Genomic DNA, 57,261 nt, shown 5'->3' with positions numbered 1-57,261 from the left:
ACGTGTGTGTGTTTGTGTGTGTGTGTTTAGACGTACTCAATGTTTCGGGGTATGCGTACACCTGCATCCCTCCAGAAAAAAGCACTGTCTATATACAGGTGAAACTCGGAAAATTAGAATATCGCTGAAAAGTGCATTTATTTCAGTAATGCAACTTAAAAGGTGAAACCAATATATGAGATAGATGCATGACATTCAAAGCAAGATATGTCAAGCCTTTATTTGTTGTAATTGTAATTATTTGTCATTAGGCAGGTCAATTACAAATGGAATGTAATTAATGGAATGTAATAGTGATGTTTATTTTTGTATTATTATAACTATTTGTTGTTGTTATTGTTTTTTAACTGTTTCAAACTTTTTTACTGACAATGTCAACATTTGGTACAGGGGAAAATGTGCTGAATTCCCCCCAAAAGGAATTTTATTGTATACAAGTCACTACATCAAGCCACAAAGATTACTGTGGAATTTGCAAAAGAAAGCATATGTAAAAATTAAAAGAAAAATAAAAAATAATAAGGTGCATTACTGAAATAAATGCACTTTTCGACGGTATTCTAATTTTCCGAGTTTCACCTGTACAGTATATACCACCCTCCTCAAGCACTCCAGCACCTATATTCTGTCAGCCGTATTGCCTCGCTGCTAAACCGCTAAAACTCCTACGTACTGGGGTTCATCTCTCTTGCAGGGCGATTCTCTTTTTTGTTGCAGCTTGCTTGTTTACTTTCGGTATCTTAACTTCTCATCGCGGGACCTCGCCTTATCTACAGCCTTAGGCCCCTTTAAGGCGAAGGAGTGGGTGTGAGAGATACCAGCGCTTATATAGCAGCTCCTCGCCATCCGCGCGCACTGCTCGGCCTATCTTCTCCTGGCAACAATTTGCGCCTTAAGACCAGGGCAAGGCGACAAAAACCGTGATTGGCCCTGGACGTCCGCCAATAGGTTGCGCTCCGTTGTCATTGGCGCTGCGGCGGTGGCGGCGGCGGCGGCGGAGACCGAGCTCCTGGGAAGCGCCCAGAAGAGGAGAGGGGCAGCATTTCTCTGGGAAAGCGGCGGCCGTGCCCGCCCGTCTCCGCACTTGCCGCTGCAACTTTGCCGTCCGCTGCGGGGAGGATGAGGAGGGGGGCGCGCCGGCATTTCCTGCCCGCCACCTGCCGGGAAGCTCGGCTGCAGCTCTTGCTACCGCCCCTGCTGCTCGCCACCTTGCTGTGCTGTGGCGCGCGCTGCTCCTCAGGTAAAAACCGCAGCCTGGCGGGTAACTTGGCCGCGCACTTTTGCGCCCGGTCTGGAGACCGAGGGAACCCCTCGAGACGGGAAAGAGCAGGCGGAAAAAAATCCCCGCGCAAAGTTCTCGAGGGTTGGTGGGGAGAAGCCCCTCCTCGTGGCGCGGTGCAAGTTTCTAGAGGGGTGGGGTTTTGGTTTTTTTTAAAAAAGACTCACCTTGGTGCAGTTAGATTCCATAGATTTAACAGATGCTTTTTGCTGGGGTGGGGCAGCCCTTTAGCTGCTAATGTGTGCGCGCGTGTTATTTCGATTACTTCAAAATGTTGGGGGGGGGGGCGCAGCTCTGCACCGCACTGGGACGCGCCCTCCCACTCCTTGCGCCGAGCGGGGCCCTGGACGTCAGTCCTGACGGCACCGCTGAAGCGAAGCCTTGCGAAACTGAAAGTGTCCCTCGCTTGTTCCCCATTTTCTGAAGTAACCGAAATGCCCCGAGTGGGTTTCCCCCCCGTGGTGGGTGGGTGGGTTTCCCCTGCTGAAATTGTGTCTTCTGAACCACCCGGGGAAGGGGGTGGGGGTGGGAAAGCACATTTATCTTCCCACATGCGTAGGACGGATGTCTTCTTTTCTCGAGCTACGTTTGAAAGGAACAGTGACTAGACAGAAATCCGTATTTTATTTTTAGCTCGGCAACGTGCACATTTCGTCCAAGGGCTCCGGCCGGCCTGGAACCCCGGGAAGTACTGATATAAAACACGAGAACGTTTGCAGAGCACCTTTCTCCTGACAACTAAGAAGTGTAGCTTCTCGAGATCCGAGCCAGTAGGAGTTTGAGCCCTACTTTCCACCAATAGGGTGGAGGCGACCTCCTCTAGCAGCTTCTGCGGTAGAAGGTGCTTTAATCCTGCGAGCTAGAGTGGGCGGGGCAAGAAATGACTTTCGTTTTTCCTCTTCTGTTGCCCGGATTGCCAAGTGCATTTTTCACCTCCTCCGTTTTTCAACAGCTTTCCCACACACCCTTTTTGCTCTTTCTCCAGGAATTGTTTATATGCTCCGGGGAACCTCTGTAATAGAATCCTTCCGCAGTATGACTCAGGGGCTCAAAGGTTGGCCTGACTTCAATTGCCACCCAGTTCAGAGTAAAGAAAGGACAGTTCCTGGGTGGGTGAAGGGGAATTCCACAAACCGGTTGGAACTACCGGAGGAGCTCCTTGGCTACAGTCAGGAGGAAGGTGGATTGTTTTGTTTCCTTCCAGGCAATAGAGCAAATTCTCCTAAGGGAGATACTTTGCCACTTCTGGCAATGTCTGCTTTAAAAGAAGTTTGCAAAAGTTTAGTGTGCACAATTTTTCACTGCACTGCATTTCCATGGTGCAAAAATAGCACCTGTTTAATGTCTACCTGTTATGCAGTGGTAGTTGTTCAGGCATCTTGATTTGGCTCATGTGATATCCTTGGACCAGTCAGGTATTGTGCCTGGTTCTCATACTTAGTTTGAAGACTGGAAGTATTGGCACCAGTGATACGGATTTTCTAGAAGTTTTGAATTGGACAGTTTTCTTAAACTAATTTGAGATTTGAAGTTTAAAAAGTATGCCATGTTAATTTTACATGATGTACTGTATTGGCCCAAATATAAGCTGCACTCGAATGTAAGCCGCACCTTTAAAATTGGAGGGGGGGGAGAAGAAAAAATGAAAAAAATACCCCGTTCTCTCCCTTCCCAGCCTTGGAGGAGATGACAGAGGACTATGCACAGGGCGGGCGCCGTTTTGCCACGCTCCTGGCACTGTTTGCCCAGCACTCCTGACTGCACACCGTAAGGTCGTGAATATAAGCCGCACTTTTCATGGTTGGAATTTGGGGGAATAATAGAATCATAGAGTTGGAAGAGACCACAAGGGCCATCCATTCCAACCCCCTGCCAAGCAGGACATACCATCAAAGTATTCCTGACAGATGGCTGTCAAGCCTCCGCTTAAAGACCTCCAAAGAAAGAGACTCCACCACACTCCTTGGCAGCAAATTCCACTGTCGAACAGCTCTTACTGTCAGGAAGTTCTTCCTAATGTTTAGGTGGAATCTTCTTTCTTGTAGTTTGAATTCTATATGGCATCCTTATAGAATTTCTATATGGATCTATATGGCATCGTTTAATATATTTGAAGATGGCTATCATATCACCCCTTAACCTTCTCTTCTCCAGGCTAAACATGCCTAGCTCCTAAGCCGTTCCTCATAAGGCATCGTTTCCAGGCCTTCGACCATTTTCTTTGCCCTCCTCTGGACACGTTCCAGCTCGTCAGTATCCTTCTTGAACTGTGGTGCCTAGAACTGGACACAGTACTCCAGGTGATGTCTGACCATAGCAGAATACAGTGGTACTATTACTTCCCTTGATCTAGATGCTATACTCCTATTGATGCAGCCCAGAATTGCATTGGCTTTTTGAGCTGCTACATCACACTGTTGACTCATGTCAAGTTTGTGGTCTACCAAGACTCCTAGATCCTTTTCACATGTACTGCTCTCAAGCCAGGTGTCACCCATTCTGTATTTGTGCCTTTCATTTTTTTTGCCCAAGTGTAGTACTTTACATTTCTCCTTGTTAAAATTCATCTTGTTTGCTTTGGCCCAGTTCTCTAATCTATTAAGGTCATTTTGAAGTGTGATCCTGTCCTCTGGGGTATTAGCCACCCCTCCTAATTTGGTGTCATCTGCAAACTTGCTCAGGATGCCCTCAAGCCCATCATCCAAGTCATTGATAAAAATGTTGAATAAGACTGGGCCCAAGACAGAACCCTGTGGCACCCTACCGGTACTAGTCACTTCTCTCCAGGATTATGAGGAGCCATTGATGAGCACCTTTGGGTTCGGTCAGTCAGTCAGTTACAAATCCACTGAATGGTAGCATTGTCTAGCCCGCATTTTACTAGCTTCTTTACAAGAATATCATGGGGCACCTTGTCAAAGGCCTTGCTGAAATCAAGATATGCTACATCCACAGCGTTCCCTTCATCTACCAGATTGATCAGATTAGTCTGACATGACCTATTTTTCAGAAACTCATGCTGACTTTTAGTGATCACAGCGTTCTTCCATATGCTGTCCCTTCCAAAGTCTCTTGCATATTCCCGGAGGACTGACTTTGCTGCTCGTCTTCATATTCCTGATCAACTGTGATGAGGGAGAGATCTTCAGATGGAGTCTGTTCTTCGTCTTCCATTTTAAGGGAGAGTACTTCAAATCGATTGTGTAGTTCTAAACCCTCAGAGCGATCTCTGGGCCTTCTACTTCTATGAGTCACATTCCTCCATACACCTGGCTCCTGTGCTGGGGAACTGACCTCCTCCTCAGGGATGTCCCCTGTCTCCTCTTTGGTGCAGAAAGTGTGCTCTGCTGCATCCAAGAAAAGCTCCAGCTCATTAATTTTCTGGAGCATAGATACACGGGCCTGAAGTTGCTGGACCTTGTCTTCTAGTAGGGCAACCAACTTGCACTTGCCACAGGTGTAGCTGCCTACATCCTTTGGCAAGAATACAAACTTTGCGCAGGAATTGCAGGTGACTGCAGTTGTTCCCTCACCCTCCATCTTGAAAAGCTTGAGGTCAGGACAAAAAAGAAGCCTAGGGCTCCCCCAATAAATGTTTGAGACTAACTCCCCTAAATCTAAAAGATGGCTTAAACTGCATGCGCCGCTGGACTCCAGGCACTGACTAGCTCCACCCACAGCTAGTCACCTGACTCCACAGAAGCCCCGCCCCCTCAGACCATGTGCTCAGGGACCATGTGCACACTTCCAAGGTCACCTGCAAGGTCACCGGCTAGAAACAAACACACACACAAGCCTGGAGAGTTACACAAATCCAAGAGGCAGAAGCTCTTGTGCTCCCTCCTCAGTCGCTGGACTCCAGGCACTGAAAAGTGAAAAGTGAGGCTTATATTCAGGCCAATATGGTATAAACATCCCAGTTTTTCTCTCAATGGCTAAAGTAAATGTTTGAAGAAGAGGGAAAGCATCCTTATAGTGCAATCCTATGCATGTCTACTCAGAAGTAAGGCCCATTGAATTCTGTAGGATTACCTCTGGGTTGGTGTGTATAGGATTGCAACCTTAATGTCGTTTGAATGTTATATTCAAATACACTCAAAAGCTTTCAGTCAAACTTAATTTTTTACCGGAATACTTGCAAATAATTCAAGGCATGACGGTTAGAACCCAACACCGTGAAAAGGGCAGAATATACATTTCCCTAATTAAATAACTAAATAAAAGCCTGCAAAAGTAAAATACAAAAAGTACTTGGAGAAACTTGCCAAGCTTGTCATTAAACTGGCTCATGCTACAATGCGAGAGTCCCTAGTATAGCATGATAGCAGGGATTGTTTCTTCAATTAATCACAGGTTCCAACACAATGAGGTCTGGGGATCTTTAGCGCTTAAGGGGTGAGAAATACTTGTTTAGGCTTTTTTTCAGTGACAGCTCTGGGTAAATAAGAACTTACAGCCTCAGTGTTTTTTAGTGCTTCCTTTCTATAACTCTTAAGCTTCAGATGTTTACAGTGGCAGGCATACCTTTTAGCTTGCATCCTGATACGACAAGACTTTCGGCTGTTTTTTCCTCTAGACAAGAGTTACTGGTTTTGTCTGATAGAACAGGAAGGAAGTAAAGGAGCTAGTAGTAAAGGAAGAGTGGTAAGAGAAAGAAGAGAACAAAGGGAGAAAAGCTACAATGTTGACAGCTCTTGCACTACAAAGAGGTGATGTGATGCCTCTGTATACTTAGGTCTTAGGAACGTGAGGCTTTAAGTTATAACTAAATAAATATTGCCTATAGACAATATTTGTGATTGCTGGAGCTGATTTCCGCTTTTGTAGAGAAGTTTTCCCATCTTAAGATACATATCTTACAATTCTCATGTTTGAAGAACCTGTATCTATGACAGGCATTTTCCCATTGAATTAAATGAAGTGGCACTCAGATGTAGATGCAGGCCAGGGTGTGTGTGGATAATAACATGTTTGCCTTGCTCTCGTTCTCGTCTACCCTGTGCTGATGGTGCTGTCAGCGCGCCAACTGGTCCCACTGCTGCTGGAAATACAGCCCTCAGGTGACTCTCCTGGCTCAAGGCTGGCAACAAGGCTGCTATAGCAGCCAGGTGCATTTAGGGTTGCCAGACTCAATTGAGGACAGGACTTCTGTGCCTTTAATTGCCCTGCTCTCTTTTGAGTCTGGAAACCTTAGAGAAACCAGCAGACCCTTTGTTTAATTTCCAAGCAAAGGGTCTGCTGGTTTCTCTTTAAGGTTTCCAGACTCAAAAGAGAGCAGGGCAATTAAAGGCACAGAAGTCCTGTCCTCTATTGAGTCTGGCAACCCTAGGTGCATTACACAGCACAGTGCTGGGCAACTGTGGGTGAGACTCTTCTCTGACCTTGAAAAGAAGGGAAACAAGTGTAAGAGACTGGCGGATGTATATAGCATTTGCAGCAGCACCCCAGAGTTCTACTCAGTGGCCAGCCAGGTGATGCTGATACATTAGAATTACATAGTATCTCTTCTGATTCATTAGTGCAGTTGCAACAGCCCTATGGAATAGACCCGTCTTCTATTATTTCCATATTGCAGAAGGCTGAGTGAGGATGACATAACCTAATGTTCGTGGCTGAGGTTTAAGTGGGGACTTCTGGCTGAAACCTCACAGTTCTTCAGTAACCAGAAAAGCTTGCAAGTGGGACGTGACAGAAAGAGACACCCCATGATGTTTTCTCCGCACAGCCAGTGATCAGAAACATGCTGTTTCTGATTATAGGCAGTCTGTTCTTTGTTGGCATGACTTAACTGCTGTTGCTATACTTGTGCTTGTGTGTTCGCTAGCTTTTCCAAGGTAACATAAATTCTGCACACAAAAGAGGAGTCCATGTATATACATCAACTTGTACAAATTATACATGCATAATAATTTCTCTTATGTTGAATAGTTTATTCTGCTTCTGCGTCTCAAGGTGTTGCAGTCCATTTCCCAATGACTTGTTGCCTTTCAGAGTTTAACTTTTCTGTGAATTTAGGCATTGTATCTGTAATATTTGGTTTAGCTTAGTTAAATGCATCAATCTGCATCTCCAGGTAGCAATAGTAATGCCCCCTTGTCTGAAACACTGGAGAGCCACTGCCACTCAGTGTAGACCAGGCATAGGCAACCTTGGCTCTCCAGATGTTTTAGAACTACAACTCCCATGATCCCTAGCTAACAGGGCCGGTGGTCAGGGATCATGGGAGTTGTAGTTCCAAAACTTCTGGAGAGCCAAGGTTGCCTATGCCTGCTGTAGACAGTACAGAGCTCAATGGACCAATGGTCCAATTCAGTATCCCATGTCTACAATTCTCAATACCTTTTACAATACTTATTTTCTTATTGCTTGCATCATTGGAAGGACTCTCATAATGCTCCATCATTTGTATTCCAAGATGTGATGTTTGCTTCCATATGTAGTTTTTTTTTTAAAAAAATCCTTTGTGTGTCTTAACATTTTCCTTGCAACTCTGTTAAGTGGGGTTAGTTTTAACTGCTGTGACATAAACAACTCAGGCTGTCCTATATTGGACTGCCCTGAGCCATCTCTCTGCAGAAAATCTTGAGAACTTCAAAACATTTTAAGGTGGAGGCACTTTCCAGCTACCTTAACTGACATTGTTAATCATAGGAAACCCCTTGCGGTTGGACATGTAGGAGAATCATAGAATTGTAGAGTTGGAAGAGACCCTGAGGATCATCTAGTCCAGGCCTCCTCAAACTCTGCCCTCCAGATGTTTTTGGCCTACAATTCCCATGATCCCTAGGTAGCAGGACCAGTGGTCAGGGATGATGGGAATTGTAGTCTCAAAACATCTGGAGGGCCGAGTTTGAGGAAGCCTGATCTAGTCCAACCCCCTGCAATGCTGGAAAATAGTACAGGGATCAAACCTGCAACCTTGGCATCATCAGCATCACACTCTGAATTAGTTCCTCTCTGTTTACTGGGTTTTCTTCAGCTGCAGGAGAAATACTGCTTATGTAAAAGAAGGTGGACTCAGCCTTTCTTGATCCTCTTCTTTATCTATTTAGAAACTTGGTTGTTTAAATTTTGTGAGTGCTGATGTGTGGTTTAAAATGATGTTGAGGTGTGGATTAGCTTGCTCAGCCCATGGAGATGATAAACAATAAATACTTATGTGACAGGGTTTAACCTCATGGGATCGATGTGCTCACTTCTAATGCTGGATGAGGGGTGATTATAGCTAGGAGTGGATTCCTCTTGAGATTCAAATCACATGGGTCAGATTTCTGATGATCAAGTAAGCTTGAGTCTCAGCAGTTTCAGGAAACATGAAGAGTAAAGAGATTATTGTGTGCCAGAGGAAATGGTGCTCTACAAAAAATATATCTTCTTGTGTTGTTGTTCATAAATGACATTTTAGAATGTGTTGGCAGGCATAAGATGGCAGCTCTTATCTGCCCACCCCTTTATTTAATGAAGCAAGCTATTATACTTTACACCATGTCAGTGATAAGGTTTTAGTTAATTTCTGGCTGTTTAAAAAACAAAAGTTATGGAACGTTGATTAAAAATCAATGTCATAATCAGTTGCAAATTAGGAACTATGTTATACTAAGGCTTATTGTTGTGTTGTCTAACTACAGAACAAACACACGCAAGCACACACACACACACACTCCAAAGGCTGCAAACTATAAATCAAATCAAATAAAGAGAATATTGCACTCCCAATAAGACTGAACACCAGGCCAATCAATTCTTCCTGTGCGCATGTCTTAATGCCGAGTTAAGAGATTGAATACTGACTACGTACTCTTATGCTGCCCCCCCCTTTCCACAGAATTATCCATGAGGGGTTAGGTGAAGTATTGTTTGTTTATTTTCTTGAGTATTCAGCAGCCTGCTCCAGCACTGGGTGACATTTTAGAAATGAAATAGAAGTTGCATAGTGCATTTCAGCTGAAGGCATAAAACACAGCACAATTGTTTTCTTCCAGCAAATTGCTGGAGGCATGACTCCAAGGAATAGGCCCTGAGTGGGCTGTGAATGCACAAACATACTTCTCTCCAGCTAGAAGCTTTTGTATATAAAATTCCAGCATTCAGGCTAATGAATTCTGAATAAATATTTTATGTCCCAGTTAACTTGCTATTTTCTATAGCTTTATTTAACAGAGCAATTATTACTTCGGCACTGATCTTCTTCTTTTTTTAAAAAAAAGTACCAGTAATTTAATAGACACACACATATACAGGATGTAACAAAAACACATTTTCCTACATGTCAAAAGAGGTTTAACCATCTCTATACATGGCTGTCCCCAGGGATTATTTGCTGCAGTGTAAATTAGACAAAAACCACACAATTTAGCTTGTGCTTTTATGTAAGATTTGCTCACCACAAAATTTCAGTCAAGGTGCCTAAGGCTATCTGGGATAAATTTCATGATGAGTTGCAACTACTTTGGACTTCAAAATACTTCTAGGAAAGGGTTTCCCATCATCCCAGCTAGCAGGACAGGGATAATGGGAATTGTAGTCGAAAAACAGCTGGAGACCCAAGTTTGGGAAATGCTGTATCTAGAGACTAATAAAAGTCAGAATTAGGAAAGAGGGACCTGTGGCCATCAAGATGATATTGGACTCCAACTTCTGGATGCCACAGATTCCTTGTTCCAGGTAAAAGTGAGCTGTGTTCTATTGCCCCTAAGGTGTGATAATTGATTTAAGCTCTAGGACCTCTGGTTTACAGAACTTGGTAATTTACCACTTTGTGCTAAATTTAAAAGTTTTCCACTTTTAAAAGTTGTTGATAAGACTTTTTAAAGTTCTAATGAACACATTCCTGTTGTTTCTAAACAATACATTTGATTCTAATAAACCTAGAATTACACACACACCCAACAAACAAACCATATCAATTTCCTTTGCCCATTTATTTGATGAGTTACCCTCATTAGTTCATCCTTGATCAGGCTTATCAAATTTATAGTTGGAGTACATTTTACATAGCAGTAAATTTACAGAGCAGCAACTTTCTGTATTGGGTATTACATGTTTAGAATCATACATTTAGGGAGATATTATGTTGCAGAAAGACTTTAGAACATAAACTCTTGGTAGTAGTTTCCATGAAGCATTTTCTTAATGTGCCTCCAGTATAGTATTGTTTCCCCACTGCAAATCACAGAAGCAAAACTCACCAAAGCATATGCCTCTTTTCTATGCAGATAACAATGTCTTCACCATCCGCCATGAAAAAACCAACAAGTGCATCCAAGTTAAAAACCAGCAGATAACAACGGGAGACTGCCAAGGAGCAGAAGAGACCTTATGGACATGGGTCTCCCAGCATCGCCTTTTTAACTTGGGGTCCCAAAAGTGCCTTGGACTAGAAACTGCCAAATCCCAGAATCCCTTGAAAGTGGTGGATTGTGACTCAGATCTTTCACTGTGGTGGCGCTGTGACGATGCCTCAATATCATCTGCATCTGAGAACAAGCTGACTTTAAAGAATGGAATTGTGACAGCAAGCATAAACTCTTCTGATACCTGGAGAAGAAGCAATTCCAGTGATACTATTTGTAAACTCCCTTATCGCAGTATGTATTTTCCTTCTCATTTGTTTTATCTGGAGAAAGGAGACATGAGTTTCAGTTAAGTAAATACGTAGATAAATGCTGGTTTTGTAAAGAGTAAACAGTCAACAGTGGTTCTGTCTAATGTGTATGGACTTGGACTAGGAAATCTTGGATTCAAATCTTCACAAAGCCATGGAAGCCCATTAGGTGACATTAGGCTAGTACACCTCCCTGAGCTCCTTGGAATGGCAGAATAAAAGTGTGATAAAGTGATTACCGGTAATTGCAATCTTTTCTAAAGTTTATGGATCAGGTCCAGTTTAAGTTCTGACTGGCAGTGCAATCCTGCATTTGTATATTGAGAAGTAAGCCCCTTTGAGTTCAGTTAGGACTTACTCCCCGTTAAGTGAGTTTAGGATAGGCATGACTAATGTAAATTTCATTGATTTTAATGAGATTAAAGACAACTTAATCTGGCTTGAACTCAGTGTTGGTTTACAGTAAGGGTTATCTAACATTTTTTTTAAAAAAAAAAAGCTGGCCTGAGTGTTGTATTTGCGGAGGATTACAGTTATTATGATATCAGAACATGAATGCTTTAAAAATAATAGATTATTTAACCAATTGGCCAAATCTTTTTGTACCTATCAAACTCTGAACCCCACTCATAGCTCGTATCAATTTTACAGATTAAGGAATAGCAAATTTAGAAATAATGACTTACACAACATTGTGCATGGCTGAGCTGAGTTTTCAACTCAAGTTTCCCAGGTCCAAATGTAACGCACTGCTCTGCACCACTGTTATGGGACTTGCTTTTGGTAGAAGGTCCAGGGATAGTAGCCCTTTTAAATAAGAATCTAATGAAGGCTGTAATCATATATTCCTTTACCTGGGAGAAAGTCTGACTGAACTTGGCAGGCTTTACTTCTATGTAGACACATACAGGTGCTGTAAAAAATGCAGACTGAAAATATTTAATCATGCTGTTACATCAATTCTTATGTGCAAGCATTGCAGCTTGCCAACTATACCTCCTTTCCTCCCCCTCATGCTTTTCTGATGGTTCCCGTACCCCCAAGGCCAATTTCTGGGGGGGGGGTGTGGGTGAAGAGCCTTGTTGAGCAAGCAGAAGTCCTTGTGCAGGTTTGTGCAGACAGGGGTGGTTAGGTAAATGCTGCCTACGGTTAACAGATCCTCAAGCATGCCAGAAATGGCATGGGAGAAAGAAAACTAAAACAACATGCATGCCTTCATTTTTCAACTACTAGCTGCTGCTGTTATTATTATTATTATTATTATTATTATTATTATTATTATTATTATGGACCATGTTTAGTTCAAACAAAATGTGAAACACTATGCTGTAAAACTAGAATGACGAGTAATGACAACACAGATATGGTTTAGCCTAGTTACTGAAGATGGCCGACAAATAATAATGGGAATAATCTCATTTTGCAGCCAGCTGCTTTGCATGTAGGCCAGATCTGGCTCCCTGGACCATTTTACCTAGACCCTTGTAGTTCTCCCAAGTTTAATCAAATTGTTTTTTTAAAAAAAATCAAGTTTTACTCATAAGGGGGGGAAATACATATTTTCAAGTTGTAAGATATAAAGATATCCCATATTTTATTCTATTTGCTTTAAAACAACTTCCTATGTGTTTCCACTATAAAAATCCTCAATATGGCCTACAGTAAAAAATCATAACAATATGCATGATTTAAATGAAATTTAAATGCTGCGCTGAGCAGTTTGGCCCTCAAGACTCTGGGTGACACAAGTCCATGGCTGGATTTACCGCTAACAGTAACGTTATTATTATGAAAAGAATTTAAGCAGGGGAGGTCACCCACTAACATGATGAGAAGTGTGAATACAACTCAAACACTGAACTCAAGTGTGAATACAACTCAAACACTGAACTCAAGTGTGAATACAACTCAAACACTAGAGAAACACGAACAATGTACTGAATACAGTATAAGGTATAACAGTGAGTAGTGGGAGAACTTGCAAATGGTGCCATAATGATTAGGCTTTATGCCCTGGACACACTATTGCTGTCTCAACCCCCACTTAAGTGCCCAGAAAACAGTGAGGATTGTCGGTGTATGTCAACCTGTGTTTTCTAATTGGCTGCATAGTAGGCACCCCTAGTTTACATATCCAAACTCTTTGTGAATTTGTGGTTCTCGCTGAGGAAAATGTTCTAACGTGCCCAAGCAAGTGAAAATTTACCTCAAGGCGGGTACTTTTGTCTTTCTCTGTTGCTGGGGAGAAACTTGGTTTGGATACACACTATATCTTTAAAGCACATTCGAAACACATTTTTCCCCTCAAAGATTTCTGGGTACTGTAGTTTATTAAAGGTATTGGGAATTATAATGTTGTGAGGGGTAAACGACAGTGCCCAGAATACTTCGAGGGGAGGTGGGAATGTGAAATCTGCTTCAAATGTGCTTTACAGTGTGCTGCGCTGCAATTTCTAGGCATGATTTTTTGTGTGTGTTTATGTAACTATGAAGCATTAATGCTTGGGTCTGCTTTCTCCTCCTTTCCCTCCTCCTCCCCCTCCCCTTCCCATTCTTTTTTCATTTTTGGTTTTGTCAAATAGCTTATAAGGGCATAGATACATACTGTGGTGTTCAGTCCCTCAGTACAGTGCATAGGAAAAAAAACCATAGGTGTTTTATATATTACTGTATATAATAACTCCTACTGAATTTGAAAGGGCTGCCACGTCCATACAGTTGGCATAGGCTGCGGCCACCACACAATTTTGGGGTGTTTACATCTACTATAGTTTGAGCCACACTGACAATTTCAGGCAGACCTTAAAGATCTACTTTGATTGCAGAAAGAACCTGCAAATTTGTTAGATTAAACCACAGTAGAAGTGCATAGTTATCATACAATAGTAGCCTTTTTTCTACAAAGCAGTCAAAAGACCAGCTATCCCAGTTGAAGCAGGTAACATAGGTAGGCTGGCTAGTTTTGCACTCTTGCTGAGCTGACTATCACTTCTAATCCACTTGACTGATTTTCTTTATCGGCTCCACTGACTTTGAGGCATTGGTTTCTGGAGTGGGGGCAAAGTCCCCTATTTGAGCCGTAGATCCCCAACTCCATCGCATCCTGGTCTCCGTTTCTTTGAGCTCCTGCCATCGGGACAGAGATACAGAACAATGAAGGCGAGAACGAGCCGTCTCAAGAACAGTTTCTTCTCTAGAGCAATTTCCGCCTTAAATGGAAAGTCTGGACTTTGAAGTCATCTTATTTTTACTTGCCATTTTGTATTGTATTGTTTAATTAATGTTTTGTAGTTATTTTAAATTTATGTGGAGTGCCTTATCTGAGTGGATGGAGCAGCCGAGTAATTTCGTTGTTCCCGCAGGGGGGCAATGACAATAAAGATTATCTTATCTTATCTAACTGTCATTTTAAAAAATTAAAAAATAAAAGCAAGACTCTAGGTCTTGTAGATCTCAAGATATGAGGCAAAATGTGCAGGCATTATTCCGCCTGCTGGTTTTGTGAGAAATAACCCTTATACTGCCTTTCATAGTCTTTAGTCAATGAATGAAGTCATTGGTGCAGTTGACATTTAGGAAAGCAGAGCTAGCCATATAGAGTGACATGGTCACTGCCTGGAGACAGAGTTTTCAGTTTCATTTTTAAGCTAATTTTTAGTTCTCCTGGTCGAGTTGAGGTTGCTGCGCATGGAAAACAGTTCAGAAATCCAGAAGTTTAGTGCTTAGGCCAGGGGTCCCCAGACTTACCCGCCTTCGGGCCGGTGCCCGCCGCGCCGATCGCGCGGAGGGCAGGGGAGTGCGCGCACAGTGGGCCGGAGGGTGGAGGAGTGCGCGCCAGTGCGCATGCGCACACCCATTTACTGGCGCGGTGGCGCGCTTCCAGGCCGGAAAAAATGCCGAAAATTGTTTGTGCGCATGCGTATGGGCCTCCCCCGACCCGGAAGTGCACCGGAAATGACCTCTTCTGGGTCGGGAGAGGCCCATAAGCATGCGCAGAAACGATTTTCGGCAATTTTTTTCAGATCTGGAAGCGCGACACCACACAGCGCGACGCAATAGCGGGCAGCGGGCGACGGGGGTCGTCGCGGGCCGGATTGGGAGGCCAATTGGGCCGCATCTGGCCCGGGGGCCGTAGTCTGGGGACCCCTGGCTTAGGCCCTGGTTAGGCAGTAATGTGCCTATCAAAACACAACAGGTAACAGTAAAGGCAAGAGTCAATAGCTCAGGTGTTATTTTATTACAGAAAAATGTGACGTACACACACACAGTTTGTAAACATTTAAAAGTTGCTCCATGCTGCAAACGCAGATAAGGCCACCATCGTTATTGTATCCAGATTGCAGGGTGTGGGGCTATTTTGCTGAGAGAGTGTTAACCTGTTAAAAGAATTTGTGATGGACCCTTAAAGTATCCCAGAAGTGCTTCTGAGTGGGATAGGGAGGCAACAACCTTGCAGTCAAGTCTCCAGAGGTGTTGGTTTTTTGAAAGGGAAACTGGGCCTGTGAAGTTCATAGTAGCAGCCATGTTGAGGAGAGGGTGTGATTATTGTTTTTTCTCACTCATGGGAGGAAAAAGGACCCTTGAGACTGGGGGATTTTGCTGCAAAAAGCAACTTGAAGGGAAAGTTAATCACCCATACAATCCTACGTGCCACTGCTGTGATCAACTCCACAGCCCTCTGTACACATTTCAAAAAATAATAATCCTCAACCACACCTGAGAAGTTACTAGCACCTCTTACTCATCTGGTTGTTTTGTCATTGACTGGTTTGAGTTTTCAGTCAAACATGTATATTCCCTCCCTGTTGGGTCACAACAAAGCTCAAGACTATTTCAGTTGCTCCCTTGCAGAGCAGCAAAGCTGTTCGAAAGTCAAGAAAATGTTTTTTTCCCCAATACAAAATGCATGTTTTATGTCTTTAGATTTATAATTATGTATTTTGTATGTATACTTTGCCAGAATCTAGGGTGGGTGGAATTCTTGCAGGTGTCCAATGCTTTTTCAGTTACTGTATTACTTTCCTACCCCTGGCAATACATATGTTCTGTTTCACTTTTCAAATTCATACATTGTTTGATTGAATGCTTCCTCCCGACCACCAATATTGACATGAGTATTAAAAAAAAACATGGGAAGAAACTAAGGTTGAACTCATTTTCTGCCCTCCTCAATATTGATGGCTCAATAGGTGGGTTGGGAGAAAGGATGAACCCCTTTCTGCCAGTGTGTGGAGTCCTGCTGTTGAGGGTTTTGCTGTGATGTATAGGCCCAGTCTTCACCTGAGCAGGTGGTAGCCAGTGGAGGCATGAAAATTTGGGGGCAGGGGCTACAGGATCCATTGGATCTTATGTCAGGCCAGCTCCCAGAGAGGGGCCTGGATTCTGGTACAGTGGTGAGGGGAGCACAAAATAACTCTTAACACTCCCCACCCCATCCTTCTTCCCTCATCTGCAGAAGCTGGCAGGGATGCAGTAGTGCTTTGATGACTCCCTGGGGGGGGGGACAGGATTGCTCTGCCCCAAGGCAAATTTTTAAAAATGAGGCACTTGTGTGAATGGCATGAAAGAACTACAGCTCTGTTGCCAGCCATTTCTCAGAATTTCCAGTACAGTCGTACCTCGGGTTACGAACACCCCGGGTTACGAACAACTCAGGTTATGAACTGCGTAAACCCAGAAGTATTTTCGGCCGCGCGTGCAGTTTGCAAAATGGCGGTTCGGGTTACGAACTGCGACCCGGAACGGATCGTGTTCGTAACCCAAGGTACTACTGTACTGTACAATAATCCTCATCATGGTGAACCATGATATAGTAGCATTTTCCAGTACAGTGGTGCCTCGCTAGATGAAATTAATTCATTCCACAGGTCTTTTCTTATAGCGAAAAATTCATCTAGCGAATCCCATAGGAATGCATTGAATTTTTTTTGAATTTTTTTTTTGCCCATAGGAACGCATTAATTGAATTTCAATGCATTCCTATGGGAAACCGCCATTCACTAGACAAATTTTTCGTAAAAGCATTCGTCTAGCGAGGTAACCTCCGCTCGAAAAATCCTTCCGTTAAGCGGAAATTTCGTTAAGCAGGGCATTCGTTAAGCGAGGCACCACTGCAGTTGCGAAAGGATGCATTAGTTATCACCTTGACAAGGTTGAAAGCTTGATATGCCAAGAAGTAGATGAAACTGCTACAGGGAAGAAGGACACGTGAATTGCGGAGCCCTAGAAACAGTATTGGTCTCTGCCTTGAGGCTTATTCTCATTTTCTTAAAGTGTTTTAAGAGTGGCTTGCACTGTTAACACAGTTAAATCTACTCCTTTTTCCTAGCAAGCAGGGCAGGTCCTTACTAAGGAGGCGCTCATGAGTATTTGCTGTTATAAGTGTCTTCTGTGGGATTGTGGCAACATTCCATCAATGCTAACAACCCCAAACATTAGATGGGAGGCTGCGTAGTACAGCACAGCATCAGGAGCGAAGTGTATCAGCAGCAGCTGGCGCTGAACTGACATACCCTAGGAATAGCTTTGCTGGTTGAGATACACTAGTTATGCCTTTCCCAAAGCATTGAACCCAAAACATGGGCTTACCCAGGATTTATTTTAGGGGAGGCAGCCTTTATGTTGTGGTGGGGGAGAACCAAGTTATCTGCAATGCAATTGATCAGTTAGTTAAGTATTTTTAATTACTTGATTTCAGGGTGGATTTGATTTAAATCAAACTGATTTAAATCACTAGTCAGTAAGGCTTGATTTAAATCATAGTTTTCTACATAAAGACTATTTCTTGCTGGTATAACTTTAATATGCAAGTAGATGAAGATTTTTAGAATAACAACTTTTCATATTAGTTTTTTATCCCCAGTTTAATAGGTTAATCATTCATATTTGGACAACTTTACTGTTGTACTTAGGGAGGAGAAAAATAATCATTACCTTAATAATAACAATTTAAATAGATTTATTCAACTGAAACAATAACATTACAGCATATGTTATTTGCTTAAACAAACATCCATGCTTGTTAACTAATATATATATATAGATTGTCAGCCCAGCCTACACATGAAAAACTTAAATACTGTCCACTCCAAACAATCAGAAAAATATTGTTTCCATTCTATTCACTGAACTTCTTGAAACTTAGCACTGAAGGGGTTGTTTCTGTATTCATAGGTTTGTAGAACAATAGGATTAAGGTCTTTTTCTCAACTCTGTTCATGTTATAACATTTTTGCTGTGAAGAAGAGGCATGTGATCTCTGTTGAGTCAAATTCAGTTTTGAGAACTGCAAAAGTAAACCAAGCATCTGTGATAATATCTTGTAGGCAGAGAAACTGCCCAATAATCTTACAAAAACCTCTGGAAGAGCATGACATTGTGAATGGATTAATGGAATTTATTTACCCAAAAAATTAAACATATACAACCTTATTCTACATAATTAAAAAAAAATCTTTATTTCATGATGGAATAACCTTTGGATGGTAATATATTTTCCTCAAAAAGCATTTTATTTTTTTAAAAAAATCCGATTTAAATGATTTTTTAAAAAATCATTGATTTTTATCCACCCTGCTTGATTTAGAGGGGGCAGTTGCCCCCCCCCCAGCACCTACTGGACTATGCTCATGCATAGCTGCTCAGCATGGGACCATAGTTTTGGGCCATGAGACATTTTTAATTTCAAGAGTTCACTGTTGAGTGATTTTTGTCTTCCATGGATCTTATCATATTAATTTGTTTTATATATCCATATTTATGCCCTCGCCTAAAGTACAGTGAAAACAACACAAAAAACCATTTTGTCTAATAAATTGAGAAAATAATAATAATGAATTGTTATTGCATGAAGTGCATATGGCTGAAATGTTAAGCATTTTCTTACAACATTATATTAAGATGCACTGCAACTCTGTTATATATACCTGTAAATAATAGCTTGCATGTGCCAATATAATCTTTACTTCTGAATGACTCCAACAGTGTCTTAATATTGGTTCAGTTTACCATGCGTTCATATCCATTACCACCCCCCTCAAATGTCAAAACCATTTCCCCCCTTACAGAGGTTTATACGAAGGATGGAAATGCCTATGGAAAGCCTTGTGAATTCCCTTTCCTATTTAATGGAACCTGGCATCATGATTGCACCCGCAATGAAATGTTTACAGATGGTGAATGGTGTTCTACAACCTACAATTTTGATCAAGATAAAGAATGGGGTGTCTGCTTAAAGCCAGGCAAGTAGCATTGCTAAAATGCTATATACTGTACTACACTGAAATGTTTAAATGTTTCTTTGATTGTCCTTGAAGCTTCCTGCTGCAGTTGCTATCTTCCTGCAACACCAATGTAGTGCACCACACCCTTTGAGAACCACTGGGCTGAAATGTACTGTATAATGACGCTTTTCACATAGATATGGGAGGTGCAGGCAGACTTTGTGTTCATCGCAATGCTTCGTTCTAACTATGCTCTTCATTTGAAGGGTGGGGGAAACATCTATATTGCCCCCTTCTGGAATTCTCAGCACATGGTTACTGTGCCTGTATGGGACCCAGATGGTTGCTTTTTAATTATTTATTTCTCTTGCATCAGAGGATGGTTGTCAAAATGCATGGGAACATGATGCAGATTCTGGAAATTGCTACCAGTTAAACACACAGGCTGCCCTTACTTGGAAAGAAGCATATGTCTCATGCCAGAGTCAAGGTGGAGATTTGCTGAGCATCGCCAGTGCATCCGAGTTAAGCCGTATTCAAGGTACGTACAACTGTATATACTGAATTTCTGGGGAAACCTGGCACTACCAAATTGGGGAGTAAGGATGGAACCTTAGCAAGAGGATTAGTGTCAAGGTAGATTCTTAGCTACCACCTCATATCTCTTGCAGGAGTTGCCTCCGCATAATTCTCTAGATGTGAATTATCAAAATTCCATTCTACACAAACTTACTTCATACTACCAATAACCAAAATGCCCACAGGAACTTCTGGACCCAGAATGTGTCCTTGGTTTTTTATCCCCCTTCCTTTTGCTTTCTCCTCCTTTTTCATCTACCTTCCACTCCCTGTGATACATAGGCTCCTCCTTAAACCATGGATTTGCTGAGCATGATGTACAAACTAAGCCACTATCTAATAAATTCATATAATGCTTGTGCAACCACATCCCATACTGTACTCCATAAGCTGGTGCCCAAATATTTCTGTTTGACCTTAAATATATATATATTATTACAGCAACCGAAAGCTACCTGGAAAGATGACACCGAGGTTCAGTACAGCTAAATGGTAACTATGAATTTACAGTGTGGAAACCAATCAATATTATTCATCTCTTAATATTTTTTAACTCTTTAGCAAAAGAAGGCATCGCACAGAGATTCTGGATTGGATTAAACCAGCTGGATATTTCTGGAGGCTGGCAGTGGTCGGATCATACACCATTGAATTTCCTCAGCTGGAGTCAAGGTGAGCACATTTCACTGTTCAGTTGCCCAGTGAAATTCTGTGCATGTCTACTCAGAAAAAGTCTCACTCTGTTCAGTGGATTACAGCCTTATCAAAGGATTGATTTATGGTGCTGAATGTTTGGAACTCTTCCTTTCCAGTCCTATAATTATGTGATACTATAACTTTAATTTTCTAAATACTTGTTGTTATTTTTCTATAGAGATTCAGAATTCATCTCCACTAGATGGATCTGGCTGTGTAGCTATGGAAGCCAACGAAGGTACCTGGATGAGTTATCCTTGTGAGAATAAACTTCCTTACGTTTGCAAGAAGCCATTCAACAATACCCAGTCAGAGTTTGCAGGTAAATTGGAATTAAATTGTGGATTTGGTTTTTGTTAGGCAGTTACATAGTTAAATTGACTCATATTTACAGCTGCTGCAGCATCTGTCCCACACTGCTCTGCAACTACTTTTTTCTTCGAGAACAGCTTAGTTATGGAAGCCTGCTTGCAAGAAAAACAGCATTCCAAAAAGTATATTCATTGCAATGCCTATTGGTCTAAAACCTTCAGAGTAGACAATAAAGAGGTGCAAAGGATAAGAGGAGAGTTTCAGCCAGGTGTGGCTGTTTTGTTTTCATTTGCAGAAATAGTTAATAGTTACAAAATCAGGGGAAACGTTTGGGAATTTTTATACTTGTAAAAATGCTATAGTGTCATGTTATAATTGCCTTTCAAAAAAAAGAAGAAGTTATGTGTGTTTTTTCTGCGCATCACCCGGTGTATATTTCTTGCTGAATGGTTCACATATTTTATTTATTCTCAGCAGTTGAGCAGTATGTGGAGAACCAGTGTGAACCTGATTGGCATTCCCACAATGGATTTTGCTATATGCTAATGAGCGGCACTGCTTCCTGGGAAGATGCACATCGGCTTTGCAATGCAAGCAATAGCAACCTTATCAGCATACACTCCATAGCAGATGTTGAGATAGTGGTTACAAAGCTTCATAATGGTAAGTTTGGCTAAGCGTAGGCATGAATTTCTTCTGCCTTTTTCATGCTAATCACCCCATCTCAACTTAAGACTAAATGACTGGAAATTTGGTTTAGAACAGGCATAGGCAACCTTCGGCCCTCCAGATGTTTTGGCCTACAACTCCCATGATCCTTAGCTAACAGGACCAGTGGTCAGGGATGATGGGAATTGTAGTCCAAAACATCTGGAGGGCCGAAGGTTGCCTATGCCTGGTTTAGAAGGTTACTTGCCCGGCATCAACATTACATATCTTTAGGTGCCAGGCAAAAACATTCCTCTTCTCCCAGGACTTTGACTATTTAAACAATCTATGACCTTTTAAACGGTGTGGGTGTGGATGTGTTTGTTACTACGGTCTTATATGGGTTCTTATATTGCAGGGATGTCCAACTTACAAGGGACTACGATCTACTCCCACTATTAAAAAAAAAACACCCATTGGGTTGAGCTTTTGGGGGGGGGAGCCAAAGTCATTGAGCTTTTTTTAGGAAGCCAAAGTTGTTGAGCTTTTAGGAAGCCAAGGATCCCCCCGCAATCAACCAGTAAATCGCAATCGATCTGTTGGACGTCCCTGTTACATTGTAAACCTCCTTGTGATCTTTGAATGAAGGATGGTATAGAAATTTATTCAATAACAACAACAGCTACTAGTACTACTTTATCTGTGGACATAATTTTTGTCACTCTAGATCACAGACTCAATAATAGAAATAAATATATATATTTTTCAACTTGGATAAAAAGTACTGTGCTTGCTCTATCTCTATATGTCTTGCCTTAGTCACAGGGCATCTGTGGTATAATTCTGTGCATTCCAAAAAAAGTGAGCTTGTTTGAGTTATATGGCTGTGCTCCTGGTGTCTTGTTTGATTAGCTATATTGCTTTTTGAATTGCTTATTTTTTGCTATTGAATATAGACACTGCAGACAGAGTGTGGATTGGCTTCATAAACGAGGATGTTCCAGCTTTGTTTAAATGGTCTGATGGTTCCAAAGTAGTGTTTACTTACTGGGATCAGGGTGAGCCGAAACTTCTCTCCAATAACACTCCCAACTGTGTATCCTATTCAGGAAAGGTAAGTTGCTTATGTGTTACTCTGGTCCAAGTGCCTCTTTAAAATTCCTGGGAAAGAAAGAAAAAAAGCATGTGGGTTTATGTATACATAGCCTGTTCCCTCCTATGGAAGTGGAAAAGATGATACCCTAGCAGTTCAACCTTTAACAGACTTCCACAGAATTAACGTCCTGGTATTTCACTGGAACTCGCATGCTTAGGATTACACCCTTGAATTCTAGCAAACTTCCAGCCCAGAAGTATGCTCCCGCCAGCTGCATCTGGGAGCATTGTTGCAGCTGGCTAGGGAGGCAGCACCTGTGTATGGCAATGTATCCCTAGACTATATAGTCCTTGGCTGTGCCTCTGTGTGGTGTCTGGTCATTTTCCGGCATACCCATCCAGCCTGCACTCAGTTCCAGTACGGCAGGCATCCCCAAACTGCGGCCCTCCAGATGTTTTGGCCTACAACTCCCATGATCCCTAGCTAACGGGACCAGTGGTCAGGGATGATGGGAATTGTAGTACAAAACATCTGGAGGGCCGAAGTTTGGGGATGCCCGCAGTACGGGATTTCCAGTCGCTTCGGGGCACAGTTGGAATATTTTGCCTGCCTGCAAACTGGCCAAGCTGAGCAGGGTTTTTTCACCTGCTCTGTACAGTGGTACCTCGGTTTACAAACACCTCTGTACTTAACCTGAAGCGTACTTAACCTGAAGCGAACTTTCCCATTGAAAGTAATGGAAAGTGGATTAATCCGTTCCAGACAGGTCTGCGGAGTACTTAAACTGAAAATACTCAAACCGAGGAGTACTTAAACCGAGGGAAAGGTTAACGTAAGATAAGAACCCTTATGTATCTTTGAAGGTGAAGGGTATTTCTGGATGCCAGCTTCTCCAGGCTATGGGGCTCTTAGCCTGGATGGGGGAATGTTCTTGAGGCTCATCTGCCACACCTGTGGGCCCTTGGAGGGAATGGGGGCAAGAAGGCTGCCCTACTCATCATAATGTGGGGCCCCAACCTTGGTACTATGCTTTGTCATGCCCTTTGAAAAGGGTAGGGTTTGGTTCATGCAGAGTTGAAGTCAACGTTAGCTTCCTGCAATTCCTGCAGTTGTTGATGATAAAATGTGGCCCTAGTTCAACCCCATCACTTGTTATCTCCTCTTTATTCCTGGGTCCAGTCATAACAGGGGAATAGAAGGCAATTGTGGTTCACTGTACTAACAGAAAATCTTAAGCCTTAGAAAAACAGGAACACAGGGCCTATTGCGAGCTCTCCCTGTTTCTTCACAGCTTTCTATGAGAAAAGTCTCAAAGCAGCTGTTTGTCAGTGTTGGTGGGTTCATTGTTTTCCTGTATGTGATATTCGTAGCCCATGATAGATACAGCAGAGGTGCGTGAGCAACTGTTGCCGCGTTAACACGTAACTCTTAAGCAATGGTGTAGCACTATGGCAATGCACCAGAGCAAAGAATCGGGCTCCCCTGCTCCTCCAGTCTCTCTTCTGCTGCTGTCTGTGTTCTCTTCTGTTTCCCAATGGCTGGACTCACAAGAGTTGGCCACTGTGGGAACAGAATGTTGGACTGATTTAGCTGGGTGCTTTTTAAGTTCTTAAAATCCTCATTCAGGTTGGGATGCAGGGCAGGCTTGTTAAAGCCACAGGTGTGGCTACAGATTGCTTGGCATTTTTAGACTCCCATGGGGGGGGGGGAGAGAGAGTAGCAAGGAAGCTAAGCACTTCCTGTCTGCATTGTAATACAGACAATGTGGTTTTAAATAAGATTTCAATTACTTTAAAAAAAGTAAAGACCAATTAACACTCATGCATTTGTTTATTATACTTATCCAACTACTTTTGTAGAAGTTTATGCATAGATACAGTGGACTTTTTGCTTTGTTTGTGCCTCCCCATTTTTCCCCTTGTATGTTTACTCTGGCTGTTTGCTTTAATTGAAAATCAATAAACAATGGAGAGGGTAATATTGGGAATGTTCTAAAAAAAATCTTCCCTCCTCTTGCTGATAGCTGGGTCGGTGGAATGTCCTGCCTTGTGACAATAAACTTAAATACGTCTGCATGAAAAATGGAAAGATCTTGAATGAATCAAAAGCTGATAAAAGTTGTCCTAATGAGGTAAGGTTATATCAGTAATTACATTTTAAACCAGTCTTGGAGGTTGTATTAAAAGTATTTTGCTTACTGTCTGCCTGGCATTTTAAATTTCAGATTCATTATTGACAATAGAATGGAGTGGAATGTTTAGAATTATTACATATTAAATAAATATTAAGCATTTGTCATTTATCTACTGTTCTAGTGTACCCCCAATTTCAAAGTAGAAGTAATTCTTAAATTTCACCATTCTGCCTTTGCAAAAATGTAATGTGGAACATAATTAATCCATACTTTTGAGTAAAAGAGTATTATTCTCTAAACTAGGAATGGAAGAGGCATGGAGACTTTTGTTACCAGGTTCAGAAAAGTGAAAAATTGTTTGGGGAACTGTGCAACCTCACTATAACAAACAGGTATTCCTTAGTGTTTGTCTTTGTCTAGATAAAACAGATGTGTGCTGTGTAGCAGCAGCAGCAGCAGCAGCAACAACAACAACAACAACAACAACAACAATTTATTATTTATACCCCGCCCATCTGGCTGGGCTTCCCCAGCCACTCTGGGCGGCTTCCAACAAAATATTAAAATACAGTAATCCATCAAACATTAAAAGCTTCCCTAAACAGAGCTGCCTACAGGTGTCTTCTAAAAGTCTGGTGCCTGTAGTTCTTGTTCTCTTTGACATCTGGTGGGAGGGCGTTCCACAGGGCGGGTGCCACTACCGAGAAGGCCCTCTGCCTGGTTCCCTGTAAGTTGGCTTCTCGCAGTGAGGGAACCGCCAGAAGGCCCTCGGCATTGGACCTCAGTGTCCAGGTAGAGTGATGGGGGTGGAGACACTCTTTCAGGTATACTGGACCAAGGCCATTTAGGGCTTTAAAGGTCAGCACCACCACTTTGAATTGTGCTCGGAAACGTACTGGGATCCAATGTAGGTCTTTCAAGACCAGTGTTATGTGGTCTCGGTGGCCGCTCCCAGTTACCAGTCTTAGCTGCCGCATTCTGGATTAGTTGTAGTTTCTGGGTCACCTTCATAGAGTGCATTGCAGTAGTCCAAGCGAGAGATAACTAGAGCATGCACCACTCTTGCTAGACAGTCCGCAGGCAGATAGAGTCTCGGCCTGCATACCAGATGAAGCTGGTAAACAGCTGCCCTGGACACAGAATTGACCTGCGCCTCCATGGACAGCTGTGAGTCCAAAATGACTCCCAGGCTGCGCACCTGGTTCTTCAGGGGCACAGTTACCCCATTCAGGACAAGAGATGAGTATGCAGTACTGTTGAAACGTAAATGTAGAATGAACTCTGCAATATGCAAGTGAAGTATTCACGTTTATGACTAGTAGATTTATTCATGTATTTGATAATGATAGTTGCATCCTTAGTTTTTGAAACTTGACTCTTACAGATTTGAACAAGAATTCATAAACAATTTGATTAGAAAGCATAGCAGAGTTGAAGAAAAGTACTTCTGGACTGGCTTGCACGATATCAGCTCTTCAGGAGAGTATAAATGGGGAACCATAGAAGGGAAGAATGAAATGCTCACGTACACAAACTGGGGTCATTTTCAACCAGGTACAGTACCTTCTCGAGATCAGTGAAGTGCTACTATTTGTTTCATGTTAAATCTTGAGCAATACTAAATTTCTAGGTTACAATTTTGATTTGATTTTAATCTACATTCTAGCATTGCGTGGAGGATGCGTGGTTATGTCAGCAGGAAAATACCTTGGAAAGTGGGAGGTCAAGAATTGCAAAACAACGAAAGCTTACTCTATTTGCAAGATGTACATTGGACCAAAAGTAGAACCGGAAGTAGTTCCTAAAGTTACTGACCCTTGCCCTCCAGGCTGGCACAGCGGATCAGGTCTTGCTTGTTATAAGGTAGCATATATCCTTCCAATTAAATCACCTAAAGGATCTAGTTCAGCCTTCACTATCCTGATGCCCTCTAGATAGTACGAACTTGAAGTAACCGAGCTAACACTTTTAAAAACCATGTATATTCTGTGTACGTTAATGAAGGAAAAACAAAAGCACTACAAAATGTTGAACTAGATATTTCCACCATATGGAAAGAGATCATTTCTGATGTCCACTGCTTAGAGATATTTGTAGTATGTTAAATGATATTTAATATATTAAATGTATAGAAATGAAATAATTGAATAGTCAACTATAGCTCCCATCAGCTCCAACCAACTGGAACTGATGGGAATCGTAGTCCAAAACATATTGAGGTTGGCTAAGACTAATCTAGTTCAGTGACTTGAGTGTGTATACACACACACTCACACACACACACACACACAGTATTCATATTCTTGAATTACTTTGGGCTTGTATCTAAAACTCACAGAACACCTTGGCATAATCCTTCCTTTCCCACGGTCAACTATTTCTTTGCATGACATTTCTTTGTATTAGCTGATTAGATTATCTTTGTTTGGTTTTGTTTCCCTGGCTGATCAGCCTCTGTTCATCAGAACAAGAGCACCACTTGGATCCTGAGTTGCCCTTTAAGGGTGCTGGGAGTTGTAGCTTTGTGCTGGGGGGTAAAACCACAGTTCCTAGGATTCCTTGAAGGAAGCTATGTATGGGGTGTGTGTGTACAGGACAAGAAAGATAAATTGGTGGTGCTTTCTTAGGACAGTTTTTGTTAACAAGACAGAGAGAACAGAATGAAATGTGTTTGTATAAAACCAGATTGGGTAGGTTTATACGGCAATCAAGTAGCTCTGAAGTACAGTATTAGGTATATCTTTGGCCCCATTCTTTTCGTTGATAAAGGGTTGAATCGGATTTCCTTTTTTTTCTTTACAAAGTTATTTCATAAGGAAAGAGTGCTGAGAACCAGAACCTGGGAAGAAGCGGAGAGATTCTGCGAGGCTCTTGGAGGACACCTTCCTAGTTTTAGCCACTTAACAGAAATCAAGGAGCTCCATGACATTCTGAGAGAGACCATAAGGTAACGTTCTTGGAAAGCTAGTTTTCTGGTCAAACTCAGTTGGTAATGGGACATTTAATAGTCATGTCCTTTAAAAAGAAACACTTCTGGAAAGCATTAATGGAACATGAACTAAAACCGCTATTGTTGGCATGGAAATGCTAATAAAAATCAGCAAATTTGTTCTTTCAATTATTTTGTATTAAACATTATTTACAGTAGCATGTGGTGACAAGTAAAATACAGATATTTCAAGATCTCTAGTACAGATTGTGTGTGTTTTTAGGATTCTGCAGGAAGGGGACAGTTTCTTTAGATATAAGTTAAGAAAAATATTTTAAAACAAGAATTAGCAATAATATAACAAATCACACTTCACACTAGTAAATATGATTACTAAGGACAGTATAACACCTGTGGGAACCTCTTTTAGTGCACGGTAATTATTAATACAGTCATACCTTGGATCCCGAACGCCTTGCAAGTCAGAACATTTTGGCTCCTGAATGCTGCAAACCCAAAAGTGAGTCTGCGAATGTTCTTTGGAACCCAAATTTATGACGCGGCTTCTGATTGGCTGCAGGAGCTTCCTGCAGCCAATTGGAAGCCGCGCCTTGGTTTCTGGATGTTTTGGAAGTCGAATGGACTTTCGGAACGGATTCCGTTCGACTTCCGAGGTACCACTGTAACTAAGCATTTATTAATTAGTATACATGCATTGTGAAATCTACATGCAAATCGGAATGTACAAATGGCAGACATAATCGGAATTTCGGCAGACTGGTAAAATGGTTATCTCTCTCTCTCTCTCTCTTTCTCACTCTCTCTCTCTCTCTCTCTCTCTCTCTCTCTCTCACACACACACACACACACACTCACTGACTGTGCTTTCAGTTTGGAAGTCTGCACAGGGCTCTTGTCTTGCATGATTATAGTGATGAATAATTTGTGCTTAAAGCTGCACTTGGACTGAAATGGTATTTCATTTACAGCGATAGCCGTTGGGTCTGGATTGGGCTAAATAAGAGGAATCCTGACTCTCTAGGATCCTGGCAGTGGAGTGACAATAAGCCTGTAAGTTAAACTGATGGCAATAGCATATCATCGTACCTTAGTTGGGAGAACGTAGGTGGGTCTGCAAGAAATTAGGCATTTTTAAAAAAAAACTATTTCAGACATGAAGAATGAAAGGGATTTTGAAGAATGCACAATTCTGAACATATTTTGTCAGTGGAAGACTTTTTAAGAATCTAAAGCTCTAGTCATTTTTACTGTTGCTTTGTATTAGAAGTGTGTGCATATACAACAAAAAAGATTTAGCTATTTCTTAACATGTGCAGGGGCTCTGAGAAGCATACAGATGTTTCCCATCACAGCACTGTGATCTATCCATTTTGTTGGAAGAATCGGGTTTTCATGCAAATTCTTTTGGGCTCACTGAAATAAATTGACAGCCCATATGTAGGAGCCTTGTGTAATCATAGAAGCGCACATGAAACTCTTTGAGTCACGTTTGGTGACTTTTTTGAACTATGCATTGGATTGTGATCTTGCACTTCAGCCCCTGTTAAGGCATTCCTTTCTCTTACGTGATTAAAGCCTTCGCATGGGGGAGAGCTCTGCTTCTTCCAGTGCATCAGAGTTCCATCTCTTTATTTACAGCCCTGCAGGGGTTGAAAGGCATTCTTCTTAAGCAGGGAGCCACCTCAGCTTGTGGAGACTCACTCTAGGATTTTGGAACCTTAATTTTGCACATGAGGGAAATGAATGCTGCAGTACAGCTGTAATTCTGTGCAGAAGACCACATTCTTATATACATTCACCAACCATGAGCCCTAAGTATGGACTCTCTGTTTATTTCACTCAGCAGAACAGAATGTGTGTGTAGCCCTGTTTCCTCCTATGAAACAAATGGAGTGAAAAACCACAATGTACTCATTGCCAATTCAATTCAATTCTGATTCTTCTCTTTCTGTAGGTATCTACTGTTGTTATGCACCCTGAGTTTAAAGATGAATACGATACTAGAGACTGCGCAGCTGTGAAGGTGCAGTGTAACACGCTTGATAACTAAGTGGGAATACTTTGGGTTTTTTTTTAATAAATTAATTCAATTGATAGATTAAATTTAGAATGATTTGCTGCAATTTGGCCAATGTGAAGTTGTCATTGAGTTAATACAACGAAAATGCTACAGCATACTTACTGTGATATAACTTCAGAATGAAATAGGAATATTGCATTGGACCTATAAAAATTAGTCTATAATTTTGTGTCCCTTGCTGTCTTCTCTGAGAAATGTGGTAACAAATGCTGTCCAAATTCTTATTTTTGCAGTTGAGAAACAGTGCCTCTATAATTAATTTCAAATATATATAATAAAATAATGCAGTTTTTTATAACCAATACTGGTGATAAACGTGTGTGTGTGTGTGTGTGTGTGTGTGTGTGTGTGTGTTACAGCACATTAAACAAGGCTCCATTCACCTTTTCCCTAGGAGTAAATAACATTGAATACAGTGGAGTCAACATGCTTATGCTTGCACTGAAACAGAGTTAACCCTGAGCAGGTTTTTAAATCTATGCAACAATTACAAGTGCAGTAGAATCCATATCTATTTCACCTGGCCAGCCTTGGTTTATGTGTATGCGTCCTTGTGGTTTAGTTTTTAAGCTACTGTAAGCATACTTGGAAGGAAATATGATTAGACAGACATACTTCTGTGTGAGGATGCCTTAGATCTGGCTGCACAAAAGCAAGTAGCTTGGCTTTTTTACCCATAGAAAAGCCTATTTTGTTTTGTTTTTTTTAAGAATGAAATATAATTTCTGTTTATTAACAGTTCACTACACTACACTGCATTACACTTACCTGATAGTAAGTCCCACTTAACACAGTTGAACTTAGTTGCATGTAAATATTACACTGCACATGCAGGAATTAGTTTCATTGGGTTTTTTTTTATCTTAATAATGTGTGCAGTTTCTAAGACTAACACGGCGAACGATGTGGACTCTTTACTATTCTGAAGACAGACAAGAAGATTTCTACTTAAAGCCTTTCTACTGTGGTTCACAACTTGAATGGGTGTGCCAGATCGCTAAAGGTAAACTTCATTCACAGCTCAGTCGTATGCATGTTTACTTAGAAGTGAGCGCCACCGTATTCAATATGGCTGCCTCCCAGTGTGCATAGGAAGGCAGCATTAGGCTTAGAAATGTCTTTACTTTCATTTTATTCACATTTGTCAGCATGAACTGTTTGCCCAAATTCCTGTGAATTTGAGGCAAAGAGCACTGAAAAAAGTTTTCTTTCACATGGTGTGTTTTTGACAAGAACAATAAGAATTTGTTGGATTATGCCACAGGCCCAACAAATTAAGCATCCTGTTCTCAGTGGTCATCAAGATGTCCTTGGGAACCCTCAAGCTGGATGTGAGGCTTTTAAAAAAAAGGTGATCCTTGAATCAACATTTTATTTTCTGCAGCTAGTTTACATTGACTATAAAGAATCTACATGATACATTAAAATTACTCTCATGTTTTTATTCCACATAATCAAACAGGCCTTGCACTCCACAATTATTGGGCATGACTTGTTCTGCTTCCAATAATTGAATGCCGTTTTAAAATTTTCTGATAATGCCCAAGTATAGAAGGAATGTCTGTCTTTCACAGGTTCTTGTTATAGAGTTCTTTTTAAAGATAGGAGCTATTTCTCATGTGTTCTTCTACTGTAGTTTTTCTCAGGGGTTTAGAGAATACATAATCTTATGAGACCTCTTCTTCATCAGTCTTTAGAGACCCTTCTGAGGTGCGTGGGTGTGTGCTTGTTTTTAAGGGGGGGACCAATAAATTTAATACTGAACTGGATGACATATCGGAATGTTTTCATCTCTTTGACTTGATTGCTAGTTCTTATCTGGTCATTTTAAAATAATTGTTTCTGTTGAGGCTGTGATTTTGTATTTTATGGACGTGGGTGGTGCTGTGGTCTAAACCACTGAGCCTAGGGCTTGCCGATTGGAAGGTCAGCGGTTCGAATCCCCATGACGGGATGAGCTCCCATTGCTCGGTCCTAGCTCCTGCCAACCTAACAGCTCCTGCCAACCTGACATGTTTGAAAGCATGTCAAAGTGCAAGTAGATAAATAGGTACCACTCCAGCAGGAAGGTAAACTGAGTTTCCATGTGCTGCTCTGGTTTCGCCAGATGCGGCTTAGTCATGCTGGCCACATGACCCAGAAAAACTGTCTGCGGACAAACGTTGGCTCCCTTGGCCAGTAAACCGAGATGAGCGCCGCGACCCCAGAGTCGTTCGCGACTGGACTTAACTGTCAGGGGTCCTTTACCTTTAGGGTCTCTTGTCCCTTCTCTCACTCTCTTGCACACCAATCATCAGTTTTATCCAGACAAAGGGCAACACATGGCAATATCTGTTATAGTGAAATACATAGTTTTACAAAAGGCACTTAAATCTTTTCAAACAGGTATAACAAAAATCTCCATGCCTCTTCCATTCCTACTTTAGAGAACAATGCTTCTTTACTCAAAAGAAATATGCATTATATACAAAGGACTACTTCCCGTGCTCATTCTGCTTGTCTCGCCACAAACCCTCATCCCCCCCCCATCCTGACCTGCCCCACCTTCTACACTTCAACCACCTTTGCCTGTCACCCCCACAGCTTTTCCAAACCTCCCCTCCCCAAGCAACTCACCTGAGCCCCTCCCAAACAAACATAATAAGCAAGCTACATGGTTGGTTAGTTGTTTTTTCAAATTGCAGTTGTGTTTAAGTTTGTAAGCTGTAATAAAACTTTACTGCTTGCACCTTTTGGGTAAAATGACAAAACAGCTCCTGAAAATTCCAGCTCTCCTTTTCTTCTGATAAAAGGGAAATTGGCATGCCCTAATTTTCCTTAATCTCATCAACAGGTCGTACTCCAAAGACACCAGAGTGGTACAAACCAGGTAAGCGAACAACTTAGCTTCCTACACACCATTGATAAAGGTGCTAGCCACGTATAGGTCTGCAAAAGTGCCAGTGATCTCAAAAACAGCCTTTAGCAACTTGGATCCCCAGGTATCTTATTTTCATTACTTTCAATGCAGTCTGCAAGCAGAGGGAGTTGTTAGCCTGCTCTCTGCTATTCTCTAGTAACACTGCTTCAGTTGGCCAGAGGGTTTACTGTGGCCCCCAGCCCAGCAGTGGTCAGGTGAGTGAAAGAATCCAATGGATTTCATCTCATCTTACATAACGGCTTGGCTTCGCACTCTGAACAACTTACTCAAACACAAGCAGAGCGACTCTTAGACTGATACCTTACTTTGTTCCCTGTTGAATCGTGGGCCTGAATCCAAAAGCCGACTGAAACCTGAAATAATCTTACAGTACTTTATATAGTAACTTAAATTTGGCAAATCTTCAGGGAAAATAGCAAGTGACGTTGAAGAAAAGTCAGTGAGAGGGTGTCTCTCCGTCTTCATTAATCCATGGATAGTAAATTTAAGAGAGCACTTTAACGTCATAATGGAACATAAAAGCATAGTGCTGTCTCAAATACGTTGATCTGAGGCTATTCTGTAGGTCACAACTATCTTATTAGCCATTGACATACAATCTCCAAAATGTATCGCTCATAAAATTGCTGTTCTTGATCATTTGCTGATCAACTTAAGGCAGGGATAGGGAACCTACGGCCTTCCACATGTGGGATTCTTGCTTCCATCAGCATGGTCAGGAAAGAAGGGAATTATGACTCCCAACATCATCTTGAATGTCAAAGGTTCCCCACCCCTGATTTAAAGGTATCTTCATTTGACTTTCGTGGAGATCATACATACTTCTTTGGTATATTCCTCCCCACAAGGTGAATGTGCTCCTTCTGTTTGCCTTGCAGCTATTGAGGCCTCCACAGACAATGCTGTCCTCATATCATACTTTGGGGGACATTGTGTCTCAGAGCACAACATCAGAAACTTGATATATTTTTAGAGGGACTCATTTGTTACTTTGCTTAGTTTTGTGAATGTCTTAGAGCCTTGCCCATGGGGAAGCATATGCTCATATTTACTGGGGGGGGGGGTTGGGGTTTTTATGTTGGCTTTTATCTGTGGTTCCTTGCTGCCCTACAATTGCCAGATGAAGAGTGATCTAGAAATATAATAATGATGTTGCAGAGTTTCCTGCATTAAAGCACAGTAATTTTTTTTAGATAACTGTTAATTCACTTCATTGTTACAATAGTTCATCTACCACTACTAGATAACATTGTGAAATTGGAGGTGGGGTTGTGTGTGCATGCAATGTTTCATTTAGTTTAAACTTAGGTGTGTGGCATTCTCTTTCTTTCTTTCTTTCTTTCTTTCTTTCTTTCTTTCTTTCTTTCTTTCTTTCTTTCTTTCTTTCTTTTGTAGATGGAGATGGACTTCAGGGACCAGTACTGAATATTGATGGGTCTGAATTTTGGTTTGTGCCAAATAAGCACTTGAGCTTTCAAGAAGCTGCTCTGTACTGTTCTAATAATGGAAGTGATTTAGCGTCTGTGGCCTCTTTCACTGCACTAACGGGAATTCTAAACACAATTGCAAATGTAATTTATTGCTTTGTCTCTTGGATATATTTTGTTGTGAAAATGTCCGTGCCAAAATAGTTTTTTTTTAAAAAAACAACCTCCCCTTGTTGTTGCTATAAGCTGTTCAGGAAAAGCCTGTGAGAAGTAGGATACCCTTGTCTGACAGCATATATAGCAAATGTGTTTTTCCTGCATCCAATGAAAAAACGTTCTTCTCTTATCCTTCTTCTCCAGCTTTTCCTCTTAGTACTAGGAAGGGGACAGAGTAAAGGGTAATCCAGAGCATGCCTAATTCTCATTGATGATATTCTTTAGAACTATGCTTGCACGAAACACCCATGTATCCAGATTTCAGAGTAAAAAGTGGGAGCAATCCTTCTCCCATACTGCAGGCAAAACAGGCCTTGAGTTTCTAAAATTTAAGAATCTGCACCAAGAAACTTGCCTGTAAGTCTCACACTTGCTTCTATTACTATGGCATTGGAAATGCTCTTGGGATTATTTTATTAAAAACTAGGATCTACTGAATACCTGAGGGAGAAGGCTTAAAAATTATCTGCCTTTAGTTTGCATGGTAATGTGTTTTTTTAGTGTATTTAGGGTATACAGTATATACTTTATATAGAATTTATGCAGGATTCCATACTTTTCTGATACAGCAGACCTTCAGGTTGCGAAAGCAGCAAACCCAGAAGTATTTTTCCAGGTTTGTTTGCACGCACCTTATCATGCCACATGCATGCGCAGAACAGGCACCTCCAATTGCAGAAACCTCGGGATCTGACCGGAGCTCCGGAACGGATCCTGTCCGCAACCAGAGGTACCACTGTACTTAGGTTGAGATGTAACATGGCATTTGATGCTAACACATCTCCTTTTTGTTTTTGCAGTTATCGGACGAAAGACAAAGTTGGTGGCTGAAATACACAGCTCCTGCAAGTCGCTACCATTCACTGTACGTAGAACCATCAAAGTCTATATATGTCTGAAATACTTTTGCCATTCACTTAATGAATATGATCTAGTGATGATGAACGTATTATGGTCATAGGTCAAGTTACTTGAGTTTGAGGCTCAGGATTTCTTAGATATAATAAACATGTAAGAATGTTGTCACGCTGCAGCAGAAGCCTCAGAATTTGGCAGCTGTGCTCTGTAGCTGCAAAAATTAAGATGCCAGCTCCATTTTGTACCTTTCTGCAGTGAGTCAACAAATCTCTTGTGCAGTAGGACACATGAAAAAGAAATGAGCAAGCTAGTCAATGATAATAAATATTTACATGCACCAAGAGGGCAAATCTGAAATAATTCAATTCTTCATTGTGCCTAGGTTTTCAGTATTTTCACACTATCATGAACGATACTATAGGAATTGTTGGCATATTTCTTATCAAAGTTGGTACAGAGGTAAGTGCTTAATTTTTTAATTTAACAATGCTAAGATACTATTCTCCCCCCATCCTTTCAGTCCTAGAGAAAAAGTTTTCCTTTAGACTTTTTATTAGAAGCTGCACTACTTCTAATAAAGTAATTTTATGGAGTTGGAGAGCTGTTCTGGATGTTAAAGGCATCAAAATATTCAGCTAGCGGTGCCTGTTTGTGGATGTCTTGGGGATGGCCAGCTGCAAAAGAGGGCAGGACTCCTAATAGCTGTGTAGAAGAGGGAATTTCAGCAGTTCGGCTTGCACGGCAGTCTCCCATCTACACAGCTATTAAAGCTGAAGAAATCCTTTCCTCTTTTGCAGATGACCACCCTACAGTACGGCATTCAGAGTTTATAGTTGTATCCGGACCCTGCTTTGATGTCCAGTCCTTTGCCTTTCAGAATTTGTGGAAATAATACACAGTAAATGCAGTATGAATATAAGCATAGATAAATACTAATACATACGTATATGTGTCTGTGATTCCTGCAGACAGCACTATAAGCTGCAGTACAAAACTCCCCTTCATCTGTGAGAAATATAATGCATCGCTATTGGAGAAGCACGACCCTGGTTATAAACCAACTCGCAGGAAGTGTCGCGAAAATTGGCTTGTTTTTATGGATAAGGTAATATTTATTAGAAAGCGCCTTGTAAGAATCTCCAAAACTTGATGAGTATTTGCAAAACTGTATAGTTTTCTTGTGAACCACCTGGAAATCTTTTGATGAAGGGTGGTATATAAATCTAATAAATAAAAAGTAAATAAATAATAGTGACCTTCGCCTGCAATTAAAATATTTTTGTAAGGTGTTTTCCCCCTTTGATTTTGTTCTGCTCTGTAAATTTCCCCTCAAATTAATCATAAAAGCTAATGTGAAATCCAGGTACTTTAGACAGAGTGCTTATAATAAAATAAAATAAAATATTCTTACAGTGTTACTACATGGTACCCCCTAAAGATGTTAAGTTTCAGAAGGCAGACGAATATTGTCAAAGTTTGGGAGGTTTCCTTCCATCAATCACAAGCCAAACTGAACAAGGTAAAGTGATAACATTTGATACTTCTTATAAAGTGTGGTTCTCTTCTATAAAACACACTGCATTGATGATTTTTATGTTTCTGCGGATATTGTAGGTACCAGTTTTCTTACAGATTTGCTAAAAACTGTTGTGGAAATGTGAATAGTTCCCGCTCCTTGAATCTGCCCACCTATCTGGGTGATATATTAGGGAGGTGGGCAGAAATCCATTCAGCTCGCATTTTAATGTGATCTTGCCTAATTCACACTTCCTAAAACCAAAACGCAGATAAGCTTACAAGCACTTAGCTGAATGTTACAATTTATTTCTCAAACTAAACTAAATGTGTACATTAGAGGAAATATACGTATGGCTTTTGTGTAACATGCAAAAATGCATTGCAATAGGGAGAACTGCTTGTAAAAATCTGTATACTGTATTGGGGAGAAGTGCACATTAAAATGCTGGGGGGGGTTGGTGTGGATGCATTTTTTTATTTTTAAAGCAAACTAATGCAGAAATGTGGCAAGTTGAACAGAATACTAGAAAATAAAAAACTGAGGGAAGTTAAAATTGACAGATTTGTCCATCCTTTGTGTTTGTGAGGGGGAGGGGGGGAGAATTCTGGACAGTGTGGATTTAGCTATGTTACTCACTCCGTGTTCTTGAGCAAATCACGTTCACTCAGCATCCATTTTTCATAAAATTGGCAAAGGAAGACCACCACCCTTTGGAAATAAGCATCAGTGGCATGATATGGCAGCTCTCCATGACTTAGAAGCATGGCAAAGAGAAGAGGTGAATGTTATCTGAGGAAGAAGAAATTGAGAGTGATCTAGTCTGACCTTATCTATTACTACAAATTTGCAAAATCAGGCCCCAAAACATTGGAGATGTTCTTTGGATGCAACTTCTAAGCTTCAGAAGGAACTTGAGTCTCATATAAATGCAGATCAAGTATTGCCCAAAATGATCTTAAGGGATGGAAGTGGAGGAGGAAAGCCATCAAAGCAAACGAAAGATTGCTTCCATTTATAGCTGCCAAATTGCCGATATTGCGCCAATTAGCCTTTGGCGTATATTGTCTAAATAAGATTATTTACAGCCCACAAAATGCTGTAAATTTAACAGAAGTAGAAGTTGCATTACCCTATGCAGTCAAGTTATTATTATTATTTTTGCCCAACAGATTTTATAACGTCCTTGCTTCCTGGTAAGCCCCCAAATATTTGGATTGGTTTGCACTTTGATATACGTGCACGTGAAAACAAATGGACAGATGGCAGTGAATTGGTATATTCCAACTTCCACCCATTGCTGCATGGAAGACTAAGGAAGATTGAGCATGATGTGAGTCATTGGAGGGTTTTTTCTGCGTTGTAGGCTTTTCATTATAAGTGAATTAAACGCTGCTAAAATGGGGGAAACTCCCATTTTCAACAGCAGTTTCAATATAAATGGCTTCATGCTACTGTAGGCACTCTGCCACTGCCAGTCAGCTCTAGCAAAGGAACAGTCGGGATCTCATGGTAAGTTCCCAGTTTTTCCTTTGTAGCTATGTTGGTTCCTTCCCCACACATGACCTCACATCCAACCCAAGTGGATCAAATTGGGCCCATGGACTGGAGGTTCCCCACTCCTGTTTAATGAAATATGCTAATCTACTATTACTCCACCTTCTTGGTTTGTTTGCTTTTCAGTTTTTTGATGACGAGGTGATTAACCAGTGTGCTGTTTTGCTCAACAATCCGAAATCACCATATGCTGGAACTTGGAATTTCACTTCCTGTGCCAGTATTCAAACTGTGGCCATATGTCAGATGAAGTCAGGTAAGTCTGAGAATAGTAAATTGCATATGAGACAAAATATTATTAAAACAAAATGCACAATAGTTTCATTATTAGATGATGCATGGAGTGTGTCAAAGGAGGTTTCATTTTAGGATAGGTCATTTTACATTCTCTCACACACGGTAAGGAATACTACTTAAAATGGTGCCTGTGTCAGCTGCAGTTTTTATAAGTACTTATATTCGCTTTTTAAAAAATAAAACAAAATATTGATTAATCAAGGGCAATATTTTAGTTGATCAATGTGTTTTTTGATTGTTTGACCTCTAAGTGATTGCTCAACTAATGTTGGCAGTTCTAATATTACCACCTCACTAAGAATATTATGTACAACATAATAATAATAATAATAATAATAATAATAAATTTTTATTTATACCCCGCCCTCCCCAGTCAAAAACCGGGCTCAGGGCGGCTGACACCAACAGAACCACAATAAAACATAAAAACAATTAATTAAAATACAGATTAAAATACAGTATTAAAATTTAAAGTGCAGCCTCATTTCAAGTAGGCCATAAGTGGCTGACACCAACAGAACCACAATAAAACATAAAAACAATTAGTTAAAATACAGATTAAAATACAGTATTAAAATTTAAAGTGCAGCCTCATTTCAAGTAGGCCATAAATCCAAGCCATGAGGGAGAAAAACACAGGGGTCAGGCTGAGTCTAACTCAAAGGCCAGGCGGAACAGCTCTGTCTTGCAGGCCCTGCGGAAAGATGACAAATCCCGCAGGGCCCTGGTCTCCTGGGAAAGAGCGTTCCACCAGGTTGGGGCCAGTACTGAAAAGGCCCTGGCTCTAGTAGAGGCCAATCTAGCCATCTTATGACTCGGGATCTCCAGAATATTATTGTTTGTGGACCTTAAGGTCCTCCGCGGGGCATACCAGGAGAGGCGGTCCCGTAGGTACGAGGGTCCCAAGTCGCATAGGGCTTTAAAGGTCAAAACCAGCACCTTAAACCTGATCCTGTACTCCACCGGGAGCCAGTGCAGCTGGTAAAGCACTGGATGAATGTGATCCCACGGCCGGGACCCTGTAAGGAGCCTCGCCGCGGCATTCTGCACCCGCTGGAGTTTCTGGGTCAGCTTTAAGGGCAACCCTGCGTAGAGCGAGTTACAATAGTCAAGCCTGGAGGTGATCGTCGCATGGATCACTGTGGCCAGATCGGGGCGAGAGAGGTAAGGGACCAACTGCTTGATGCGGCGGAGATGGAAAAATGCCACCTTTGCTGTGGATGCAACCTGCGCCTCCATGGAAAGGGAGGCGTCAAAGGTTACACCCAAACTCTTGACAGAAGGCGCTGGTACCAATTGAGCCCCTGCAAAAGATGGGAGTTGGCCCCCCAACCCCATGTCGCCCCGACCTAGCCAGAGGACCTCTGTCTTCGAAGGATTTAACTTCAGTCGGCTCCCACGTAGCCATCCAGCCACAGCTTCCAAGCACCTGGTGAGTGTGTCCGGGGCTGAGGCAGGGCAGCCGTCCATCAACAGATAGATCTGGGTGTCATCAGCATATTGATGACAACCCAGCCCAAAACTCCGGACAATCTGGGCAAGGGGGCGCATAAAGATATTAAAAAGCATTGGGGAAAGGATTGCGCCTTGCGGGACTCCACACACCAAGGGGTGCCGCGGCGACAACTCCCTCCCTAGCGCCACTCTCTGTCCCCGACCTGAGATGAAGGAACGCAGCCATTGTTGGACTGTGCCCTGAATCCCCACGTCGGCAAGGCGGTGGTCTAAAAGGTCATGATCGACCATATCGAAGGCTGCTGACAGGTCTAAAAGAATCAGCAGTCCCGACCCATCTCGATCCAGCTGTCTACGGAGATCATCTGTTAAGGCTACCAGAGCTGTCTCGGTAGCTGTCTTTTTTAACATGGGTTAAAAAAAAGGTAAAGGACCCCTGACAGTTAAGTCCAGTCGCAGATGACTCTGGGGTTGCGGCGCTCATCTCGCTTTACAGGCCGAGGGAGCCTGTAAAGCTCCACAGACAGTTTTTCCGGGTCATGGGGCCAGCATGACTAAGCTGCTTCTGGCGAAACCAGAGTAGCGCTCGGAAACACCATTTACCTTCCCGCCATAGCAGTACCTATTTATCTACTTGCACTTTTTGGCGTGCTTTCGAACTGTGAGGTTGGCAGGAGCTGAGACCGAGCAATGGGAGCTCACCCCGTTGCGGGGATTCGAACCGCCAACCTTTTGATCAGCAAGCCCAAGGCTCAGTGGTTTAGACCATGGGTATAATGCCTTTTAACAGTTTAAAACAAAATCTGCCCAAGACCTAGGTGATGTGTTTTTTTCTTCTAAAAATAAAATGGTAGATGAATGATACCATTTCTTTTGCTCAACTGTTTTGTTCTTTCATTAGATGAGGCAGAAAGCCAGACACAGCAAGTGTCTAATGTCACTGTGAGCTATCTAAATGTCACTTACACCATAATTCTGAAGAACTTGACATGGGATGATGCACAACAGGAGTGCCTGCAGAATAATATGCAGCTGGTTAGCATCACAGGACAATACCAGCAGGCTTTTCTTGCTACGCAGGCTGCCCGTTATTACCCACTGTGGATTGGACTCTCCAGCAAAGATGTAAGGCTTGTTTCTCAACCCATTCAAAATATGTCATTGGGGAAAACCTACTGAGCTGTATTAAGCGATGGGATAAAATGACAGGCCTTTGCTGCCGCTTTTGTCTGTGGCAGCAACATGTCTTTTGAATATATGTTTTAAAAGCCTAATATACAAATAAATAGCTGTGTTATATAAAATGAGCACAGCACATTAATTAGAAAGTAAAGTCCGTCCAGTCCCTCTTAAACCATTGTGGTGGGGGGAGGGTTGGCAAAGCACACCCAACTTTCTTGAGAATCACTAGAGTTAACCTGCAAAAGTAACAACACACTCAAATTACAAACGGGTATATCTCCCTGGGTGGGTCAACAAATATACTCAGATTCTGGTATTGCTTTGTTCTGCTTTAAGCAGACCTTAAACAAAACCGATACATGAAATGCATTTAGGATTTGAACTTGGAGTTCTTGTATTGAAGATTAGCAGTACCCATTGAATCATATTGAACACAAGAAGCTACATTATATTGATTCAGAACATTGGCCCATCTGACACAGTACTGTTCGAAATTAACGGGCAGTGGCACTCCAGGGCTTTAGGCAGGGGTCTCTCCTACCCTTACGTGAAGATGCCGGGATTGGACCTTAGACCTTCTGCATGCCAAGGAGGTGTTTTACCATCAAGGAATTGCTTTTACTTGTCTTTGAGCTTCATAATGCAAGCCCTTTTTCTTTATGGTTATGCCACCAGGATGGAATTCATTATCACTGGTCTGACAGAAAGCACATTAGCTTTAGTCAATGGTCCAAAGAAGATGAAGATTTACTTGATGAATGCGTATATTTGGACGGAGATGGACTTTGGAAAACATCTGACTGCTATATGCAAAAGCCAGGAGCAATTTGCTACCTTTCAGCAAGTAGGCTTTAACAGTTACTATGTAAAACAGGGGTCCCCAGACTACGGCCCGGGGGCCGGATGCGGCCCATTTGGCCTGCCAATCCGGCCCACGAGGACACCCGCCGCCGCCCGCTCTTACGGCGCACGGCGCGGCAGCGCTCTTCCGGGTCGGGGAAAAAGCGCCGAAAATCCTTTGTGCGCATGCGTATGGGCCTCTCCCGACCCGGAAGAGGTCATTTCTGGTGCAGTTCCGGGTCGGGGGAGGCCCATACGCATGCGCACAATGGATTTTCGGCGCTTTTTCCACCCTGGAAGCGCGCCGCCGCGCCAGTAAGCGCCCAACGCCGGTAAGTCTGGGGACCCCTGATGTAAAATATATGCTACTGCTTTGAGAATGCTTTTAGATACATTGAAATGAACTAGTGAAAACATTTCATTATATTCTTCTTTTAAAAAAATATTGGGTTTTTTTTAAAAAAAATAATAACCATTAAACCAAAATCCAGCAGTACTGTACATCTAATAGTGTTTGTTATATCCATTGTCTTTAGACATACACTTGCACGTTCAACATGCAAACATTACTTTACGTAACTCCTCCACTGACAATATCAAGTGGTTGGTATAAGAAGGTCTTGATTTTGGTCATTAATATAGTTAAAGAAAGGGGTCCGTGTGTCTTGGAAAGTGTCTCTGTTCATTATGCCTTTACTTGCTCTCCTGTGTCTGGTGAGACGCTCAAACATTGCTACATCCCAGATATTATTTTCCTATATGTTCAGGGGTATTTCAGTGATGCTGAAGTGTGCAAAAGAATGAGCCTGAGCTACCTGAAACCAGGTAGTATGAGTGCCTTTTAATTGACCTTGTAGGTCCTCTTTGGAAATTGCTTTCCCTCTGGGATGCAGGTCACGGATTGTGTAAAATGCCTACGTTCCCCCAATCCTTGAACTGTTGCTATTTATATTTGCGTCTGAAAGCTGTTGTGATCCAAGGACGGGACCAGTGGTGAATGGTCAGGGGCCGGAGTGTTGCTCCATGTTCTCCACACCATCAGTGCTGATCTAGTAAATGGATTGTCTGTATTTTCCTTACCTCCTTCAAGTTGCTTTCTAGGCCAACTAATTTTGATTTCAGTAAATGTGAAGTGCCTTTAAAAAATGTAACTTCTTTTCTTTTTTTAGTTGAAACTGAAAAACCCGAGGAAAAACCTGAGGACTTTATTAAATGCCCACACAAGATTAAGAATACACCATGGGTGCCATTTCGAAACAGTTGTTATTCATTCATGATAGCAAAAGACAGATGGAAAGGATTGAAGTCTGATGAAGCCCACCATTTATGCAGGATGATGAGTAAGAAGTTTCTGTTTAAAGTTTCTTTTGTATTTCTGTGTTCATAACTTTTGAATCATTTTTTTTCAGACCTGAGAGGCCTCTGCTTGTTTCTTCCATAAGAGTACATCATTAGCAATTTCCACTAAAACACCCACTTCTCCCCTTACCCCCTTAGAACTGCAGTCTTGGGAACCATGCAGTTGCCTCCATGTTACCACTAATGTTTATTCATGTGGTTGTACTTTATTAGTCAAAGGAAATCAGCAGGGATCATATCTGTGAACAGGCACAGAATTATCTACATACAGGTAGCTGTGCAGATTTTACAATGCAGTTCTGTATGTTTGCTCAGAAAGGAGCCTCAATGAGCTCATTGGGCTTACTCCAAGGTAAGGATTGTATGTCACTGGAGACTTGTATTATAAATGTGGTTCTCTCTGGCCTTGCTTGCACTCTGCTCACGGCAGACTTAGAAAAACATTGCAATAAAAACATCTGTTGGCTATCTAGATTTACAGTGTGCTAATGTGAACTATGTTGGACCTCTTTCGTATCTAGATTAAGTTTAAGAGAACTGATACCTTTTAAAAGAACTTCTCTTGATCTTCTGCTAGAAGGGCTTCCAGGGAAAAGGGATTCCAGTGTGTAGGCTTCTTACCAAAAAAAGCATTTAAAAAGTGAATGCAGTTTTATATAGTTAAAAAAAGCATTTGAGTTCTGCTGGATCATGAACATTCCCTGCTGTTGCCATGAGCAATTGGTATTGAAAGCTATACCATCTTCTGAGGTTTACCTACTGTAGATAAGTATCTCTCAGCTGCTACTGCCACCTTACATTAATTTGTCTAATGCTGTTTTAAATCCATATAATCTAGCGGCTGTTATACTACATCAGGCATCCCCAAACTTCGACCCTCCAGATGTTTTGGACTACAATTCCCATCATCCTTGACCACTGGTCCTGTTAGCTAGGGATCATGGGAGTTGTAGGCCAAAACATCTGGAGGGCCACAGTTTGGGGATGCCTGTACTACATCTTATGGTCGTCAATGCTATATGGTAATTGTGTGAAGGTTTGCTTTCTCTTAGTTTGTCCTGAATGTACTACCAATTTAGTTTCATTGGATGACCCTAAAAGTATGGGAGATGAAGAAAAATTATATCCACTGCACATCTTGTATAATTTTATAAACCTCTGTCATATTACCCCTCACTCATCTTTTCCCCCCTTTACTGAAAAGCTTCACATGCTTTACCTTCACTGTATTTGGAAAGTGTTCTGCTCTGTGATGTGTGTGTGTGTGTGAATGTGTCAACCAGATCACTAGACAATCTCCCACTATAGATTTATAGGAAAGACTATTACAGTCCATTTCCTAATGATGCCCAATATGGAGTTCCCATTTCACACACTGCAGAGCCTTCACGAGAGAGAGCCATTGTGGTGCCCTCCAGATGTTGGACTACAATTCCTATCAGCCCCAACCAGCCATGGCCAATGGATGGAGATGATGGGAGCTATGGTCCAAGAAGGAGCAGTTCATCAGTGGGGTGGAGCCACAGCAACAACCTCCTGCAAACAGGGTCATTGCCGCTTACCAGGAAGAGTGCGACATTGACTACTTTCTGGGTGTACTGAAGAGAGCACTGAGTTGGTTCTGCCATGCATCTACGCAACCCTGCTTCACCACCACTTCACCCTTCCCAGGAAGCAGCGACAACCCTGCTGCAGAATGGCTATTGCTGCTGCTCCACTCTGCCAGGCATGTCTCCCTTGAACCCAACAGCACCTGGTGGGCCAAAGGTTCCTCACCCCGTCTACACTTTTACCGTAATCTATGTACCATGAATGACCTCTGTACATCCAGACCTAAGAGAGAGCAGCTGACTTCTGTCACTAATCATTCAAGATTACAGTGGTGCCTCGCTAGACGAATTTAATTCGTTCCATTGGTTTTTTCTTATAACGAAAAATTCGTCTAGCGAATCCCATAGGAATGCATTGATGATTTTTTTTTTTGCCCATAGGAACGCATTAATTGAATTTCAATGCATTCCTATGGGAAACCGCGATTCGCTAGACGAATTTTTCGTAAAATGAATTAATCTAGCGAGGAAACCTCCACTAGAAAAAACCTTTTGTTAAGCGGAAATTTTGTTAAGCAGGGCATTCGTTAAGGGAGGCACCACTGTATTATTTTTTTGTTTTGGTTTAAAAACTAAGGTAAATGGCTAAACCTTGGTAGCCCCTTCCTTGAATTCATTTCATAAACTGTCTATAAAACCCTGCCAAATCCATTGACTTTTAAAAATTATTTCAACAGATATGAATGCCTCCCTCTTGAATATCCGGGATGAAGATGAAAATAGTTTTGTTGTTGAGCAGCTGCATTCTTTTAGTGGCCTTGCTCGCTGGCTGTGGTTGGGTCTGGTTTATGACACTGATGGTAAGTTGCAAGTTCTGTAAAGCCCTCTTACTAGGATGAATGCCTTTCTTAAACATACGAAGAAACCAAAGCTTATGACATTGTCTACAGCCATTGATGAGGATTTTTTTGTGTGTGTGAAAAATCTATATTTGATTAGAGTTAAAATTGTCAAATGCAGGTTGATGGGTGAGAGAGTCTTTAAGCTTACTCAAGAGCGCTTTGGATAATTCATTCCTTATTCAAGCTTATTTTTATTGTAGAATTTAATGATAACCTAAAGAAGATGCAGGCTGGATGCAGATTTGGGGGCTCAAAAGCCATTAATCATGCCTGTCATTTTTAATCTGACAAGAAATACTAAATGCCTAATGTTCCTGGTGCATCTGCTTTTGAGAGTTAATTGATTATTGCTCAAATATGGCAGTTGAGGTTACCATACGTCCTCTTTTTCCAGGACATGTCCTCTTTTTCAGGGGTAACATTTCTGTCTGGGGGTGCAGGGCCGGGCTACTTTTTATATTGTATATGCAGTACCAGACAACCAAGTACAAATCATATACATACTGTGTGAGTTTTGCATGGTGCAGGAAAGGACCAGGTCCTTGTTTTTGTATACTTTGAAAGGACATTGTAGAATGTGCCCATTCCCACACCCCAGGCGCCAGCCAGCAAGTGTGTCCTCTTTTTCGCTCTTCAAAATATGGCAACCCTACAGGTAGTTTCCTTCCTCAAGCCCTTCATTGCACAACTTCAGCCCACTTATTTCACTTGCAACTCTGGTTCTGCAGAAGGGAGATTCTGTGCTGCTTTCATGTAAACAAAAAATGTTTCTAATGAATTTACACAGTGGGTATACTGCAGCTGTTGGGGCAAAATGGTATTCACCTGTTTGATAGATTTTATTTTACCATGTTTCACAGTATCTTCAAAGATTCCCCTGCTAAGAAGGAATAATTTAGATGGAAAAAACTTTGGGCTCATCCAGACTTCCACTTGTCCCCACTGCTTTCCCCCAGGAAAACCTGATCTTTAGCGCTGAATCGGAGCAAATGTCAACTGGATTTTCCATGTATTGACATTTGCTTTGATTCAACACTAAAGAGCAGATTTTCTGAGGAAATACCTTTATGAAAATTTCCCCCCAAATACATTTTTTTCACCAGAAGGTAGATTTTAAAATACTGATTTATTTTTTCCTCTTGTCATAGTTAACGGTTCTAATAAAACTAGTACAATGCTAACATAAAACAAGTAAGAGTTAACATAGAATAGTAACAGAAACTAGATACCTCAGGTTAGGTATAGGGATTAAAGTGCAGAATTGTGTATCTCACCATCTGCAGAGAGAAAATCTGGATGTTAGCATTAATACTGTTGCCCAATTCCAACGAGAACATTTTCCATACTGGATATCTCTACCAGCAAAGGTGTTATAGTAAAATGAACTACTATATCCCAACAGTTGGTGCATTCACAGTGCACCATTTAAAGGGATGGCTCATGTTTGTTATGAATGCTTATGTGAGTATTTAGATGCATTGGGGTGTGTGGGTGTATTAATATAGGTTTTTCTGGATTTAATTCTGATTATAAGAAACAATTCTAAAGTGGGAAAACATTTTTTAAAACATTGTTCATACAGTCAACCAACCCGGCTACATCCAAATAGCATATGCAAAAGGTACCTCCTTTTATTTCTAAGTCAAGTGTTGGTTATTACAGACCTTCCAGTAATGTTAACGTTCGCCATTGTGGGGTAATTTCAGCCCACTCCTCTTTTTTAAATAAAATCTGTAGCACTCATTATGGAAACTTTTGTTTGTTTGTTTTCTGCAGATGGTAATCTGAAGTGGGTTGATGACACATACCTCTCATATAATAACTGGAGACTGGGGAGACCTTATGTAAAGAATAATAATTTTGTTGCTGGTATTGGTCTCGATGGTGTCTGGGATATGTACAATTACAGTGGCAACTGGTTACCTCTGCAATTTAGCCTACACAGCATCCTTGTCTGTAAAATTGAAATGGGTAAGCAATATCTGCAATTTGGATTGAATTTCCAAATTATTATTAATTTTTTTTTACATATGCCTAAAACTAAAAAAAAAAACCACCTAAACTTCTGTCCTTGTTGTAATATTGAAATAGGACCCAAAGAATACAAACCACCACTGCCCGAGAAACTACCCCATGGTAATAACACGTACTGGATCCTTCAAAAAAAGCTCAGTTGGTATGATGCATGGAGAGAATGCAAGCAAAATGGCAGCGATTTAGCCAGCGTACAGAGCGAATCACAGCAAGTCTTTCTGGAAAATATTGTAAAAAGAGATGGATATCCACTTTGGATTGGTTTATCCAATCATAATGTGAGTTTGAACTGTTTCATGTGCTTTTACAACCATATCCCCATGCTGTTATCTTTAAAGGTTTTGAGCCTGCTTTTCGTTTTTGTTAACAATATTTTAACATGACTCATACATTAAACACATTGTAGGGACGCTGGTGCTGTGGTCCAATAATTCGCTGTGGTGTCTGTTTATCCCATTGTTTGCTAAAACAAAAAGTGACATCTGCACTTGTTCAACTGGAATCGAATTGCTCTTTTTCTAGGAAAGTGATTCTGATTTTGAGTGGTCTGATGGAAGCACATTTGACTACAAGCCCTGGGAATATGAGCATTCACATTCTCCTGGAAATTGTTTCTCACTGGACACTAAAGGATTTTGGAATCGCTTGGATTGCTCGCGTCATGCTGATGGTGCTATTTGCTACTACCCTTCAAATAGTAAGTCTGCATTCATGTGCCCGGTGTAGTGCTAAGACCAAAGAGAACGATGAGGGCAGATTCCACCCCAACCCCTGGCCCTATACAGACATACCTCAGTTTAAGTACGCCTCGGTTTGAGTATTTTCAGTTTAAGTACTCCGCGGACCCGTCTGGAACAGATTAATCCACTTTCCATTACTTTCAATGGGAAAGTTTGCTTCAGGTTAAGTACGCTTCAGGTTAAGTACAGACTTCCGGAACCAATTACACTCATACCTGGGGTTAAGTACGCTTCAGGTTGAGTACTCCGCGGACCCGTCTGGAACAGATTAATCCACTTTCCGTTACTTTCAATGGGAAAGCTCGCTTCAGGTTAAGTACAGACTTCCGGAACCAGTTGTGTTTGTAAACCGAGGTACCACTGTACTTTAAAGCATTTCCTTAAAAGCAAGTCCTTCTGGTTTTGAAACCTTCTAAGTAACATGCTGAGGATTGTTGACCAAGACTAGAGACAGAGAGAGAGAGAGAGAGATTAAAGCCTAAGTACAATTCCCTGGGGGGGGGGACCACCAAAACCTTAAGAATATAAGAATAGCCATGCTGAATCAGGCCAGTGGCTCATCTGGTCCAGCATCCCATGCTCACAGTGGCCAACCAGCTGCCTATGGGAAACATCGAAGCAGGATCTGAGTACAACAGCATTCTCCCAGAAACTGGCATTTAGAGGTCGACTCTGGAATTCCATCTCGGGTATCAGAGGGAAAGGTCTGTATTCCCTGGGATGCCCTGGGATGGATCATAGTCCTGTACCTTTACAGTAAATGACTGCTCCAACACAGCAGCAGATATATGTGTGTGTGTGTGTGTGTGTGTGCCAACAGTCAGTTTGCGTTTATGTGGCAATGGCTTATCGAGGCTCCATTGAACCACCTGAATGGATGATAGGAGTGCCTCAAGATGTTTGGATGATGATGATGGTGATATTTATATTTTCACAGAAGTACATTCAAAGCAAGCAGAAAATCCCACATACTGCCCAAAAACTACTGGTAGTGCTTCACAGTGGATACAGTATGAACAGCATTGCTATGCATTTGATTTGGCATTTTACAATTTCTCTATATACAATTGGAAAGAGGCTAAAGAAGTCTGCAAGAAGCTTGGTATGTCCAAATTATGTATCATGTTATGTCTAAAAAAAGAGACAATAATATATAAGAATATTTTGGATAGGGAGTTGTTTTTTTGATATTACTTTAAATGTTGCCATAAAATATTTCCATAAATGTTAATAAAGAGAACTTTCAAGAAGTTATTTTTACTTTTGACCACTAACATTATCCACTTAGATCCTTCTGCAACACTTTTGACTATAGAAAATGAGGAAGAAAATAAGTTTGTGAGTGCACACTTACGAGAACATTATTTCATCACTGGCAGAGTATGGCTTGGAATGCAAGAAAATGGTAAGCAGTGAATAACTATGAAGCAGTTGTGACTTAATAACTGTTAAGACTGGAATCCTAACCGCGCCGGTTCAGAAGTAAGCTCCATTGAATTCAGTGGGACTTGCTCCTAGGGAGTGGGATTAGGATTGCAACCTAATACTGTACAAGGCATAATAAGCAAGGCATGTGAAGTCAGGCACCTGTTCATACTTCAAGGAGAGTTAGCTGCATTCCATATTTCCATTGATTTTAGGAAACCTAAGTTTTATTTGGATTATGCTCCTGAAATTTACTGTGCACTACAAGTGCATTACAGTATTAAAATTTTAATGAATAGAAATCAAATGTGCATTGCAACTTGGCATATTTTCCATGCTGTAAATAAAAGCACAGAGAAAGACAATTAGCCAGGCTAGGGGGCAGTTGCCAAGGATGTATGTACCTGGTTATTTCAAATCATTTCATCCTTGCCTAGCTCTGCAACTCGCGGCCATATGCAGGCGTAGAGAGATTGTTAGTTCCCACTTTTTCTTCTGGCCTCATGGTTTTCTATCCATTCCACCAGGGGTCAGCAAGGTTTATCTTGCCTGGGCCAGATCGGTCCCACAGAGATCCCTCTGTGGGCGGGACCATGGGTGTGTGTGCCCACGATTTTCAGCGTCTGCACAGACATGATTTTTGACATCTGTGCATGCACAGATGCGGTTTTCAGCGCCATGGAAGCGAGTCCCTGTGCTGTGCCAGTTTAGCGCAGCGCGCAAGCAGGCAACTCAATTCAGGCGCGGCTTGTGGGCCGGTCAAACAACCTCTGCGGGCCGCTTCCGGCCCATGGGCCTTAGGTTGTTGACCCCTGCTGTATACCTACCATAGACCTTCTTTCCTAGGCTTTCCTGCTTTTCAGCTCTCTGCATCCTTCTGCCAGCGCTAAAGGTTTTAGAAATGGAATAGACTCTTGACTATTGGTGCTTAGTTGACTTTTCCGGCTCTGAACATTATATAATTGAATTGCTGCTTGTACACACTGTAATAATTGCAGCACATTTTTGCTGTTAAGGAATAACTTTTTGTGGGGTTCCCCCCCCCCTAATATACAGCTGAATCCTTGAAGTGGCTTGATGGCTCAGAGATTAAATATGTCAACTGGGAAAAGAGTAAAGAAAAAGCCAATGGTAAATGTAGCGTTTTGTTTTCAACAAATGGTACATGGTCCAAAACTGACTGCAAAAATCTCCAAAGCAGAGTTGTTTGCAAAGCTCCTCAAGGTATGTATAATTTTGATTTTAAAATAATGTAGCTTTTTAAACTGGCCTGTGATTGTGTCAGCGGGGGGGGGGGGTCCATCTCTCATCAGGAACAACTGTATGTGATGTTGCTTTATCAGTAAGATGCAGATCATCATCATCATGACACTAATAATAATACTATAGGTAATACTACACATAGGGACCCAGGTGGCGCTGTGGTTAAACCACTGAGGCTAGGGCTTGCTGGCGGTTCGAATCCCTGTGACGGGGTGAGCTCCCGTTGCTTGGTCCCAGCTCCTGCCAACCTAGCAGTTCCAAAGCACGTCAAAATGCAAGTAGATAAATAGGAACCGCTACAGCGGGAAGGTAAACGGTGTTTCCATGTGCTGCTCTGGTTTGCCAGAAGCGGCTTTGTCATGCTGGCCACATGACCTGGAAGCTATACGCCGGCTCCCTCGGCCAATAATGCGAGATGAGCACGCAACCCCAGAGTCGGTCACGACTGGACCTAATGGTCAGGGGTCCCTTTACCTTTACCTAATACTACACATAATAAATACAGATCTGTGGAGGAGGAGAAAACCCATCTTCCTACAAAAACCTTCCTTTCCTGCAAATGTGTAGTGGCTCCCTGTGCTTCTGCGAACATGGACAGAGGTCATAGAGAATGCCCATATTTCCTCAATGCAAAGAGCCCGTCAAATCAATGAAGGGCTTTTCTTGCTGAAAATGAGAGGAGCAAGGGCAGGGAAATGCTTTGCATGCTTGCTGGCATGAAGTAGCCTCGCGCAACTCCTATACAGTATAATATATGTGATTTTCAGTCAAGTTGCTTCTAGATTAATAGTTACGGATAGATGACGTTGGTTTTTTTTTTCTTACAGTCTCTAATCATATAGGAGGGGCAATAGCTGTGGCTATTCTAATTATTGTCACACTTGTTGCTGGATTGATATGCTTCCTGTATAAGAAGAAACGACTGAATTGGGGCGGATTCTCTTCAGTACGCTACGAACGGGGGTTGTACGAAGATGAAACGGACACAATGTTTTCCAGAGATGGTGACTGAGGAATAGTTCCTTCTGGATTGGGCTGTTTAGGCGTAATTTTATAGGTTTCGGTTTGGCAAACCTATACCAAATGTATTCAGTAGCAGGTAAATGCTGACCTCTGGGTTCAGTATCTATTTTTTATTCAGGGTTTGACAGCAACCTTTCCCCCCACATTTGAAAGGAGGAGGGAAAGTCTACTGTGTTTCATCAACTGATTTAAACTCCAATCAGACTTTGCACTTTCCATGGTCTTTAAGTTTTGCACATGCACATTGAGATACGACCCTGAAACTGATTTTGGACATGCTCCGATTTTTGGACATGCTCTCCTATCTGAAGTATGATTGATGCCTAGAGAATCTTTTGGAATCGACTCACTGGATGCAAAATACATAATGTAATAACTTGTATCAACCATACTCTTTTACTTAAAACCTATTGGGGTACAGAAGGGTTGTTTTAAAAAAAGAAAGAAACTTGAAATGTTTTTAATGTAAACTTGAAATGTTGACCTTTTCCAATAAAAGTTCCAAAGATCCCTCCCATCTTTGGTTCAGTTCTTTAGTTAGCTTTTTAGTTACAGCAGTTAAAAGAATAACAACAATTTGTCAGTCTGCATTTTGAAAACATTTTTAACTTTAATAAGCCATACCATCCCCATACATATTAATGTAAGAGGCCAAATAGAAACCAAGGGCTAAATGAAAGGTTCAGACCCCTAGTATGTACTAGCCTATAAAGAGTGGAACCTGGAGAAAGACTGTGCTTCATGTTGATTGTTTGACATTTGTCTTTATTACCTCTGCCATATTTTGGTACTTCTAAAGGGGTACTCATTTTGTTCTATACTGATAGAGAAAATATATTGAGCTATATGCATTGTTAGCCCTACTTATGTCCGTTAATTTCTGTGGATGTCCTCTAAGTTGGTCTTCATTGAATGCAACGCATTGTTTAGCATCTAAAAGACACGCAGACGTGTGGGGTCAAAGCACTCCCACAGTTAAATGGGGTCGCCCACATTTTCTTCTTCTGACTATAGCTCCTACTGTATAGCTCCTACTTCTAGGTGGTGTTTCCTCCCCCCATGTCACCAAAGAGTCTTTTTTCTTGGTTCTGTGTTATGATGTGGTAGAAACACCTGGCTTCATGTGATAAGCTTCTGCACACAACCAGCTCACCAAGTGGTGACAGTTGTCACATAGAGCAAATCAAAGTGGCCTCAACACAGCGGCCAACCCCTAAGTGAGCTTTAGAAGAAGAAGGGTAATTATAAGACACATATCAATTAAAATGTAGCATAATATTTGTCTCTTAGACAAAATAAAGGGACAGCTTCTATTCTTATTATAACTCCATTAATTTAATAAAAAAATATACCATGGAAATATTTAATTCTGATAATACTACTGACTTAGGGAATGCTGTCAAAGATAATACTAAAAAATAATTGGCTTACTACTCTATTTTTATGCTGGGGGGGGTTGGCCAAAAAAGCCCCCCAAGAATCCCACATAGGTAGAGGATTCCCATTTAATAAACGAGACAAAAGCACTCCATATGCAAATAGAAAAGAGGTGCCTTAACAGATACATGAAGGAAATCTTCATGTACGAGAGCAGGAAATCCTTGGCTGCGTAGGGCTCTGGACTGCTTTTCCTTGGCCCAACGTCCATTGTTCTGCATACTATGCATAGAGATAGGAGCATGTAGCTATTCAGTCTTGTTCTAATTAGCAAATTGAAAGCCACCCTATTAGCTTTCCTTTGGACTCGTGTGTGTGTGTGTGTGTGTGTGTGTGCATGTGAGTCCCTTTTTTCAAGATTGTGTAACATCGCCTATGGTGTTATATATACAAGTAGGCCTTTGTCCAACTTCACAGTTAGCTCTTCTGGACTGCTACTACTAGTCTCTTCCTGCTATAGATCTCTTCAGCTGGGGTATTTCTGCAGGATTATTTAAAGTGTGCTACTCATGCATTTCTGCCCGCAAGTGTCTTTTCGGGGACAGAGGTATAATAATCTTAGTACATAATAAGGGAGGGTGATAGTGTGATATTTAAGGAAGGCCACGTATGTAGCTCTGCACACCTTTTTTAAAAAGAAACATCTAAGCGTTTTGGGGAGGAGATATTTAACTGGACACGCACTGTCTCAGAAAATCTCCAACAAGTGCCCAACAGCAGTGAATGTGCTAGCTTGGGTAGGCTGTGATCTCCAAGATACAAAATTCTCCTCTTTTAATACAGTGGTACCTCTACTTACGAATAACTCTACTTACGAATGTTTCTATTTACGAATTGAGCTCCGTCCACCATCTTGGATGCGGTTTAGATAGAATTTTTTCTACTTACGAATTTTTAGATAGGGTTGCTTCGACTTACGAATTTTTTCTCCCAATGCATTCCTATGGGATTCGACTTACAATTTTTTTCAACTTACAAATGTGCATTCGGAACGCATTAAATTCGTAAGTAGAGGTACCACTGTATCTGGAAATTGTGATAACACAACTGCTGCTGTGTACAACAAATGGGCAAAAAATGGACATTTGTTGCACACAAAATGTTTGTGCAGAAAAGTCTTTAATATAGTGCCTATAATAGCCCATGTGGGACTGGTGAATCATAGTGATGTGTGTGTGCATGTGGATGTACACACACACACAGGAGAAAAAAATGCACTTTGTCTTTTTTGGGGGGAAGCATGATTTAGAATATTTAGATGAATAAAATGCCCATAACCAAGTCCTAAATTAGTAATGGTGAAGAAGCTTGTTCACTATTTAATAAAACTTGCATCACAACCTGTTTCTAATGTACGCCCTGACACACAGGTCCTTGTACCAAACAGATGACTGGTGTGGTTATCTTTTGACAGCGCCAGTCACCTGCTTAGGTGGCAGAGAAAAGAACTGGGGGCATATGTATTGAGACGTATGTATCTCCCAGCGCAGGGCATACTCCATCAAGTACTCTTTTGCATGTGCAGTAGTAACCAGGGTTTGGGGCAATTTCCACTAAATAAGTGTGCTCAGCATTACTGAATTTATGACTATTTGCACTTGTGGGCTTCTTTATTGATGTGAATCTAAAAATGGAAAGTTTATTTTAAATATATTATCAGGGCTATTCAGTGATGCAAGATGTAGATAAATATGCACAAAAGATTCCAGTGTTTCTATGAAGTGTTTATTTGTATAATATTCTGATAGAAACTTTTAAAATTATGTTTTTAATTGTGTGTGCCGGGTTTTTTTCTGGGATATCTATTCTGCGATATTGTGGGAAATATCATGATGTGAATGAATGCAAATGCCTTAATATATCTGTATTGAGAGTTCGCAACAAAACCTACTTGTGGGTCATGGCCTTAGAAATAGTAGATTTAGTAGAAAGCTTCAATGGTGATTAGATTTGTACTTGTGAGATAATTTAAGCTGATTTCAGTGCTTTTCACCTGATTAAAATGTTTAAAATGTTTTTGTACTCTTCAGTATTTAAAAAACCACCCACAAACATCAAAGTTAATAAAGATTTAAAAAGTAATCTTGTTCTGAGGTGTCTTCTGTACTTTTTTTTCATTAGCAGGTGAATACAGTCAAAACAATTACTTGACTTGCAAGGAAGTTGTGTGCCTGTTTAGTCTTCCACTTCTCCCATACAGTCGTACCTTGGAAGTCGAACGGAATCCATTCCAGAAGTCCATTCGACTTCCAAAATGTTCAGAAACGAAAGTTTGGCTTCTGATTGGCTGCAGGAAGCTCCTGCAGCCAATCGGAAGCCCTGTCGGACATTCAGCTTCCAAAAACAGTTCGCAAACCGGAACAGTCACTTCCGGGTTTGCAGTGTTTGAGACCCAAAATGTTCGAGGACTAAGCTGTTCAAAAACCCAAGGTACGACTGTGCTTAATAATAATTGCCAAGTGAGATGAGACACCTTGACGGAGCCTAGGACTTGCTTCCTCCTCTTCTGCTTAATAAATAAACTGCTTCATAGAACTGTAGAATTGGAAGGGACCACAAGGAAGTGGGACTAGATGACCCTCGTGGTCCCTTGCAGTTCTATGATGCAGTCAGAGCTAATGGTGCTATGGGAAATACCTTCACTCAGGGGTAGAGCACCTGCTTTGAACCCTTCCAGGTAGGGTTGGGAATGTCTGCTGCCTGAAACTCCGAAGAGCTGCTCCCAGCCTATACTGCAGTCAACACTGAACTAAATGGACCACAATGGTCTGACTTGGTCTAAAGCTATGTCGTTTTCATATCTTCAGCCATCAGCTAGACCATCCTGCACACTGCCTCTCCATGTTCATGATGCTAATCTTCCAGCATGTGATCAGCACGTGCATTAGGGAGCTAAAACAAGAGAGCGAGAGAGATTCTAGATTTAACTTACTATATTGAGGAAATTGTTTCCTTTGCAGAAACAGAAAACAACAGGAGGAAAATACCCTCTCTGTGAATGGATGCAAGTCAGAGGTTTGTGTGTATTAAAGCTATCCTCCAGGATACTGTGGTCAATGGTACCAAATGTCATGAGAGATAAAAGGACAAGCAAGGTTACACTACTGCTTTCTAGGCAAATGCCATTTACCAAGACGACCAAGACAGTTTTAGTGCCATGACCAAGCCTGAAGCCAGACTTAAATGGGTCCAGATAATCTTGTTTCTTCTAAGCACATCTGAAGCTTGGCCACTGTCATTCCTCATGAGCACCTTGCCCCAAAAGGGAATATTTGCGACTGGGTGGCTGTTATTAAAGATAACAGTTTTATTTATATTATATATTATTTATATAGGTTTTATTTATATCCTCCATCACAGAACCTATGGGTCCTCAGATAGGCACTATGGGTCCATATTCTAGGCACTAAACTAGATCCAGACCTGCATTGCTCCAGCAAGATATTGCATCCTGGACTTTCAGATCATGCCCTTGAAAGGAACCGCATGTGCAATGTGCATACTACATTACAGTACATTGCACTTAATCCAATTTTAGTTGCATATTCAAACTAATTGCAAAACACAACAGATCAGACATGTTGCCTCTCTGATATGCAGTTAGGCTACATTGTTATACACACTTTAAAAACCGAAAACCAATGGGAGTTCCTGATAAAA

The 57,261-nt window shown here is 41.5% G+C and overlaps 1 protein-coding gene across 2 annotated transcripts; it reads left to right on the top strand.

The window, feature by feature from the left end:
* The first annotated feature begins 877 nt into the window (after nucleotides 1-877).
* On the top strand, nucleotides 878-55,820 carry LY75 (lymphocyte antigen 75). 2 transcript variants are annotated; one of them, XM_035132363.2, is made up of 35 exons: nucleotides 878-1,240; nucleotides 10,495-10,866; nucleotides 18,950-19,123; nucleotides 19,482-19,646; nucleotides 20,246-20,356; nucleotides 20,559-20,702; nucleotides 21,170-21,355; nucleotides 22,297-22,454; nucleotides 24,460-24,567; nucleotides 24,874-24,962; nucleotides 25,955-26,124; nucleotides 26,237-26,433; nucleotides 27,375-27,517; nucleotides 28,489-28,570; nucleotides 29,475-29,543; nucleotides 30,480-30,603; nucleotides 32,434-32,469; nucleotides 33,916-34,091; nucleotides 34,964-35,028; nucleotides 35,404-35,480; nucleotides 35,990-36,126; nucleotides 36,435-36,540; nucleotides 37,710-37,870; nucleotides 38,221-38,350; nucleotides 40,748-40,971; nucleotides 41,704-41,872; nucleotides 43,038-43,208; nucleotides 45,515-45,637; nucleotides 47,456-47,650; nucleotides 47,771-47,991; nucleotides 48,236-48,410; nucleotides 49,391-49,555; nucleotides 49,742-49,858; nucleotides 50,935-51,102; nucleotides 51,969-55,820. In XM_035132363.2, the coding sequence occupies exons 1-35, from the start codon at nucleotides 1,120-1,122 to the stop codon at nucleotides 52,151-52,153; spliced, it is 5,214 nt and encodes a 1,737-aa protein (XP_034988254.1). In that variant the 5' UTR covers nucleotides 878-1,119; the 3' UTR covers nucleotides 52,154-55,820. The 2 variants fall into 2 exon arrangements, with proteins under 2 accessions (XP_034988254.1, XP_034988253.1); XM_035132362.2 differs by having other exon boundaries at nucleotides 879-1,240; nucleotides 21,167-21,355.
* The last annotated feature ends 1,441 nt before the right edge of the window (nucleotides 55,821-57,261 follow it).

The sequence above is a fragment of the Zootoca vivipara genome, chromosome 1, assembly GCF_963506605.1.
Source record: "Zootoca vivipara chromosome 1, rZooViv1.1, whole genome shotgun sequence".
Taxonomy (NCBI): Eukaryota; Metazoa; Chordata; class Lepidosauria; order Squamata; family Lacertidae; genus Zootoca; species Zootoca vivipara.
This window is presented reverse-complemented; position numbering and strand designations above follow the sequence as displayed.

Coding starts and splice junctions, on each gene's coding strand:
- LY75 (XM_035132362.2), top strand. CDS start 1,120: ATGAGGAGGGGGGCGCGCCGGCATTTCCTGCCCGCCACCTGCCGGGAA. Junction 19,647..20,245: donor CGAGTTAAGCCGTATTCAAG/GTACGTACAACT, acceptor TTAACTCTTTAG/CAAAAGAAGGCATCGCACAG. Junction 38,351..40,747: donor CATATGTCAGATGAAGTCAG/GTAAGTCTGAGA, acceptor TTCTTTCATTAG/ATGAGGCAGAAAGCCAGACA.